At 36.7% G+C, this 63,438-nt stretch overlaps 2 protein-coding genes across 3 annotated transcripts; both read left to right on the forward strand.

Annotated features, from left to right (window-relative positions):
- Window positions 1–816: 816 nt before the first annotated feature.
- Window positions 817–37,707, forward strand: LOC135088583 (lachesin-like). Of its 2 annotated transcripts, none has more exons than XM_063983460.1 (9): window positions 817–980; window positions 17,333–17,455; window positions 17,798–17,904; window positions 17,980–18,165; window positions 20,988–21,180; window positions 22,034–22,162; window positions 23,473–23,592; window positions 32,823–32,993; window positions 36,004–37,707. In XM_063983460.1, the coding sequence occupies exons 2-9, from the start codon at window positions 17,386–17,388 to the stop codon at window positions 36,372–36,374; spliced, it is 1,347 nt and encodes a 448-aa protein (XP_063839530.1). In that variant the 5' UTR covers window positions 817–980; window positions 17,333–17,385; the 3' UTR covers window positions 36,375–37,707. The 2 variants fall into 2 exon arrangements, with proteins under 2 accessions (XP_063839530.1, XP_063839539.1); XM_063983469.1 differs by lacking the exon at window positions 817–980 and adding an exon at window positions 12,828–12,964.
- Window positions 3,480–4,421, forward strand: LOC135075507 (NADH dehydrogenase [ubiquinone] iron-sulfur protein 3, mitochondrial-like). The gene has a single exon (XM_063969943.1). The coding sequence runs from the start codon at window positions 3,552–3,554 to the stop codon at window positions 4,344–4,346; it is 795 nt and encodes a 264-aa protein (XP_063826013.1). The 5' UTR covers window positions 3,480–3,551; the 3' UTR covers window positions 4,347–4,421.
- Window positions 37,708–63,438: the final 25,731 nt, after the last annotated feature.

Raw genomic sequence — 63,438 nt, forward strand, 5'->3', positions numbered from 1 at the left:
GGACTAAAAACTATTGCAAAAAATGCTTTCAGCTGCTGCTAGGGACTTTCTTAATTCAATGTCAAAAATATAATAAAATTGATGTCAGACAATATACGCATTTTGAATTTTTACCATGCATTACTGGCGGCTGAAGAGACAGCAAAGTTCTAAAATGAAGGCCATGTACCGGCGACGATGGATGTCCACTCACAAGGTAGATGGATGACCATTTATACAGGTTGCAGGAAGGTGCTAATAGATACAGACTGCTATCTGGCCAGCCTATCTGGAAATTATTGATGGCCTTTGTTCAGCAGTGGAAGTTCTGTGACTCATAATATTGATGATGATGATGATGTGTCTTGTAGACTCAGAAACGTGACATCCTAATAATGTTGCTATTTGTAAAGGTTCGGCCAAACCAACGCGATCACACGCGATCAGCCGGCGTGCAGGAATGGCGACCAGACTAAAATGCATTGATCGCCATCGCTGCACGCTGGCTGATCGCGTGTGATCGCGTTGGTTTGGCCGAACCTTTATGTGTATTCTCTTACGTTACCCAAAGACAAAAAAGAAAAAAATATATTACTAATGGGATTGTTACTATGTACCTACCTTAATAAAATTTTGAGTTTCCGAGTTTGAAAAAAAAAATAGTTTAGCTTTAAGTATGTTTTTATTCTAAGAGAATATATTTTTAAGGGATAGATTACTTTCGATGTCTTTTCTAGGAATATAGATCTTCGTTTCGTTTGTATGTAGCGCGCCGCGCGAGTCCTGCGGGACATATGTTGGAACTTCCACTAGAAAAGTTTCGAGCGAAGTGTAAAGTCTTGTTCCGTGTGTAAAATGCGCGCCGTCTCGATTATGTGAAAGCATTATTTGATAATTAGGATCCACGGTGTACATGAATTTACCGGTGTAGAAAAAAATTGTGTCAAGCGAAATTACGGTTGCGGAGAACGCTGAGAAGTACCTGAATCAGACTCGACAAGGTAAGTTGTACTGTATTTTACAGTAAAAATATTTTGAACTAAACTTTTTTCACTGCTTTCAAAAGTGACTTGAGTGGGAACTTGGTGGTCTCTTTCGGTAAAGTTGCGTCCAATAACAAAATTGGTAACATGTTTATTAACTTAGCAAATGAATCTTAAGTTCAGGGAAAGATTTTTTTCGACCATATTAACATGACTCTATTACATAATTAAATAAAAGTAGGGTAACCCACTTTCAACTTTGACCAAACATGTTAGTAAATCAAATTAATAAAAAGTTATTACTCCACATTACTTAAAGAATATTTATGTTAGCTACATGTTTGTGTGTTTTTCTTAGGGATTTTCGATGTGAACTTGTAACAGTCTTATAATGTTTATCTTCAAACTTGTGAAGCGAATTGAACGCGCGCCTAATTAATATTTAATTTAAAGTTAACATACTTAAACAGATTAGACACCTACTACTAAGAACATTGTGTAAGTTATTATTAATCATCTTATGTGAAACACAAACCGTTTCAGCTAATTTTGTAAGGAAACTTTATAGATTGAAGTTAAAGTTGAAGTGTTGATTCGGTAGGAAAACATTCAGAGCTAGTTGTTTGATTCGTGGTTAACTGAGCTAATAATATACCTAAGAATTTTATTACTAGTGGCTAAATATAGTCAAAATATAAATTAAAATGCTTAAAAGTTGTGTGTAGTAAAAGTAAAGTTAAGATGTCCCGATAGGTGGCGGTAACATGCTTTTGTTGATTATATTTATAACCACTTGGTAAAGGCAAATTGGTTGAGTTCACTATGGATAAAAAAAACTGGGACATAATTATTTAATAAAAATAGGTATAATAACAATGAGAATGACAAAATGCATGACATCCATGCTTCTTCTAAAACGACGCTGTCAACGACCTGTTTGGGTCCTCGGGTACTCCATACAATGCACAATGCCAGCGTTAAGTTCGCAGGCTACACTCATTTAATTAAAGGAATGACTAGATTAGTTTGTCTGTTTATATGTATCTATGTCTAATAGTATTTACATAAAGTCACCACTCTTTAAAATATACAATATGACTCTACATTTCGAAATCGTTTCGCAACGCTAAAGCGAAGGTTGAACGATTTAATCACAACTGTTTCGATAAATAAGGTTTAAGTCTACAGTGTGCTTACCATGAGTTTACGTTAGGTGTGTGTCGCTAGCGATTGCGTAAAAAAAATTACATTAAAATGTATGACATCTTGTGAAGCGCCCCTAGCGGTTATTTTTAAGAAATGCAATTTTCATAGACTTTTCTGACATACTCGCTAACGACCAAACCTAACGTAAACTCATGGTAAGCACACAGGTTAAACGGTCTCGAATCGAAAATTAATTTGCGTACAACCATTGAGCAAAAGCAGACCTATTAATTATTACCTAGGATTATGTTTAGGCATAAAGGATTAGGAAGGATTAAGTATAGATAGTGTATAGTAGGTACAGCCGCTTAGATATGGCTTACCTACTATGTTTATGTATACGGCTATTGATGGTTACAATTTGAAAAACTTGTTAAAACAACACATATAAAAACTTTAATATCGAAAACTTAAAATTAAAGTGATGCAACCTCGTCAGTAATAATAATTATAAAAACTTATTAATATTATGCAGTTGCAGAAATCTACAAACGAAAGTAGCAGTCAAATACTTGTACTATTATGTGACTTTGCATCTTACAAATTCTGTACAAACATTTTGTACTGCATTTCTATTTATACGCGTACAAACGTATTACTGCGAGCGAAATAAGTAGGAAATGTTAAACACAAGACTCCGACGAGTCGAGCGATTGTAATGTTTTAATTAAGACCAACGTTCACATTTAAATGTTACTTGAACAGTGTGTGCTCCAACCAACATCCTCCCGCCATAAAACGGGTTGTAAAAATTTAATCAAATTTAGGGACTGCTTGTCAGTTCGCTGTGACATGCACAGATTTGATAAAGCTCTCCTGAGTGACATTGTATCTCAATTATTATTTTGAACAGGATTTGGGCTGGTGTGCAGTTAAAGCCGCTTATTTTTACATTTTCTTCGTGGTTAGAAATTTAATGTTTGTCTACAATTGAAGATTATTTTACTTTACAGTACCTCTAGTAGGAAAAACTTTCGAGTTCGTTTCGTTGCGTATTCAAAGTGTCATCGAAAAATTTTGTATGAAAAATTAAACAGCGCCCCCTATATTATAGCCGCCCTAGGGGGCGCTGTTTAATTTTTCATACAAAATTTTTCGATGACACTTTGAATACGCAACGAAACGAACTCGAAAGTTTTTCCTACTAGAGGTACAGATAGTTCTTCTGGTAGAGTAAGTAGAGTCAAAAGGGTTAATATTTTTATACAGAGACAAAGTTTTTTGTATTAAGACCTAAAACCATCTAAATCTATGTCTAAAACTTTTTTATTATTTGACTGATCATAAAGATGTTTGACGCCTTGATTTTGACGCAATATATCATCAACCGCTGCCAAAATATTGATTGTTGTATTCGAATTTTTCTATGAATTAAATAAAATAATGTACAGAATATTGAAATCCACTATCATACAGCACCTTCCAACGATTATCAAGCGTAAATTATACACAAGTTACACGTTATGTAACAAAAAGTGTAACGTGCAGGTAAATGATCCAGTTCGTTTGAAGCCAATAGAGACGAAAGCCTATACTTTGAGGAAGCATAACAATCCAAGACGGCAAAAGCTGTACGAGTTTGGGTTATACGTCGCAGCTTGCATGCCGAAATATGTACAGAAGATCCAGATGCAGCATTGCGATGAGCTTGAAATTTTGGTTGCTCCAGAAGGCTTATTCCCGGTGCTGAGTTTCTTGTGTCATCACCAACACGCTTGCTTCAATGTCTGTTCGGCAGCAACAGCGATAGATGTACCTAGCAGAGAGTATAGATTCGAGGTGGTATACATGTTGCTAAGCATGAGGTTCGGAGAGCGCGCGCGAGTCAAAACTTACACTGACGAGCTCACGCCGCTGCATTCAGCGTACTCCTTGTGGAAAGTTTGCAATATCTGGGAGAGAGAAATATATGATATGTTCGGCGTTATATACACGCACCACCCAGATTTGAGGCGGATTCTGACGGATTATGGGTTCACTGGTCACCCTTTGAGAAAGGACTTTCCCATGGTCGGGTACACAGAACTTCGGTATGATGATGAACTGAAGAAAATCGTGTACGAGCCGGTTGAGTTTGCCCAAGAATATCGACGTTTCCAGTTGGAATCGCCTTGGAATTATTTGAAGAATTTCCATGAAGGATACAACGATCCTCCGCCACCACCAACAAAGAAATAGTCGTCTTTGCTTGCGCTGCAGGTGCTAATGTTTGGAATGTTCCAGATTATTGTATTTTTCTTTTTATAAATACAAAGATTTTGTGCAGCTGCCGACTAATGTTAATGTAGAGTGTGAAAATAATGTTTTTAAGTGCGTGGAAGTGTGGTCTCTTGTAAAGGCACCGGCTAGCTACACATGAACAATTATACTATAGGATAGAACTATGTCCCTAGGTATCCTAATTCCCTAGTTCCCTAACCTACAGCATAAATGTAAGATAAATAAATATATAAATAAGTGAGGGATGTCTGCACCGTGAGACCTAAGGTAACAGACGGAATGTGGTGAGGAATAAGGTGAGGAGTGGGTTTTCTCACTGCCAGTCAAGCAGACTCACAAGACTGATCAGGATCTGATGGCTAAGGGTGTCTTGGCCACAGTGAGAGGAATATAGTTACCAGGTGGAACGATACGTGGTTGAAATGATGTAGTCCAAGTCCAAACAGTCAAAGAGGATTTATTAACAATCTTACAATATTTATACTAACGCTATTTACACACACATACAAGTACATTACTTAAATCTATAATAGTGTACGCCCGTGTAATGTGCAACGATTGCACTATGATGTAGGCCAAATTTGTTGCTGATCAGAGATCAATGTTCGTCTGAACATCCTGGCGCCTCCAAGATGCTGGGGTCCAACTGGTACAGCTCGATCATCTCAGTTGGTGCCGGTGGCAGCTGGGTGTCAGGTGCCTGGCGTCGTAATGGTTTTGGAGGCGGTGTTGTTGCCGTCCTCTCCGTCCGTCCGTGCCTCCTGTGTGGGATGCTGTAGATCAGCTGTTCTGGTTGAACTGCAGACCGTCGATGATGGATCCTGGCTCGTACCCATCTTGTTACCTGTGGACCGTAGCAAAATATTAGTAAAACTATTATTAAAAGAGTAATTGTAGTAATAAAGCTAGCTAAGTACGAATGAGACTCTATTTGTGCCCAAACTGTATTATCTAACTGAGTTTGTAAATTGTGTTCTGAATTTACTATGTGTTGGAAACTGTCCCTGGAGCTATCTATTATCTTTTCTTTAGATACATCTTCTATGACAGTTGACGTTATGTTAGAGAGTACAGAGAAATTTAGACCTTTAGAAAATGATTCTAATACTGTAACTTTTTCAGTTCTTTTTGCAGACAATAAGTTATTGATAGTTTTTATAATACAACTTTCAGAGATACGAAGAACACCGACATCGCGAATGCTTACTTCTACTCTTTGGCCATCACAAATAATAGATGCTGTCACTGGCTGTGTAGTTATAAATAACCATGTATTTGCCATGTACAGCTGTTTCCATATAACATCTGAAGTAATTTTATACTTTTTAAAAATGCAATGAGTATGATTATGACTTTTGGTTTGAAAGAGTTGTTCAACAATGCAATTTTTATTAAATTGCATGTTCTTCACGGCTACAGGACTACAAATAAAATTCATGTCCTTTTGAATACAGTCGTTGAATTCTTCCTGACTAAGTTCAAAGTAGTGTTCGTTGTTGTAGTCAATGCCCAAAAAGGTGTGTTGTAATACTATAGTTTGAAAATAGTTGTCTTTATTTTTTGAAGGTACAGGTGTGACGTGTACTAAAACGTATTTCGTGATGTCATGGATTGGGTAATGTGCGAATACTTTAATGTGTGTACTGTTTTCAGTTATTCTTGTGTTAATAAGTTGATTCTGCATGATTCGTATGTTATGTGGTAATTTTTCATTTGCTGAGTCTATGATTTTCTCAACTTGTTGTGGAGATAAAACGTTGTATATTGATGCATTATCTAACAGGATCTTAAGTAAGTTTTCGTAATGATCTATGATTTCAGATATGTAATTGTTTGCTAGATGATATGTTTGCATCACTTGGATCTTAATTCGATTGGCATCTATTGATTTGTACCAAACGTTGTTGTTGTTCATGAATTGGATGGCTTGATTTAATTTAGTTTGAAACTTTTGTAGTTTCTTTTGTATTCTCTCTTCAGTTTGATTGACCGTGGAGACAGTAGATATCATGAATTTTGTTTGTTGGTTAGCTGCTTGAATCAGTAGACGTTGATTATCTTGAAGAGTGTTTATATCTTTGTAGACCTCGTCATTAACTCCGAAGACGTAAGTTAGGAACTGGCCTAGCAAGCCCCTTTTTCTTCGTGAATGTTCTATGTTTGTCAAAGATTGAATGGTTCTTTCAAATTTAATGCGTTCCTCTTCTAGGTGGTGGTAGAATTCGTTGCAATGTGTTTCATATGTAAGCGTCTGTGAGTTATGACATAGGTTTTTAAATTGAGTTGTGACTGTAGAAACTTTATCGAATTGTTGTTTCATATATGCCCGATCATAATTTGTTTCAATTCTAAATGTTCCGCGATTTATGGTAGCCGTCCCAATCTGTTCTACGTATAAGCCCGGGTCGATATTTTTGATAGTATACGTTAGGTTTGACGTAATATTTTGTGCAGTAGTACTAACTGCTTGTATTATCAGCATTAACATAAACTGCAGTAGTGTGAACGCCTTAGGCCCTTTTGCATATTGTTTCTTTTGTTTGTAAGATATTGCTACATGATTTCGTACAGGCGTTTCATTTGTGACCGTGGTTAGTGACTGTGATTTGACGTCATCATTCTCGTTTACAGGTAGAGGAATGAGCGTGTGGATCGACCTTTTTAACTCAGTACCGGTTGACTTTTGTAGGGTGACCACTCTTGTTGCACCATCTTGTCCAGGGTGAATCTGTTTTACTTTAGCCAATGGCCATTTACTGGGATTGATGTTAGAGTCTTTTATAATGACTGCGGTTCCTATTTTCAAGTTATCGTAGTTTTGTCTCCATTTATATCTTTGTTGAAGCTGATGTAAATAGTCTTTTGTCCAGCTATTCCAAAAGTCTTTTTTCATTTTTTGTGTTAGTTTCCACCTGGATCCTAGATTTGCATTTGTGTATGTAATTGGATCAGGAATTCCAACTGCTTCCCTTCCGATTAAAAAGTGACTTGGCGTTAATATTGTGCTGTCGTTTATGTCTTCGTTTAAAGGACACAATGGTCTTGAATTTAAACATGCTTCAATTTGATGCAATAAAGTTGTCATTTCCTCGTAGGTTAGTGTGGAATCTCCAATTACTCGTTTCAAATGATGTTTCATTGATTTAACCCCGGCTTCAAATATTCCTCCGAAGTGAGGAGATAGTGGTGGATTAAAATGCCAATTTGTACCAATGTTAGTCATTGCATCCAGAAAGTTCGGAGATTGTGTGATTTCAAGGATTTCTTGATATAGTACGTTGGCTGTCCCAACAAAGTTCGTAGCGTTGTCACTATACATATCTGAAACATGACCTCTTCGCGCCATAAATCTGCGTAGTGCAGCGATAAAGGTTTCAGTTGATAAGTCACTGACTAATTCTAGATGTATGGCTTTCGTGGATAAACATACAAATACCGCAATGTATGCTTTATAAGATTTGTGTCCTCTTCCTTTCATGGATCTTATTTGTATTGGGCCTGCAAAGTCGACACCTGAGTGGCTGAAAGGGTGTGACAATGTTACCCGTGGGCTGGGTAATGTACCCATTTTTTGAGATGCTGTGGTGGCCTTGTATCTGATACATTTAATGCATTTATTGATTAGACTTTTTACTTTTCTTTTTCCGCTAATTATCCAGTACTTTTGTCGTAAGTAAGCTAAAGTCAGCTTGTTTCCTCCATGGAGTGTTTTCAAGTGTGCGTCGCGTATTATTAGTGACGTCACATAGTGTTCATATGGTAATAGTATTGGATGTTTTTGATTGTATGGAAGTTGCGAATTGTGAAGTCTCCCTCCAACTCTAATGAGTCCATCGCTGTCTATAAAGGGGTCTAAGGAGTATAGTTTGCTTCCTTTTTTAACTTGTTGATGGTTTTGAAGCATTAATATTTCTTGGTTAAATGCTTCTTTTTGTACTTCTTTTATTACCTTAATTGTGGTTTGATTTATTTCCTCAATGGATAATGTAGTTTGTGGTTTTTGTTTTTGAGTAAATCTGTAGCAGTATGATAAAACCCTGAGCATACGCCCCAGGTCTGAAAATCGTTCCCAGATGTCATTTGTTTCTTTTTGATTAATGGTTGTCGTAAAACTTTGTTTTATTTCTATGCATATTTCGGGTATGGTTTTTGTGATGGGCAGTTTCTCGTCTTTCAGCCAATGAGGACCATTCCACCAGAGTGAGAAGTCCTTAAGTTTTTGAGGTTCGATTCCTCTTGAAATTACGTCGGCGGGATTTTCTGCTGATATTACATGATTCCAGTTTGCATTAGGTAAAATACTTTTTATTTCAGATACCCTGTTTGCTACAAAGGTTCGCCAACGTTGAGCGTCTCCTCTTATCCATCCAAGAGTTATCATTGAGTCTGTCCAGCAGTATATTGTGACATCTGGTATGTTTAATGCATCTCGTACAGTTTTGATTAATTTAGTTAGGAGTAGTGTTGAACAAAGTTCTAAACGTGGTAATGTTGTTTTATTTTTCTTCGGTGCTACTTTCGATTTTGCTTGTAGTAACGTGACATAATATTGGTCATTGCACTTTACTCGGCAGTAGACTACTGCACCGTAAGCTTTTTCCGATGCGTCACTGAACCCGTGTAATTCAATGCTCACGTTTTTTGTTATATGACACCATCTGTTTATTTTTAAAGTTTCAATACACTTTAATTGGTTTTGTATGTCATTCCATTGTTTGTTGTTTTTCTCGTTGATAAGTTGATCCCAATCTGTGCCGTTAGTCCATAGTTCTATCCTATAGTATAATTGTTCATGTGTAGCTAGCCGGTGCCTTTACAAGAGACCACACTTCCACGCACTTAAATACATTATTTTCACACTCTACATTAACATTAGTCGGCAGCTGCACATTATATTCATATAATATAGGTTGGTATAGTTCGTGTACAATTTGCAGTTTGGCTTCAATTTTTTGCAAGTAGTCAATAGTGTCGTCGTATTTTTTCTTGATGTAATTTTCAAAGTAGTTTAATGTAGTGTATTTGTGCGTTGAAAGTATTTCTTGGTCTTGTAGTTTCGTATGGTTCGTCTTTGCTCTTTCGTATAATTTGTTTAATCGACATGTCCTGTCGTCTATGTATTGTCGTGAATGTCGTGAGGCTGAATCCTTTTTCATATTCGCCATAAATCGTAGGATATCATTGTATATGTTTTCTTGCTCTCTGACTAACTCGTTGATGTCTTGTATCTCCATGGTGCTCCTCTTGTCTATTCTGTTCCTTCCTAATACCCTACCCTACGTCTATCAATAAAACTTATGTCAATACTTGATGTACCTGCGCCCTAATTACGGTATTTTGCGACTTCTCAATCAGCCGGTGAGACCCTCTTCCGGGAGGCCAGTGACCGAACCGCTACCGTAATAGAAGCTTTCCAACAGGATACAACAGGTATCTAAGTACTCCAGATTGCTACGAAACTGATGCTTGTTGAGTACACCAGCACATAACTCTCCGAAGTGTCAGTCTGTCCTTGTCATTCCTAAGGGGGTAATAGGACCGCGTAGTAAATTAATTTAGTATTTTAACCTATTTTTGCTCGAAGGACCATAATGTGCAGCTGCCGACTAATGTTAATGTAGAGTGTGAAAATAATGTTTTTAAGTGCGTGGAAGTGTGGTCTCTTGTAAAGGCACCGGCTAGCTACACATGAACAATTATACTATAGGATAGAACTATGTCCCTAGGTATCCTAATTCCCTAGTTCCCTAACCTACAGCATAAATGTAAGATAAATAAATATATAAATAAGTGAGGGATGTCTGCACCGTGAGACCTAAGGTAACAGACGGAATGTGGTGAGGAATAAGGTGAGGAGTGGGTTTTCTCACTGCCAGTCAAGCAGACTCACAAGACTGATCAGGATCTGATGGCTAAGGGTGTCTTGGCCACAGTGAGAGGAATATAGTTACCAGGTGGAACGATACGTGGTTGAAATGATGTAGTCCAAGTCCAAACAGTCAAAGAGGATTTATTAACAATCTTACAATATTTATACTAACGCTATTTACACACACATACAAGTACATTACTTAAATCTATAATAGTGTACGCCCGTGTAATGTGCAACGATTGCACTATGATGTAGGCCAATTTTGTTGCTGATCAGAGATCAATGTTCGTCTGAACAGATTTATTGAATGTATTTCATGTTTGAAACTATTGTCACACAACAGAAAAGATAGACAAAAGTATATTTTTAAAATATCATTGCATTTTTAGAGATATTGTGAGTACATACACATACAAATAAGAAATCTGTTTTGAATACTACCCTCAAAACTTAAGCTACGTTTCCTTGGCTCTTCAAAAAATGTTCTCAATGGCGGCAAGTTGAATACGGCAACAACTATAACTTGAATTAAATCTTGTACGCTAATGAGCTTTTGTGTTGACACAATGGCGCGTCATTTAGTGAGCGCATAAAAGGGTGTGACTACACGGGCGAATGCGCTGCAAATGTAGATTTATGTCCTTAGGACAGTACAGGAACATTGTTTTCTCTTTAAGGATTTTAAGACTAGTGTACATTACGATACTATAGCACTAGCGCTTACAACATAAGAGAATGTTTTTGTGACGTCAAATGTCAGTGTGAATTCTGGTGAGCTTCAGACTTGTTTGCTCTGACACGTAATAATGTTATTATATGTCACCACTCTCGTGCCCCTTCTATAGCTCAAGCTCTGATTTAGATAAGCGATAGCTAGACCTATAAAGCATAATCTGACACCTTGGTTTGTTTTGTAAAATAAAGTATGAATGCTGCATAAGCTGTGCATAAAGTCCGCCAGTAACTTGTAGTTATTGAATCAGATTATAGGATGGAAACTATCAAGACAGTCAGAAAGAGAACTAAAATAACGCATATTTTATCTTACATAGATTCCAAGTCGGGCAACATTGTGAACACGATCATTTACGCACTAGACAATCTTCCCTGGAATACCACAGCAATGTGACCGCAGCTTTACGCATATACATATAAGATGGCCGCCTTCCCCCAGCGAGCAGATGACGGTCCTTTCTAACGCCTCAATTAATAACTTTCGAAATTAGCGCGAGTGGCTAATTATTCTATCTCCATTTCATTAAGTTAGTTGCTTGGCGAGCTTGGGTCAACGGGATTGGGACTCATTATACGAAAGTATCTCGGAGCTTTTTTGATTGACTCGTAACTCTTTTAATAAAAGTTTTTTATCACATTTAAACCTTCGCTACGGAAATAAAAAGAGGTAAGTTAATGATGATTTTATAGACTTTCTGTTCGCGGAATCTCTTCCGGAGTTTTCCTTTATCCGTGTGATCAACAACATGGCCGTAAATAAACTATTCTTTTATTCTTATTTTATGCCTAAATACCTGCAGCTACTCATGTACATTACTAAAAAAAGTAAAGATATCCCTGTATATGTATATAATTTTTTAATTTAATACTTGTACAAAAGTAGATATTATCATTGAATCAACCCAGTGACTCTGGCGCAGCTGCTCGAGTTGTTGTCTAGTCTTGCCTAGTATTAAAATTGAGCTACAAATAATAGAGCTGCAGTTCTATAATACATGTATTACATTTAATTAATAGATTGATTGCATCCTCAATGTAGCAAACTTACACAAATTGTTCTTAAAACGAGAATTCATAAAAAAATGTGGCTTAGGTAACATGTAGGACTGACAGACAGATCGAGTTACTTGCTATCGTACATACTGTATATTATTATTTAAGTTATTATTACCAGTCATTAGCAAAAGGTCGCGGCTTCGTGTGCTACTTAGTTTCTCCAGGAACACCTTTTATGAGATTTCTCAGAAAAGCCATTAGAAAATGTTTTATTAATTATTAAAGGGACTTAAATGGAAATATAGCTTTTATGTACTTTCACATAACCCAAATAATAAAACAAACTCCTACTATTTATCAGTCTCTTTTTACCTTACTTTATTATTAGAATCATCAATTTAGAATGCAGCAAACTTACTTATTAACTATTTATTGAAAAAAGCAAAATAATATTTCTAAAATATTTGTAGTAGGTACCTACTACCACTACTACGTTTAAAAATGTCTATAGGCTTGTTAAATAAAGTTACTGATTAAACAAGGAAACAAAAGAAAATACAAAGCAATAAAATTCTGGTGAATAAATTAAGAAATTATCATTAAATGTCAAAAAACGCACTGGTTTATCTGGCGATTCTTAAAACATTTCGCTTTATTTAACAATACATTTTTGTTTTACATTATAATTCCGTGTCAAGTTGACAACAGAGCCAAGTCGCCACCCCTTTCATACTTCATATCTGCCTCCATCATATGGACATCTGCGTAAGAATAACTGCGGAGCGGAGGTCGGAATGAACAATCGGCTCAGTGTGTGCCTCTCGGTGCCACGATCCGCCCGCCCCAGCGCTCTCCCGCGGGACGCCCGCCCAAACTTCGCTCGCACTTACAAACTCTATACAGGGAAATAATGCCGCGCGAAAAATAACTTTCACCTCCACCAACTTTGATTAACCCTTGATTGACAATAAAGGTAAGCAATTTTCGTTTTTCCTGCCCCTTTTGCGGTACTAAAAATTTCTGAGCGCTTTCACGTGTAAAAAGTAAGCGTGCTCATTTCTTTTTGACGTAAACTTTTCTGGCCGGTTTTGTCGCTTGTTTTTCTTAGTTGTTTCGCTATTTTGTGTCCCTAAATAATTTAGTGATTTCTTAGAATTTATTTCGTTGTTGTAGAAAGGTATACAATTTTCAGTTGACTTTTTTTACATTAAATATTTTCTTCGTAGAAAATGCTGTTTTGTTTGTAATATTAGTTTTACTAAAGTTTGTAGCTGTTTATAACTTAGTACTTTATGAGTTTTATAGCAACAAAAACGAAAACACATTTTGTTTCTTAGAGTAGACAGTTATTTTTAATATGAAGTTAACTAGGTATTTCAAAATATTCCGAACTTTTTATTTTAATGAAAATATTTTTGAATCAAATTTTGTGTCTTGATTATATTTTATTGTATTCCAAATCTAAAAACAATTTAATTTTCATTAAATCGAATCTAAAACAAGCACCAAATCCTTTTCAACATGCCGGCGTATTTATTATTCTCTTAACACCACCATTCGAGGTTCCTCGGCTGAATATTTAACCAAACAGCAAACATTTGCTCCGGTTAAAATTGACCGCCAGTTAACGCGTTAGTAGTCGCTAATTAACGTGCATCCGTTGCACTCGCTTGTTTAAAACGGTGATGGATAATAGATTTTACTGCCTAATTAATAACTGGAGCTTAATTGACTAGACAAACTAAATAATAAATACTTTTAGTTTTAACTTTTGTTTTACACATTAATTACAAAACTATTTGAATGTTTTAAGTTCATTATCTATCTACACAAAATAATATTAAATGCAAAAAATACTTTTAGTAGCAATTTTGACTCCTTAAGCATATTTTTATATTCAAATAAGTATAAATAATTAACTAAAGTCATAACGACTAATCTTTTGATTTGAAAGTTCGGAATTCAAACCCAAAATTTGACTCAATCTAATACTTATTAATGAATTGTAAGTGAGTGCATAATCATTAAATAATGGATTGACCGTACCTTAAAACGGTTAAATAACTACCAAATCTTATCTTTACCAAGTACCAACCTACCAGTTAGTAATCTAATTTGAAAATGTACGTAGGTACACACTTGTAATGAAGCAATGTAGGTATTACTGGTATTACTAAATAATTTAATACACAATCCTCATAATTTCTTCGTTTAAATGTACTACCTAACTAATTTCCCGAAACATCTTGAAATCCAAACATTTAGTTACCATCTCAGACGCAGTCAAATGTCACAACACAATATAGCAATAGTATTAGTAGACTAGACAAGTTTTGTTTAGGTACGAACGAGTTACCGGCCGGTATGAAATTTCCGACAGCGTTTGCAAACTTAGTTCCCTTGGCCAACTTAGAGGATTCGTCTGCTGCAAGCGCCTGGGGTGTGCTTATATTGTTATACATCCGTGTTGTTCGATTGTGTGTAATTCAAAAAATATAGGAAAGAAATACTGCAGATTTTTGTGGTTTTTAGCGTTTGCTTAATGTTGTTTTGATGGCTGGTAGAGTCAAAAAATAAAGAGATGAGGTGCTTTTCAAAAGCAACAATTAAAAGCTGATTCCAAAAGTTGAATTTTAAAAATTATAGTTTTTATTGAACACAATGGCAGTTTTTATAGAACTTTGAACTAATCGCAAGAGATAAAGTATCATGCAATTTAGGTATGTAGAGATTGACTAACGAACCTTTTACATAATTGTCCTCGGAAACTACTCAAATATAGGTACCTAGTATAAAGCAGGAGATTTTCTCGTGTCTAAAAATGGATTTGACAAAAACAAAAGATGTCGTCTCACTACTAAAGCTGAGTTGCACCAACTGCCGGCTGAGGTGACTATAACAACGGCCGGTGTTTTTTGTATGGAGTTTAACAGATTTTTGTCGTTTGTTAAAGTTAAAGTAAGATGGTGCAACTCAACCTAAAAGTTGTATTAAACAAAAGACATTAGCTCATTGCTAATAACAATACCAAGTCTACTTAATGTAACTAGGTAAGTAGGTACTAGGACAAGGTATTCTATGTTTAAACTGTCTATAAATAGGCTCATCTGCTGCGATCGTTATCGTTTAGTAGGCATATGGAACCAGACACTCGCAATCCGAGAACAAGGCTTTGTTAATACGATCAGAGTAGTTCCATATTTAGAGTCAAATTCATCATCTTTATTAGCCATAAGACATCAACAATATACAATCTTCCCTTAGACTTAATGGTTCTTCATAATTATTTTAGCATAATGTGATGAATAATATTATTATGTAGTTCTCTTAGGCTGAGTTGCACTACCTTATTTAAACCGTAAAATTAACAATAACCGGTGCTTTTTGTATGGACTTTGACGGATTTTTGACGTTTGTCAATGTTCAAGTGAGATGGTGCAACTCAGCTAAAGCCACAGTAAAAGTTTGAAGTTATGAATACTTGGATGAGCATGACGATTTATTTGTTACTTGAGTCAAGAGTGTTTTAAGTACGTCCATCCGTTCAAGTCATAGCAGTACAAACTGGCTTAGGTGGTAAGATAGCGCCTTGGTTACTTGTTTGGTAGTAGTTATTGTTAACTTATTCGCTTATTTATATCATTCGTTAACAATCACAAATCTTAATTATTATGCCACCCTCTTAGGCTGAGTTGCACCACCTAACTTTAACGATAACTATGACGATAACCGGTGCTTTTTGTATGGAGTTTGACAGATTTTTGACGTTTGTCAAACTTAAAGTAAGATGGTACAACCCAGTCTTAGAAACCGTCAGTTAGAGTTTGAATCTGTAAGAACAAAAGCCTAATCTAACGTCAGTTTCTGTAGTTCGCACTGTTCAGGATAATTTTACATACATACGAGTACCAGTCTGTAACAAAGTAAATAATATTTATAGACATATTTTTCTACGTAACTGTTTGTGTTCCAAAAATACATATATCCCAACTTTCCAATATCAATGTCGGGCAAAAGATATCTGCGTGGGCAACCGCTAACTCCAATATGTCGGTCGTATCGCAATGGCCGCGGCGATGTGCCTCGAATTTTTCTCAAGCATTATCGCACTTTTACGGAAAAGTAGTTACCGGTGCGCGATCGCATCCTCGCTCGTTTCGCTCGTTCACAAAGCGGCGGCTCCGATTTAGAAGGCCGCGCAGACAACCCAACATCAAATCATTATTGACTGATGAAATCGCAAAAATGATACGGAAGGGATGCGAATGTGCGCCGTTCCCGTATCGCACACGCTCCTGTGCTCCTAATTACAATGAGTGCATGCCGGCACGTTATGTACCTACGCAATACTGTTTTGGATGTCGTTGTTCATAATATTTGACATACTTAGGCTGAGTTGCACCACCTAACTTTGACCGTAACTACTTATAACGATAACCGGTGCTTTTTGTATGGAGTTTGACAGATTTTTGACGTTTGTCAAAGTTAAAGTAAGATGGTGCAACTCAGCCTTAATTAGCTCATTATATAGTTGTTCTTATAATTTTAGTACTAAATTAGGTTTGTGGAAGTGTTACGCACGCTCCTAGTATAGTAATAGATTAATTTTATTGTTCGTAGTTTAGTACTAAGTTACTTAGTTGCGCGTTCACATCCGAGCTCGTTTCGCAAAGGTTTCGATTTAGAAGGCCGCGCAGACAACCCAACATCAAATCATTATTGACTGATGAAATGGCAAAAGTGATGCGAATGTGCGCCGTTCCCGTATCGCACATGCTCCTAATTACGATAAATGCATGTGCCGGTACCTGTACGTAAATGTGCGCAATTTTGTTTTGGTTGTCGAGTTCATATGACATAATTATCTCAGAGTTATTCTTATATTTTGCTACTAAATTAGGTAGCGTTTGTAATAGAAGGAAATGTTACGGATGCTCGTATATTAGATGAATTGTTCGTAGTCTAGTGCTTAGATCCTAGGTAGGTACGTCTCACTAGTATAATTAATGCACCAGACTATACAATTTAGGGGTATGTAGTATATTGTAACCATACCTCGGTTAAGCTTGGTGTGCTGTCGTCTTCTGACAGTCTATCACCAACAGTAAAGACCTATTTTATCACATTTACTACCTTTACGTTTTAATGTTAATTTCAGTATTAATTTTCACCTAATTTGTTCCACGGGGAATACCATCTTACCTCAAGGCAAGTCTAGCAAGCATTCGTGGCGAAGTAATAAAACGTGTAATTTATTACCTACCTAGATCATTTTCATTTTATACGGTCGGAATAAGCAGTGTAAACCGTGAAATATGTTAATAATTTGCCTTTGTTGCAGTCTCATGGAGATCCCAAGCTTCGGGGCGGAGTAGAGGATCAGTTGCTAAAAATATGCAGCAGTCTTGTTGGGCGTTATGTTTACTGGCCGTTTTCATGCTGGGACCCAACTCGAAATTTGTTGGTATGACATTTTTTAACTCTTAAAATGTAGTAAGTGTAGGTATCACTGATGAGCCTATATGTCAGTTTTTTCTACCACTTCTTAGTTTTCATTTTTGTAGCCACCGAAATTACCGAACTTAGTGTCAGATTGTGCAATAGACGGCTGACATGTCTCTATTGTATGTGATCTTTCCTGAAAATCTAATTGATTTAAGATTCATCATTTTAAACATGTTTTACGGATCTGTGTAATAAATAATGTTGATGCTCTCTTGTTACAAACATGTAGCTATAATACCTAAATGTAAGTAAAAGTTGCATACTACCTACTGTTTGATAGATATGATTTTTTCTTATACAGGTGAAGCGTTTCAACCGGAGTTTGCGGAACCAATCACAAACTTAACTGTGCCAGTCGGCCGAGATGCCACTTTTAAATGCCTAGTTCAAAATCTAGGCGGATACAGGGTAATGTATAATAAAATAAAACCAAATATAATATGCATTATATTCTCAGATATTTTATTGTAATATTTTTTACAGGTTGGGTGGGTAAAAGCAGACACCAAAGCAATACAAGCGATACACATTCACGTAATAACAAACAACCACAGAGTGGGTGTGTCACACAACGGACTGACCGTCTGGAACCTTCACATACGAAACGTTCAAGAGGAGGACCGCGGTCAATACATGTGCCAGATAAACACAGACCCCATGAAGAGCCAGGTAACAATCCATTTAATTCGAAGTCATAGCACTCCACTCCGTCCCGTCACTTGACGAATCAGTAACTAGATTCTCTATTTGCTTCTGTCGTACCGCAGCTTTTTGCCTTCTAGTATACCCGTGTATCCGAACCTGTCTGTATAGGAATTCCCTCGTCATTATTTCGGGCACAAACATATTTCTACTTTTAAACAAAATCCTATCACTCGGCCCCCAATCTTCGCTCGGCGTAAAAACTTCCCGGATCATGCCATGGCGATAATAAATTACTAATTCAATTATAACACCAAATAAAATAACGCAGCCATATATCGCCACAAGGACGTAAACTATCAATATATCGTAATACAGTGAAATGGGCTCGTCTAGGTAAATAGAATCTTCATACTCTGCAGCTTCCAAAGTTAAAAACTTAGCGTACAACAAAGAAAAAATCAACACGGGGTTAATTAACCACGTCAATTTCCAAAAGTAGCTGGCCTTTATACCTGTCATGAAAATGATATCAACGTTGTGATTGTGGAGCCCATATATCCAGTATAATGAGATAGATAGGAAAAAGCTGCTTAAGATTTGTATTATCTCTATTGCATCCGTAAAAGCGCCCGTAATATCAGAGCAGAATAGAGGCCAAGACATCACACACATTAATACTGTGATTATAATATTACACAGCCCTGTATGATGCTGTGCGAAACGAATATTTTCTTTGACAAGGTCTCTCAAAAAGAAATTCAGTAACCATGTATTAACAAACAGAGCTAGAAAAACAGATGAAAACCACATAAATCCCCAGAGGGGTGTTTCGTCAAAATAACTCAACACCTCCGAAACCGATGCGAATTGTAAAAAATAGCTGCTAAAACCCATTTCTATCACGTTTTCCTCCTCACCGTGGTAATAAGACATGGTTTTTATGCCGCTAAATAAAATCAGCGCGTACATAATAGTGACGAAAACCGAGAATAAAGGTGCTGTGATGGAGGTCATTGTGGCGGGGCTGCGGAAGGGAGCATCCCGCGATAAGAAGCCAATTATCCCGAAACCAGTTCCCACTGAAAGAAAACCACGGGTAATGGATTTATAGCAGTCGAGGAAGTTGTACTTGTCCCAGTCTATTGTTATTAGCGTCGCGTACCACGCGCCGCTCGTAGACAGTGCTACACACAGCAACAGAAGCATCACAACCGAAACGTATACCGCCAGAAGCTTCACTGTTATTTGAATGAATTTTTCTTTCCGCAGCGATAAAACGAAAATTACAGTACTTATTGAAACACTCGCTATAATTGACTTCCACGCAAGTGCACAGTACCACGAGTTCTTTGTGTTATTGTTCCCGATCTCGCGCTCGAAAAACCAGCTACTTGCAGTTTGCACGCCGCAGTCATCGTCAAACAGTATCTGAGCTTCAAGGCAGTGCTGGAAAATTGACACGTTGACTCTTTTCACCATACATTTTGTGGTATTGAAATCATCGCAGACAAACCAAGGCGGTGGGTCGAGTGCAGCGTAGAATGTATATTGCAGGTACCAAGACGTCACAGCTGTGATGTATACTGATTTCAGTAAAACTAAATAAATAGTCCCATAACCGACAGGTCGGAGAATCGGTAGAAAATTCCATATTGATATGACTCCGTTATTTGTGTATTGAGACAAACAAATTTCGGAATAGATGAGTGGTATTCCTATGAATATAACTGAAAGGATATGTAACATTGCGTATATGTAGAAGCCACTGTGAGATATATCCGTCGCTATTAACATGAGCCCCACTTCGTTTACCATCCAGGCCCATATGATCATTCTGTAGTTGCCGTAAGACTTCCATCTGCAGCTTGTATCTGGGGTATATTTTATGTCCATCACACTCTTTTTTACCTCAAACATTTTTGTAGCACTATAAAATAACTATGAATTTAATGACGTTCCGTGACACAGTATCAAAGCCATCTAGATTATCGTACAATGCGGGAACTTTCTTTAATAAAACTCGGCGGGCGATCAAATTGTGAGTACTCGCTATCAACGAATGCAATTACGTTGAGCGTTTGTGAGATAAAGTGAATTAAAGTGCAGCTGGAAACGCAGCGGGTAATGATTCGTGCGTGGTGCTCCTAAATTATTGCGCTTCTGTGTAATTTATATGCGGGCCTGATAACGGCATAAATCGCGCGGCGACAGCGCAGACAGCGCGGCGTTGACGCAGACGTCGCGTCGACGCGGCATGACGCCCTGCCCTGCTGCATGCACTGTTTCAAAAATTATTTTCGAGATCGGTCTGTTGTCCATAGTTAGTCGGTCAAGTATCAAGATTAGGTAGACGTGATTAAATGGTTACTTGATAGGTAACGTGATTTTTATATCGTACTAGCTTTCCGCCCGCAACTTCGCCCGCTTAAAAAAAGGGCTGTTTTAGGGTTTTTCGACTTGAACGAACATTTAAAATAAAGAATTGATAAGATCGGTCCAGGCGTTGTTGAGTTATGCGCTTACCAACACATTTTGCGATTTATTTTCATATTATAGATTTAATTTTTTTCGAGACCTGCTTCTATTTTATTTTGTCTAGCCTAGCCCGCAACAACTACAACAAAATTCATAAAACATGAAATGAAATTTTTATTATTCCTAAATCTTTTTTCATTATTCCTAAAACCTTCCTTCTACAGAATACTATTTCACTAGTGACAGTTAGTAAGTACGAGTATGTTCTGTATTTATTTTCTATTAAAACAGTAATCCCAGATTTACTTTGACAAACTTTTATAGTCCATTTTCTTGCAAGGTCAACATTAAATGCCTCTTTTTCTTGCTAGATGGGCTTTCTGGATGTGGTGATACCTCCCGACTTCGTTCCTGAAGAAACGTCAGGAGATGTCATGGTTCCTGAAGGTGGAACTGCTAAAGTGGTCTGTCGGGCCCGGGGCATGCCAGAACCCAGGATCATGTGGAGGAGAGAAGATGGAGCGGATATTGTCATTAGGGACCCTCATGGAGGAAAAACAAAAGGTACACAAATATAATTCTTAACTCCGCCAGGAAAAGAATCAAAATATAGCTCGTTTCATCTACGAAGACGCACCCCACCAATTTTTGGTCGAGAGACGCGCGGGGTGCGGGGAGTCTGATGCGAGCAATCCGACCGTCATTATTGTAGTGTCGATAATTAGCGTGTACCGATAACACTTAAACATCAGCGGAAGAATGGTGGGGCGCGTCTTCGTGGATGAAAAGATCCTACTCAACATTTAGATTAGAAATAAAACTTATAAATATTTTAAATACCGCATTTTTGTAATCCACTGATCCAACGGAAGACCTTGTCAAACATGAAGGAAGATCCAGTTTGCACAGAAACGTTATCGCGTCCCTCGAGACAGTGTGTTTTCCGGGATGGTAACATACTTGGACAGAAAAATAAAATATACAGTCTATCCAATACAAGTTTATGTACCTATCTTGTCTCTAAACAAGTGAATTTTGAAATGCCATCAAAATCTAATGTATATTTAAAAGTGCGATTCTCTAAACTGACTATAAAAATATTAAAATTTTCAGAGCTTTACAAAGAACTTAATTTTTACTTCATTTAACTGCCCAAAGAATTAAAATGTCTATTAAGCTCTACATTAAAATATTCTATACCATAGTTACTAAATATAAAGTTGTACTTCTGTAAAGCTGGCCTACTTATGTAAAAGGCATTAATTGTTAACTAAAGTAAAGTAAATACTTATCACCAACAAAAAACTAGTCATTGATGCCTCAATTTTTTACGCAGTTGTTTTTTTTTTTGCTTTTATTCAATAATTCTATAATAAAAACACAGAATCTTTATTAATATAAAATATTTCACTACCAGTCCAGATGTACGAGGAAGAAGTGTTGACTCTGACGAAGATATCGCGCTCCGACATGGGCGCCTACTTGTGCATCGCCAGCAATGGGGTCCCGCCGTCCGTCAGCAAGCGGATCCAGATCAAAGTACACTGTGAGTCTTAGAACATAAGGGCTATGTTTCTACTTCTATTTTCTAAAAAATAAAATTCAGTTAACCTTATGACCGCTTGCCTAAACTGCCACTAAACGCATCCCATCAAGATTTATTTATTTACTTTAAGTTTAAAGCATTCATTGTTGTAACTTTAAAATTGAATATTTTAATAGATCTGGCAAAATCGTATTAAATCAGTTTGATAGACTTAATTAGGTACCTCCTACTATATTATTCGTTTATACGAGAATTAGCTGAGTTATTACTTTTGATGTATTGAACAGAGATTTATTTATACTAATTTCCAATAATAATGTTGTAATTATTTCTAAAATTAATTATACCTATAATACATTTTTGCAAACAAATCTAGCAGACCGACTTCGATTTGCGATGATTGCGTTGCGTTGAACATAGTAAATCAGAATCGCGATGAGTTCCATCAGTCCTAATAAGATGATTTGTTCCATTATTACACATATCTATCAAACACGAAACAACTGTTCTTTATTAATAACTTACCTAAGATTTATCACTTAACCATTGGCGCAAGTAACCTTAAGGAAACATTTTTGGACGAAATCTCCTTTTTTCTTAGCTCATTCAGAGACGAAATAGGTTCTGCGAGAAATTCTTGGTAATTGTTGTTTATCTCGGCAACTTTCGGGGGTGCTTGTTATTAATGGTGTTATTTAATTTCGGCAAGTAGTAGCTTTTAATTATTTTCAGCCTGTTAAGACTGTTTGTGTCTTCACGTCAACTCAAGCGGACATTGTGCTTTCAGGCTAGATTTAACTTTAATATTAGTGTTCTAATTTGTATTTAATGAGTGATGAAGAAGTTGCTTTTGTTTAGGAATGGTATTCACAAGAAATCCCTGTTATAATTTTAGTCGTTAGTTCTTAACTTGGATGTTTCCATCCAAGTTTTTAATCAAATTATTTTGCGTTTTTTATTCTTGAGATTTGATCAAATTCTAAAGTTAGTACTTAGTAAGAAACAACAAAGCCTAATTTGACTTATTTTAGAGACAATATTTTATAATGAATTTTTTGACATCATGTACTTTTCACAGAGTAGAATACGACCATACTCTCACTCTTACAGTTTACAAAAGGTGACTAAAGGACAATCATAGTGCCTCATGATGATTGTCACTTGTCTGGCCATGTCATCCCGTCTGGCCAGGGTGTGGGTGGTTGTGTATAGGCTCAATCCACCATTTGCCTGTGCTAAATTACAGAGATTCATGGTCCTGCAGTGGCTACTAAATGACATGATGATGATGATGACGATATTTGTTTTAGTTCACCCCGTGATACAAGTGCCAAACCAACTGGTGGGTGCTCCTCTCGGGACTGACGTCACCCTGGAGTGCTATGTGGAATCATCACCGAAATCCATCAACTACTGGGTTAGAGACTCAAGTGAGTAATTTTGTAATACAATATTTAAAATCAATTTAGCCTAAAACTATACAACTATTGTAAACAATGAGACTTACATCTAAAGTTTGAGTTGGATTATTAGAAAAGCTAAGAGTATTATTTTAAGTTTTGTTTTAAGATAAAAGATCATTTATTTTATTCACCGATACAAGGTAATACAATAAGGTAGATGTTACAATAGTTACACAGTTCAGCTTATCTCACCAGTAAGCTAGTGTGTGATTGTTTATATCGTCTTCATTGTACCAAGGTTGTGATTTTTTTTTATTTAGCACTTTATGCAGATGACTTCTTAACTGTTGGTAGAAACTAACTATTAACCTAGCAGACTACAGAATTTTAGTCAGCTGATAGTTGGGCCTCTATTCTAATCTGTATGAAGAATCGGCCGATGATATACCGGTGTAATGTGCGTGTGACATACTGATTACTCGCACGACTCAACTATCGGCCGACAAAAAGTCCTTGGCTGCTAGGCTTACTTTGTATCCAAAATTCGTGATACTGGCCACTTTTCAAAATTAAAAATAAGTTTTTCTTAACACAAAGAAGACTTTTTTTAAACTTATGTTAGCAAAAAAAGTACCTATTCAGCCTTTACTTGATATTTTGTCGACTTGCTCCAATGCTCCTATTCACATTACCGCCCCACATCGGCTCCTTAAGAACTTTCCCTGTACATATCTAAACAAGCCACTTCACAGCGCCCCCTTTGGGGAATCGAATGGCAATCTCGCTTTGGTTCTCAAAACGGTGCTAGCCTTGTCTTATTCATGAGACCGCAGAATTGGGGATTGGCTTTAAAGTCAATTTCCACTAGTCTGTTTTTATTTTAGGGAAAAACGTGATGATTCTTTCAACCTAATTTGCTTCTTTTTTGAAGGCCGAATTTATTGTATACCAAACAAAACAAGATCTTGCATGAAAGAGACGGCACGGCAAGCGATCTCTTGTAGACAATCTAGGGAGACAGAAGACAGACGTGAAGGTAGTAGGAATTTAAACATATAAACAAACGTATAATAATGACACAATAAATATACTCCAATGAGCACTGGGCGGAAGCCCAGTCGTCGTTTCAGCCGAAAGACGTCCACTGCTGGACAAAGGCCTCCTCCAAGGATTTCCACGAAGACTGGTCCTGCGCCGCCCGCATCCAGGCACCTCCCGCGACCTTCACCAGATCGTCGGTCCACCTAGTGGGAGGCCTGCCCACGCTACGTCTTCCGGCTCGTCGTGGTCGCCACTCAAGAACTTTCCTGCCCCAGCGGCCATCAGCTCTACGAGCTATGTACCCCGCCCACTGCCACTTGATTTTAGCGATTCTGCGGGCTATGTCCGTCACTCTGGTTCCGCGCAGTATCTAAATACTAATAACTTTTAATAATTGTAGTAATAAAAATATCAGTGTCAGTCAACGGAAGTCCGCTCCTGAACAAAGGCTTTCCCTAAACATTTAAAATAATAAACATTTAAATTAATTTAAAAATATTTTCATTAACATCATGCAAAACTATCTTAACCAGGCCATCACTAGTTTACATGGATCCAGTAACTGGAGTACAGTTATAACAAACATTCCAACAAGTCTAATCAAGCTTTTGATTCGGCAAGTTTCCGCACCGACCGGACTGTACCAACTGGGTAACTGCGATTGCTAACTTGCCTACGTTAAAGGATTATACTAAACTATTTGATAATGCTGTAGTCTACGGTGTTGTTGTATGTTGCCGTCAAATAGTAAATTAATTAATTTATGTCTTTCATAAAACGTCTCGAAGGCTTAAATTTTTTATCACTGCTTTGTATGATGTGTGAAGCCAATTAAAGTCACACTGCATTGATTTTAATCTGTGTCATGGTGTTAAAATATTATTAAAATTAAATGATAAATACGACTCAGGGACAATTTATTATCAACTTAGATGATACTGTCAGCAATATGATGTATCTATCGTATTACCCTAAAAGGGGATGCCTTTATTTTCTGTAATACACTTAAACACAATCTTAAGATATACACGGAAATTTTTTTATTTTTAAAAGAGTAACAAAAGAAACGAATAAAAATATTTTGTATTTGCCAAAAAAAAGTCGAATGATGTGGAAACTTCATGGCAGTAATCTGAGTACATTAATGTTCTTTCCAAAGAGCATACTCGTATTACACTCGTTACTCACAATAACTCGTAATTATTCATTTACGCAGTGATTGAATGACTATTATTGTTTATTGTATTGTGATTATGGAAAATACGTTGGTAATAATAATGCTATTAAGGTCAACAATGTAACGTATTACATATAATTTGACGTACTCATTGTGTTTTTGAAGTTATTAACTCTATTCTAGAATACCACTAGCTACTATAGAAGGTAATTTGAAAAGTATTCCTGCACAGCTTCTCTCTAAGTGCCTAGCCCACTGACACGGAAGTAAACGCCATTGTCTTCCCACAATAGTTCAATCCACAATTTGAATCAGACGCACTCGTAAATTAAAACTTAATATCTCATTACTTTCAAGCGTCACCCGCCCATTCGCATTTCGCCAAAAAAAAAACGCGAACAATTTGCAAAAGAAGGAAAGAGTCGAGGAAAATCCCATAATTATAATATTCACGTCGTTGGCTCCCTTCCCTTTGCTTTTAGCGCCTATTTAAAGCCTCAAACCTATATTATCGTAAAATAAAATTTCTATAATTACACTTTTTAGCCGGGGAAAAAGACTCGCATTTTTCATACAGAAATGTTTTTGCGATAATTAAGTAACACTCCTCCATAGAGACGAATTTGTATTGAGTTTATGTTTCGAGTGAATTAGCAACAAGTATTCAGTGTTGATTTTATAATTCTGCCATTCATTAAATCATTAAATTTTCCCTAAGGACTCTACTAGTTTAATCTTTAATACACAAAAGCAATGTAGCGAAAGATGCGTCAACAGCAAGCATGAAAAATATAACTGACGGACATTCTTCCCCCGGGACTCTAAACCAAACACGGCGCTTGGCGACATAACGACACTCCTTACTCTGCCCGTGACGCGATAAAAAACTTTTATTCCCGTAAACACTCTGAAAATCCCTCCCAGATAATGATTCAGTTCCTTATTTGTTACAACTTTATTACAATAAACAAAAAGCACTAGAATTAGCTTTTAAATCGGAAATAATTCCTACAAAAGATTTTAATGTTTTAATGGCTTCATTGGTTGCCCATTAAGACTCTCCTAAGTTTTCGACTTCGACGGAGTTGTGCTTAAGTGATGGGGGCCCCCGAAAGAGGCATTTTTTCGGTTTTCCGGTTATACCGCGTAAAGGACTTACCCTATCAAAAAGTGGTCTTCATGACGGTTGAAGGGCACTTAATCCTGCATTGAATAAGACCAAATTCATATGTTTTGGACAAACCGTTCTCGCGCTAATGTTCGGCAAAGTAGAAAATATGCGTATAATTAATGACCCTCTCCACGTCCAATGGTTTGTTACCCACAGGCTTCCAAGTCTTGAAAAGGGCCACCTCAACCAGTGTAACCCTATCAAGGCTTACGAGCTTGATGCGCCTATCCTTGTTCGACCCAGCCGTTCCTTAACTGCGGTTGCTGCACCTCTTCCTGGCACACACCTGAACGACTCTGTGTTACCTACTGTGGCTGCCCCTCTTCCTTGTATCCTCCTGCATGACTACGTTGCCTAGCCGTATGCCTGGTCTAAGGTTCGACGCCAAAAATCAACAACAACAAGTTCATATTAAAACGCTGAAGAGTTTTTTGTTTGTTTGTTTGAACGCGCTAATCTTAAGAATTACTAGTTTGATTGAAATCATTATTTTTGTGTTGAATAGCTCATACATTGAGGAAGGCTATAAGATATATACAATCACTCTACGACTAATAGAGGCGAAGCAGTAAAGAAAAATGTTGCAAGCACGGAAAATAGTATTTAAACTACACTCGGCATCAAATAAATCGCACCTCCCGCGACAAGCACTTATCAAACGTATGCATCCCCACTTCCCACCAACATTGGTACCATTTGAAAGCCTAGTTCTAAACTTCATTTTATTAAAGGAATGGTTTTAACCCCAAAAATGTGTCTTTACAAGGATCCAGAGTCACTTCTTCAAAAAATAGGTAGTTACGCTATAGCCATTTTTTATGACTATAAAACTGTTAAGTTGGGATTAATCGCTATCCATCGGTTAATGAAGACACGTGAGATCTTTATTTGGTTTTATAACCATAAAAATTGGTCTAATTGATCCCAGAGGTGAGCCCAAAGTGAGGTCAATTTTCAAGTCACATTTATGGTATATGTTAATCATTTATTTAAAAATGAAATATATTTTTCTTTAAGGATATTTATTGGGCTTTCAAATAACACCAATATTGTTGGGGTACCATGATTGTGTCAGAAGAAAATCTTTAAAGTTCGCGTCGCGGAAGGTGCGGTTTATTTGATGTTGAGTGTATTTTCACGCGTACAAAGTTGATTTTGTGGCGTCGAACCTTGGACCAGGCATATAGCTAAGCAATGCAATTGTACAGGAGGGTACAAGGAAGAGAGGCAGCCACATTAGGTAACACAGAGTCGTTCAGGAGAGTGTCAGGAAGAGGTGCAGCAACCGCAGTTAAGGAACGGCTGGGACGAACAAGGATAAGCGAATCAAACTCGTGAGCCTTGTTAGGGTTACACTGATTAAGGCGACCCTTTACAAGGTTTGGAAGCATGTGGGTAACAAGCCATTGGACGTGGAGAGGGTCATTAATTATACGTATATTTTCTACTTTGCCGAACTTTAGCGCGAGAACGGTTTGTCCAAATAATATGAATTTGGTCTTATTCAATGCAGGATTAAGTGCCCTTCAACCGTCATGAAGACCACTTTTCGATAGGGTAAGTCCTTTACGCGGTATAACCGGAAAACCGAAAAAACGCCGCTTTCGGGGGCCCCCACCACTTAAGCACAACTCCGTCGAAGTCGAAAACTTAGGAGAGTCTTAATGGGCAACCAATGAAGCCATTAAAGCAAAAAAATCTTTTGTATGAATTATTTCCGATTTAATCAATTTTTGTGTTTAATTCTACTGGCCTATATGTGACATTTTGAAAATACGCTACGTAAAAGTACTATTTTAATCAAGTTTTTACTGGTTTTTGCTTTACATTTTAAAATATAGTCCTTCCCGAAGCTCGTGACGTAATTGACAATGTGGTAATTGGGTCTCTCCCACAGGACTACCGCAAATAAATATTAGCTAACGTAGAGTTCGTATACAGAATAATTTCACGAAATTACCCATCTAACATCATCCGATAGATCCTACGTTTTTAATTGTAACTACATAGTTTGGAATTCTGTTAGGATCAGTTTACTTATTAAAATTGATTTTATATTCCGCCTCCGTCATTTTCCAACTTCTATCGAACAAAAAGTTAGTTTATAATTGCTAATGAGGTTTCTGTCAAATGAGTAAAAATTTTGGGTAACTTCTCTGAATTCTAAAAATAAATTGTGCCATGATTGAAAGGAAAACTTAAACGTTAATCGCTTTAATTCCTCAAAACATTCCAACTTGCGTTTTTCATTCATTTCTAACTAGGTCTCACCAACTCAATTTCTCATCTTGCGTTTCGGTTTTGAGAAAACATTCAAATACAAAGCCAGGTGATCATTACACACCTAACGTGAACACAACGTTATTCAAGCACGAAATGTTCGTTTATTCAACTGATGAATCCATATTTTATTCACATTGCCACGTAAGAGATGAGAGCTCCCATCCTACCCGGTTTCATATAAAATTCTTTACAGATACGAGATATTCACATAAATCGTTTCCTAGCAATATGAAAATATGAAGCGCAAACCTAATTTGTGTGATCTTTTTGAATGCATAAATTCAGTTTTAATAAACGAGCGCATCACGAAGACTTGAGCTCGTATCTCTGCCGTATAAAACCGAATGTTCCAATAACATTGAAAAGTAGAAACATTACCGTTCGGGAATCATAATAAAAGTACACGTGTCTCAGTGAAAAATCCATTAGTGACATACGGCTAATATAAAGCTGAAAGTTGCGTAATAAAACATATTTGGTGGTATCTCACCGCGTAACATTGGATGTTATGTGTCAAGGAAATCTGGGTACGGAACGTACCAGCCGAATGTTCTTACGTATTCAGTGAGGACGAGCATTATACATCACAATTCACAAGTCGTTTCGTTTCTGAAATATGGAAAGGAGTCACTACATTTGGGGACTTTTGTAGTATAAAGACATTTGTGATTAGCTTCTAGCAGCAAATTAATATTTGATACATATGAGATTCAACAGACGACAACTAGTGATATGAAATACATTACTGGTTATCATAATAGTGTTTTTGCTAGCCAAATCCTCGAGGTAAAACGTGATAATTTATCAGTACACTGCGCGTTTCATACTAAAAAGTAAGCCGTAATGAGCTGGATACGATACTAGGTGTTACTTCGCCCCGCAGCCGACGGCGGTTTCGCAAAGTTCTCTACTCGGCAGTTGTCGCGTGAAATTTACGGGTTAATTTTCAATGGGACCGAGTTTTGAGCTTCTGGAAAATTTAAGTTCCACATTATGCTTGGCGCTCATCCGAAATGGAGAATACGTGACGTCATAAAACATTGGGAGTAAAATATATACATGTGCGGGTGACGTGGAGTTTTACGCTCGCCAAATTATGTTAGAGTATCAGGGCCTTATTACAAAAAAGTTTAACATACGTTAAACATTGATTTAAAATGTCATTTCCATAATAAATTATAATTTAAACAGGTATTCAGCAGGCGTTTAACTTTTTGTAATAAGCCTTTCAGTGTTTGGTAGTACCTACTAATTGGTCTATGGCTAGAAAAGTCTATATACCTTCACTCATAACAAAATTATAATAAAGTTCCAAATACACATGCTAAGCTAGGTTGAATATTAAATTGTTTACATCATTCCTTGAAACCACGTTATTAGTTACCTTCTCCTTCGTACTTGCTTTTCTACGGAAGTAATATTGAAGTCGCTCAAAAAGTACAGAAGCTTTCCAAATAAAAATTTAAAAATTTTAAAATAATAATCTGTAAGCAGATTAGCAGCAACAAGATTAGCAGCTTAATACTTACTTACCTGTAGGTATTTTAACTTATTTAGATTTCGTATAAAAAAACAACATTAAACAGAAAAAAATCTGAAAAGCGAGATGACTAGGCATTGCTGTTGCCTAAAAATACAAAAAAAATAACCTTAGGTTTTGAATTTAACGCAAGATTTTCTAGGAAATACTTGTAGTGTTATTCTCAACCACAATAAAACTACACGGTCTCAAAAGCTAGTATGGATGCACTAAATTCTCAACACAATATCAATAGTCGATGGCCCCGTTCCTGAAGCTATCAGTGTTTCCTTCACCATTTCACTGGCGACTTTACAGCCGCTGAAAACCTAAGGGAGGGGCCGTAACGGTCATAATAACTTCTACGGAATAGCCGATACTCCAGCCTTAGCTACAGTAACATTATCTCACTGCTTTATTATCTAGTTAGCCAATGAGAATAACCCTGAAAAGTAAAGGTTAAGTGCCCAGTGGAGATTTAGCTTTTTGATGATGAGAATCGGGAAGTTAGGTAAATAAAAAGAGAGTTGAAACGCTGCTGTTTGATTTGTGCTGATCAAATTCGGAAGAATTAAGCTCAATATCACGATTCTTACAGAATTATCTATGATAGTAGATTTTGAAATGATCACAACACACCAATATTTATAATCAAGTTTTTCTTGGAAACAGTCATAAGATTTCAAACACAGATGTAGTCGTAGTAGACTGCTGTTTTAATTTTTTGATGTGAGAGTATTTTTGCCAGTGGAAAATACATAAACATTTAGTGTCTGATGGACTTGGCTGAACGAGGGTTTAATGAACCCCAAAGTTGAAACATTTAATGCTGGCGTATAACATGGATGATCAAACAAGTTGCTTTGCCGGAATGAAGTAAAACTTATACATACAACTAAAATATAGCTATAACAATTATTATTCACAGTTACATACTAATGAAAAATTCTCTCCGTGCGGTGGCACGATAAAAACGTGGGCCCGAGCCATTCTCGCCGAGCTGGCGCTAATTGTTAAAACGCATTAAGGGCCAACTTGCTCCACTCTGTGTTATGATCCGTGGTGCGTTTCCAGGCATTGTTCCCACGAACTTGCCTCCCATGACTGGCATTTTCTCACAAGTACATAACGAAAACCAACCAAAAGGGCACAGCACTGGATCGTCATTTTCGTTTGTCATCAATCTATGTTAGACCCGCTGACATGTAAGTGTTAATTAAGCAGGCCTCACTCGAGCGTAATTAAGAGTGTTACAGTGTTATTTTAGACATTAATTGAGATGAAATTTCTTGTTATAATGAAGCGGCGGGCTCGGGTTGTCGGATAATTTTGTTTGAAGGTCATCTTTGGTGTCGCGAGCGGAGGTACACGGGGTAAACAAAGTTTCGATTGAGATTAAAAAAGCGTTATCGTTGTAACTTCCTTGGGTTAAAATTTAGGGTTTTTGCGATGAAAAATTTAATATCTTGCGGCTTGTTTTATTGCCTCCAATAACTCGGGCGGGCGGAGCTGGGAGACTATTTACACGGCAGTGCGGTGCAACAGTGTTTTCATAAGAAAGCCAGTCGCTTTATCATTTGCGGACAACAGGCGCTGGGGGCTTAGGGGCTCGGAGCGAACGACATACTTATTTACCAATAGAAGGATTGTTTGGGCCCCGCTGAAAAGGTGCAGGAAATGTCAGCGCTCTGAAGCTTCTTGAAAAATATCGTTCATTTTGCAACGCTTGCAAAGGACACGTTGATATTTTTGCAGCAGTTAACATATTACTTACACGTTCAAACCCATAAATCACCGAGGAATAGGTACTAAAAGTATACATGTCTTATTAAATGCAACCCAATTAATTCAGCTACGCTTTCAACGGGTGTAGAGACCTCATTCAAACTTTAATTTGTTAAATTAAAGTAGTTCGAAAGTAGTATGATGAAATGTACGAGTATGTCTCTTGGTAGGCTTTAATTTTACATTTATGGCAATTGGAATCATTTACGTTCTTCACTTGTAACTAACATCAACTTGTAAAATTTATTTATTGCCTTGCTAATAAAATATTTCTTCACCAGATGAAATGGTGATATCGTCAAGCAAGTACGAGGTGGTGAACACAGTGATCAGCTCCTTTGAGAGCAGCATGGCGCTGACCGTCAGGAAGCTGACTGCAGCTGACGTGGGTGGTTACCGCTGCGTTGCGAAGAACTCCCTGGGTGAAGTGGATAGCATAATCAGGCTTTATGGTAAGTTATTGGTAAAAGATGCTTGGCGCTAACCAAAAGAAGGGTGACTGCAGACAAAGTTGGTGAGTACCGCTGCGTTGCCAAGAACTCCCTGGGTAAAGTGGATAGCATCGTCAGCTTTATGGTAAGTTATCGGTAAAAGTAGCTTGGTGTTCGCCATAAGGATGGTGACTGCAGCTGACGTGGGCGGGTACCGCTGCGTTGCGAAGAACTCCCTGGGTGAAGTGGATAGCATCATCAGGCTTTATGGTAAGTAGTTGGTAGAAGTTATTTCGTGTTGGCTATAGAACTTCTTGGTAAGTTCTCGGTGAATATATCATGGTACTGATGGTAAGGAAGCTGACTGCAGCTGACGTGGGTGGTTACCGCTGCGTTGCGAAGAACTCCCTGGGTGAAGTGGATAGCATCATCAGGCTTTAAGAAGTTATTTCGTGTTGGCAATAGGACTTCTTGGTACGTTCTCGGTGAATGAATCATGGTACTGATGACGGTAAGGAAGCTGATTGCAGCTGATGTAGGCGGCTACCGCTGCGTTGCCAAGAACTCCTTGGGTGAAGTGGATAGCATCTTCAGGCTTTATGGTAAGTTGTCAGTAAGCGCTGTAGTTAGTTAGTATAAATATTAAATGATCCTAACCGCAAGGAAGCTGACTGCCGCTATTCTGGGCGGCCACCACTGGTAGCCCAGGACTCCCTTGGTGAACTGGATAACACCAAAACGGCTTTTTGTAAGTTATCAGTGCATGCATGATTTTTTTAACAACTCATGTTTTGGAATCATTTCATAATTGGTACGTTACTGCTAACTATTATTTCCTCAGTATACGGAAATCCACACACCAAAACTAACTTTTAGTTATTTTATTTTTATTTTATTCAGAATAATAAACAATTACATAATATGGCTGATACTAGTAGATAGTACCTATAACCTTGACAAAAAGTGCTAAAGCAAAAATTTGTCATGTTCTATTAAAAGATAAAAATCAGCCACTTAACACTTCAAAAGTCAAGGCTTCAAAGTAAAGGCTACCTACCTACATCCCTGTATTACCGAGCATCAGACAAAGGACTGGTGGAAGTCTTTCTTGAATCTTATCGGAGAAATAAAATTACAAGATTGCTTTAATATTATTAAATACCTACAAACACTTTCCCGGAACGATAACGTTGCCATGTCACCTAATTCTGTTAAGTTACAATAGACCTCTATTTTATTTCATATGAAGTGACAAACTACACAGCACCTATTGAGATAGATAAATTATTCAAGATAAGTGGTTCCTTTGATAGAACTCATCTAATTCCTGTATAGGAAAATAAAGGAATGCGAAAAGTGGTGATGCGAGATGTATTTTTTAAAGAATATTTAGGTACTAACTAGCGCCCGCCCGCGACTTCGTACGCGTGGATACCGTTTTACCCCCTTAGGGATGGAGTTTCGTAAAATCCTTTCTTAGCGGATGCCTACATCATAACATCTACCTGCACTGCATGCCAAATTTCAGCCCTATCCTTCCAGTGGTTTGGGCTGTGCGTTGATAGATCACTATGTCAATCAGTCAGTCAGTCACCTTTGACTTATTTAAATGTATTTAGATTTGCAAATACAAATTACTAGTTTATGAATTTATAGTCCCGTTAACCCCTCGAGGTAAGTTAAGCTTACAGAACATAGAAAGAGGTTTCTATGTTCTATGGTTAAGCTTGTTTTACTAGTGGGTTCACCACCACAATTATAATAGTCAAGCGGCTAAAAAAACTATAAAATTTTAATGATCATAACAGAATGGAGCCTCAAACCTATAAAAATGTTCAATTTGTTATTATACTGAGATAGTATTTGTCTAAACTCTAGCTTGTTTAATCGCTGATAGTAATGAAAGTCCTTTGTAACTTTTGATAGGATTACACCCAGCACATTAATTACCACCTTGCAATGATGCTATCTGATAGTTATTGTTCATTGTCGGTTCAGTAAGCCCAATGCTAATCTGCCAGTGTAAATTAATGGAGAGATTACGTTAAGGCTGGAGCCGATTCCAGGAGAATCGAATAGGTCTATTAATGCCCTAATGGCTTCGATAAGATTGGTGCTAATTGAAACTGTGGCGTTACAGTACTCTTACACGTTTTGAAGATGTATTTACCTTAAATAATAAACATTTAAGGAACGCATTATTATATTTTGATAAGATGCACCTAGCAAAATCAACATAACCCACTAAGAAATTGCTATTTTCAAGCCGTTTGCTGTCAAAACTGTCATTCATTTTAGACTTGTGATACGTAAAATAAGAGACATTCGAAAATACACAGTTATTATACTATAAGAAACATAACGAAAAATACGTACAATTGAATCAAGGCAATAATATCTGTGCTAATAGAAACTGGCAATGTTTTCAATTAATAAAGTCGAATCATGAAATGTAATACATACCTAGATATTCGAATAAACCTATCTTTGATTTCAAAATGAAGAAATGTTATGAATTCTGAGGCAGTTCAATCTCTGTTTGAGTTGATTTTAACAGCTGTAGGCTACAATAAATTACAAAATAGCCAGTTTAAACTGGCACGGACTATAAATGCATACGAATCTTGGTTCCAGCTTTACTTAGGGCATTGGTATATTGAGATAGCCAACAGCAATCTACCTAGCTTGACCATTCGTTTGTGTGCTAGAAAGACAAACACAAGCCTGTGGTTTGATTTTGCACTCGCGTTGATGAGGTCTAGGTTTTGTAGGCGAGTTTTTTGAGGTAGGATACAAGGCATACAAAAAATAGCAACCCTTTAAGCAATTGAGTTATAACACGTTTAGACTTAATATCTCATTGTTTCTTACTTTATTACTTTAACTTTCATCAAAAATTAGGTAGTTCTTTGCTAGCCTGGGGAACAATACCTAACGTAGGTAATATTAGTAATAACTACTGAAAAGAGAACTATTAATACTACGCCACGAGTCTATACTATCAGTTCTTTAATGTTAAAATGTTTTACAGAAATTCCTGGCCCGACCGTAAGGAATACAAGCCCTGCAAGCAAGAAGGAAGATTACAAATACTCCACACCCATCGAGGGTCCTGACAACCAGTTTGGATCTGCCGACAGGTCTGATGATGAAGACGAACTAGTTGTAGACGACGTGTCATCAAAAACCCCGCACCTATCGAATGAATATATTACAAAAAACAAAACACACAATTATCTGGCTACGAATATGGTCAAGGAACAGAAACTTAGCAATAAGATACGAAAAATATTCGACATAAACGAATTCGAAGGGGTTAACTCTTGTACAACATTTTCTTCTTCACTGTCCTTCAACAGTTTATTGGTAGCATTCACAATTTTACGTGCAGGTTTAACGTAGATTATACTATTTAATGTACAAAATCGATTCAACCCATATCGAAATCTTTGACGTAAGTCCCACCGATTGCAGAAACCACGGAGGGAACAATCTATGGTATTGCTATTAAAATAAAGGATAACTTTATAACCATGACTGTAGATAGGTAAATACACAATTTGGCTTACACTAAACGCGTAATAACTGAATATTTTCAAGGACCTAACCTGAAAATTGATATTGATGAAAGAGTTCCGACACGGCTCTTCGCAAATTAATACCAAAATAGATTGCTATCGTAGCCATTAAGTATATTATTTCCAATATTAGATCACAATTTAAAAGGTAGCTGCTGTTAAATTTTAGATAAACTGTACATTATTATTGTTAACCCAAATAAATATTAAATATTTTTTCATTATAAATAACTAGGAGTAAAATAAAATCATAAAGGCATGTGTAATAGTTGTAAATTATTGTTGAATGCTATAATGTATGCTATATGAAATATAATTATAAATTATAATATAAATTGTGATATTGATAGTATAAAACTTATTGATTGACTGAAATATGGCAATAATAATCTGGTCGCATTTCACACCATAAGTACATAATGGTTTTGATAATTTTTTAACCATACTTTTTATCACTGATTAAACAATTTTCTAGAAAAATGTGTTTTCTACCGATACTTTTTCACTGATATTATGACAAGCTGTTGTTATAGGTACTTGCTACCGATTTTTTGTGAAGTAGAAAGTAATTTAGTACAACATAAAACGTTATGCTTTATTAATTTAAATTAAAATGAAGGAGGAAAATGTACAGAACAAATAAAGTGTAATAAAAATATTGGATAAATCAAGTACTTCTTCTTTGTTTTAAAAATTCATTAACGCAACTTAATTAATTTGAAGTAGGCAACCGTATTAAAGCCGTAAATTGCTTATATTTTATGTTTTAATTGTTATAATTTAACTGAGTAAGTTAACAATGTATGTAAAGATGTTTTTAAATTGGATTTATTTGACGAAACTATGAAATGAAACTAAAGTTGATTGACTAATTTGGTTGATAATATTATTTTTAATTTCATTTCAAATTGTTTTATGTCAACTTAACTTAAATTAAATCAGCTATCGAATTTTCATCTTATTGGTTCCAATAAGTTCATAGTTACCTTAAGCATTTTTAGTTTAAGTAACGTTAGAAAAAGAATATTTCCATTAATAGCTCTAAAATCAACGTATGGATGACAAAAAGATAAAATATAATGTAAATAATGTATTTGATATTCATGATTTACTGAGAGACATTCCCTTTTCTGTATTATGTATAATATCTCCTGATAAAATATCCTGAATATAAAATTATAATAAATACTTTCAACAGTTTTATTTCTTTAATTTCCTTTATTTAGAACTGTGTAAATAGGGTTCGTTAATTAATTAATAAAATAATATACAATTAGATCTACAAGTAGATATTAACAATTTCAAATGCAATACATTTCCAGTCAATCCAGTTAAAGTACCTTGGTAAATTCTTAAATAAATGTTTTTCTTTTTACAAATGAATAAAGAAATCTCAGGATAAGGGGGCGTCCATAAATTACGTGAGACTTTTAGGGGGGGGGGGGGGGAGGGGGTCAACGAAAACCTCACTAAATCTCACGTGGGGGAGAGGGGGGGTCTCGGAAAATATCACGTAATTTTTCCCGCAAGAAATAGAATAAAATTGCCAGAAAACTGGGTAATTGAAGTAAAAAAAATGTTTTTTTTTATGATGATAATGACAATTTATTCTAAACCGTCTAATCAAATTAAACTAAAAATGCCTCCATCTGCATTTGTGAATACTAAAGATGCAGAATAAATGTCGAAATTAAGAAAATCCGAAATTTAAAAAAAACGTCATCGGCATCGCTATTGCGTAAAAAATTGGTCAAGTGCGTGTCGTGCCACGCGCAGTGTAGGGTTCCGTACTTGTCTGTCGTTACCAGAATATATTTCAGAAGCAAGCAATTACTTCGTCTAAAGTCATTTTTCATATTTTCTTCTAAGGTATTTTTACTGGTTAAGAAATTTTATAATACATGAGTCAAATGACTATTACTTTTAAACTAAGTAATGTATCTTAACCGTTATAGTTTTCCATGAAAAAATTCATCCCCACTTTACATGCAGGGGAGCTACCCTAGAAAAAATGTTGTCGGCGTGATTAATATACATACCTTCACAAAATTACAGCTCCCCAGTGCCAATAGTTTCGAAGCGAAACCTCGGAAAGACAGACAGACATATATTATATCCTATAAGGATTCCTTGTCAGGACTACGGAACCCTAAAAAATGACATTACATACGTATGAAAATATTAAGTATTCGTATTTAAAGTAACCAATAGTCAAATTTGACAGATGTTAAATGACAAGTGGTTAAATAACAGAAAAAAATGTTTTTATAACAATGTTCAACTTGACTTTTAGTACATTTTTTAACTGTTAGTTTACATTTTATTAATATTTAACCATTAGTAGCCAAATTTAACAATTAGTTATTTTAACTATGAATAAAAAAACTGGTCCTAGGTTGAAGCAATTGCTTGTCTTACTAAACGACGGGAAGCTACGGAACCCTGCACTGCGCGTGGCACGACGACACTGGGTTACTGATTTTTTCATATAAATCTAATAGAATCGAAGCATAGACATTGCAAAATAGGCATTTTATTAAATATCACGTGAGATTGGGGGGGTGGAGGAGGGGGTCAGGCAAAATCTCACCAAATCTCACCAAGGGGGGCGGGGGGGTTGAAAAATGGCCAAAATTGTCTCACGTAATTTATGGACGCCCCCTAAGTCCAATCTATGTTATTGTCTATCACATTTTTTTCAGGAACGCAGGAGCTGTAAAAATTTTACGTGATTGAAAATGATATTTTATTTATACTTACGTTATAATTAAACATTCGCCAGTTAATGAAATCCTACAAAGTTCATGTTTCTCTTATAAGATTTGACAAGAAACAAGGTTGCTCAGCGCAAGAGAAAAAAAGCGAAAATCGATAAAAAGTTAAGTACCTATTTCGTATGTTTTCAGTACAGTAACTTTGTTTGGCATACAGATTAAAACGGCGTAGGTTGAGAAGGCAGCCAATGAAGTTGGCGGCTGTTGCGGTTTCTTCTAAGTCACAAGTTCTCATCTAGTTAGTGTCTTATCCCACTTTTAAGTACCAACGAACAGTAAAGGACAACTAGAGTTTCCTGAGACCATAATATGAAAAGTATTTAAGTATAACTGCTCGATTTTTTGCCCGTTGATTGGCACATTGGCAAGTGATCAATAACGTTGTAAATAATTTATTTAATCAGAATTTTACAAAATGTACAATAATGTACATTGTTCTTGCTGATACGAAAGATACCAATTATTATTTTTCTGCTAAGTCAGTCGCAAGTATTTAAATTCTAGCTTCGTTATAATTTAAATTGCATTTTTTTAATAATAGCTTGTAAACCATACCCATGAGTGATGATGATGCATAGTTGTGGCTTTGGACAAAGGACATTGTCAGAAACCGCCTAAAAAACCGCCCAAAAACATTAACCCATCATAATTATTTTCTATTTTTTTTAATACATTAAGCACCCTTTCATTCTAATGGACACTTAAGCATTGAAAAATTAAATAAATAAGTCTTTTAACGTTTATTCTATAATACTATTACAACTTCCGGACGTTTTGGTGCGTGGCATGGTCTAAAACCTATCAAGTTCCATTATTTTTGCCCATAAAATCTGTACGAGGCATTACCGTACTTTATTGCTGGGAGTCCATGTATAGTGATGTTCCTGCGGCCATCATAGACAATAAAATATCGATTTTGAAAATAAAATAAATCGATTAGAAGACTAGATTTGCGTTAAAAGCTAAAAAGATATTGACACTATTACAAGAAGCTATCTAAAGTGTCCAACTGGTCGAAGGTCGTAAATAAAATGAAAATAATTAGGACCATAAACTGATATTCATGGTATCATAACTGTAAAAGTGTCAGAATCCGATGTTGAATCCAATGCCAGTTGAAGTGAGAGAAACATATATCAACCTAGTATAGTTGCCAGTCTCTTATAATCTATGCCAATGAGGGTTTTCGCGATTGAAAAATCCGCGAGATGGCAATACGTATACGCGAGGTCCAAATGCTGCATGATTGGTGGATTTTGACATATCTGTCAATGTCATGTCAAAAATAACCAATCATGCAGCATTTGGACCTCACGTCTACGTATTGCCATCTCGCGGATTTTTCAATCGCGAAAACCCTCATTCATAGCGCATGTATAATAATAGACCAAATGAACTTTTATAGATTGTGAAAGAGAAGATAAAGATTTTATTATTTTATTAAAATTGCCACGAGGTAGTTTTTCAGTAGAAACCAGGATTGGATAATCGCTACAGGCAAGTATCAGAACATTTTATAAATATTTTTAATCGATTATATCCTTGTGAATCGTTTTAATAAATTGTCATTTTACTTTTTCAATTAAAACTTTTTCAATCCCTAGTCTTGTCAAACTGTCATAATGTCAACAAATTATAAATGTCACGTCAGTTGACTCAATTTCAGTCTTCTGTGCGTTTATTGTATTTTTATTTCAATGAAATAGTGCTAAAGGGTTAGTACTAAAAGTGAAAGCCTTTTTTCAGATAGAAAACCAATGTGGTGCCCTTATTATTCATACTGTTTGAAAGTTACAAGTCAGTGATACAGAGTTGCCGCCATTATAACTCCGTGGTGATACCATACCAAAGAAGAAGTTTTCCTAAAAACTTGTGTTATTTTTATATGTGATCAAATAAAAAGGATTAATTCTACTGCTCAAATGGAATAACTTATCCCAAGAGACCGAATATAAAAAAAAAACCCTCCATAGAAATTATCACCATCACGAGAATGTGAATTTTTTTGAGAATTTGATATTGGTCCTGTAAGAAAAGTAGTTGTATTTCAGTAGTAGAATCAACCCTTCTTGTTTCATCAGCAAGAGTAACTATAAAAACGCCCTGTAGGTAGGTATTATTAAGCTGAAGAGTTTGTTTAGTGTCAAAGACTGTCACACAGTGTAACTTAAATTGGCATATTATGATAATGAACATAAAAACTTAAATAAATATTTATGTTAATATTTTTTCTATTTATTTATTATCCCAAAGCTTCACAGTGACAGCTGAAACAGCAATACTGTTGTAAAACTAAACTTAGAACAAACTGTTACAAATATTTTACAAATTAAAATAAAACCGCATGTTGCTTTACTTTCTCGTATAGGTAATAAATGTAATTAATGGCTAGATTATTAATGTTACTTTGTTACCCTCAATAGTGAGGAGATCTTATAAAATGGTAACCCTGATTTTCATTGTCATTCAAGTGCTCTTTCTTCGCATAGGCTTCTGTGATTTGGCCAAGGGCCACACACATTGCGATAACATTATGCGACATTGATTTGACAGCAGCGGAGTGAAGTCTTGCGACTATGCAAAATGATACCCTGTAATCGTAGCGCATATAGACATAGACGGGGCGGGGCACATAGCTCGTAGAGCTGATGGCCGCTGGGGCAGGAAAGTTCTTGAGTGGCGACCACGAGCCGAAAGACGTAGCGTGGGCAGGCCTCCTACTAGGTGGACCGACGATCTGGTCAAGGTCGCGGGAGGTGCCTGTATGCGAGCGGTGCAGGATGGGTCTTCGTGGAAATCCTTGGGGGAGGCCTTTGTCCAGCAGTGGACGTCTTTTCGGCTGAAACGAACGAACGAACGATACGTATTACCACTATTTACCAGACATTACTATTTATTGCATACTCGCCGGATTACACGTAGGAGCACGCCCGTTACAGCTTCGGCCTTGCATTATTATAAGATCTTGTTCCGCCCTTTTTCGAACTTCCTCCGTGAGGATATCCCCGCCGAATTCTATGATGAACCTATCAAAAGTCATATTCTGCAATGTCAACCCACCACAAGGTGGACCGACGACCTGATAAAGGTAGCGGGAAGGCGCTGGATGCAGGCCGCTACCAACCGTGCGATGTGGAAGTCATTGGAGAAGGCCTATGTTTAGTAGTGGACGTCCTGTGGCTGAAATGATGATGATGATGATGAAATGAATGAAAATGACAAATCTTCGAACGTGTATAATACCGTGCCAAAGTAATCATATAATTTTGGCACCTTAATAACCATTGCCGTTTTTGTTGTAAAGATCATGCAGCGCTACTTGCGGATATTATTGGAAAGAAAACTGTGTGGGCTCTAGATCTGAAGCCGCTTTAACGAACACGAAGTGCTCATACAATGCGGCGTATTTTCTTCCAGTCTTTAGTCAGGAATTTAGTCGAATTAAAACCCCGGTTGAACGTGATATAGCCGCACTAGAATACGATGCTTTTTTGCATAATCGCAAGACTTCGTTCCGGTGTCGACCGAATGTTATCATGATGTATGTGGCCCAGGGGTTACTGTAGCCGCTAAGGTTTGAAACTTCTTGCTTAAAATATTGTAGTCTTTGGCATAGACTACGACGGTAGTCATGGAGATAGGAGTTTGTTATCTCGTGTCAGATGTAAATGGTGAAAAGAAAACTCATGATTCGTGTTATTTTTATGCAATATATAGGTTTTTTATAAAAGTGGAACCCCGAGTGATCTCCAAAACCCATTCTATTATTATATACGATTCGGCTTCGAGATCTATAATACAATAGGAGTTTATTTCATGTGTCAGATGACAAGGGTGGAAACAACCTACGATTCATGTTGTTTATTTACGTGCAATATGTGGGCATATTATAAAAGTGGAATGCCGAGTTGTATTTCTAAAACTTGTTCTATTATTTTATACTATTTGGCTGCGACTCGGCGTGACGACAATATAAAACATTTTTCGCGAATCGGCGTTCATACATTCACACAATACATTAGACGCCATGTTGTCATAAACGACATATTATAAAATCGCTGTGATTTAGTATTCTTAATCATTAATTTTATGGCAAGTGTCCATCAGGAATCATTGTTCTTACACACAGAATCGTATTATTTCGCTTTCGGGTAGTAATATGTCAAAATTGTTGGTTCTTAGGCGAACAATGTATGGAGAACGAACATTGTCCTTTGATATCTATCTGTAACATTTTTACTTATTTTGCGTGCTAATTCAAATTCAAATATTAATAGTTTATTCAGTACATAGGCCCTTCCAGGACACTTATACACATCCCAAATATGGGCTGGTGCTGAGAAGAAGTTAAACTAGACTAGTTAACTTAAACTAGCGCTTTATTTCAACTTTATTTCACCATATTACCAGCCCAACAAAAGTCTTACTTTACTTATTACAGCAATCAATAAGGGGATAGTAACTCCTAAAGTTTGGGAACCGCTACCCAAGTTTCTCAGATCACCGACCGTCTTCATTATACCAACAAGCGCGATGTTCACACCCCGGCCTACGTTCGCGGCTTGTTTCGTTCTATGTATGTAAATGAGCCGCCTCGAGTTGCTAACAAATACACGACTTTCGGGCCACATTGGATTGGGAGCGAGTTTTGCTTTACTTTCGAGTCTTAAGAGTTTAATATTAAGTCGTTTTAAATACATAGCCGAAAAATTAAAGGTTATTTATATGCATGATAGGACAAACTGGGGTGGAATTGTGTAAAGCAATCGTTATCATTTGACAGTTCATAACGTACGATAAAGTCAGTTAAACAAAGCGTTTGACAGAATAATCGTACCTACGATATGAACTGTCAAATGATAACGATTGCTTTACACAATTCCACCTCTGAAATATTATTAGTACCTAGTTACCAATTTTTTATTAGAAAAAAGACCGTGGATTTTAAAAGCGTTTAAAAACGCGTATTGGAAGAAAAGACGTGTTTAAGATTTTAGAGTGTTAGTAGTGTGGTAAACGCCTATGACTAAGTTTTCTGAGCATGGGAGGCAAGTGTTATGAGAAGTTTGCATAGTGTACCTACTGTTGCAGAACTTTGAAAATCGCTTAGGTACCTACCTAGATAATTATAGCTCTATTACGGTCGGGAAGTAGCGCAAACAAAAAGGTAATTTGTAATTATTTATTATTCATCAGACTAGGTTGGATGGACAGTTCCAAGAAATAATTACGAACCAAAAATGTATTTTCACATTTCGTACAAATCGATTTCAGAAGAACTAGCTTTTACCTGTGGCTTCGAGAATTGACTTGAAACTGTATATTTTCCATTAAAAGATTCAATTTTCTGAAGCAAATAATTAATTCCAAGAATGAACTCTTTAAACAGAAATTTTCATAAATTCTGGCATCAAACTGGCTAAAATTGTCATGATGATATCACATTTTTTTTTAGTGTTTTGAAGTGAGAAAGAAAACCAAGATGGTTAGGGAAATCAATCAGTATTTTCATTTTCAGTTCAAACAAGTAACTGTTGTTAAAAAAATAAGGGTTGATATTACACTTTTACTATAATAGTTAACTGAAGAACAGTCCTTCAAGAACCTTTTAAAAATGAACCACGACCTACGCAAGTAAGTAACGCTGTAGATCATTGTTAATTAAAATAATTACATAAGTATATGTAATATCATGGCGTCATCATTATTAACTTTGATAACAACAATAATATGATTACGATCAACGCAACGTTCCAAGCAGGTTTCAGTACGGTTAATTGAAACTCATCTGAATTCCCGGCTGTAAATTTTTCGTTCGCCGGTTTTTTACAGAACTTTTCGACAGAGCCAGTTTTCTGTTTATTTATGAGCTTTTGGTACGGCCAACGGACGGCTTGACCAACAATATTTTCACATTAAAGGCTCTTTTTACGCAATGCCGATTTAGACACATAAATACACAGTGGGTAACCATTGTTTTGGAAACCTTTTTGGGGCTGTAACGCCTGATATTACTCGTAAAGCAATGACGTTTATAATAATAGAGATATCTGAAATTAGGCCTCATAAAAATATTTTACAAAAGGCATTAAAAAACCCAACCCAATCAACAATTTGACGGCGATCTTCTAACGTTTATTCGTACACATAATTACGTGCGTTATAAAAGACAAAACACTAAAGAAATACGCAGAGCCAATAGGCGACAGCGTATTAAAGGAAACAATACACGACACGGGGGCGGGTAACGAGAAAATAATCAATCTCCCGAGTCCATATGGAAGCAATCAGCGGTCGGTTATTGCGTCCGTCCGATCCGATAGAAGAGTCGATATATCAAAGACGGCTCAATTACTAGCTATCTCTAAGACGCAGTTGAAATTAAAACTGTCGGTGCAGCCTGCGACTTGTAGGCATACGTCGGAGTCTTATCAAATGATAGTGACATAAGGCAGCTTTCCAGCAAAGATGTGCGAGATGTGGTGTGGAATGGAGCGCTGCGATGTTTTGGAACGATATGACATTTTACGCCTAAACTAATAGAGGTTTCTAAATGATGAGTGGAACCAGGGAGTAATTTACAGCTTCAGTTTGTCACACTCGTATCTAAACTCCTCACTTGGTTCACTGGTAATTTTCCATTTGCTAGGTTTGGAAAATAGATGGTAGACTTTTTCAGCGAAGCTTTTGGTGGAAAATCTTTCTTACCTTATAATATCTTATTTCAAAATCAATTATTTTTCACACAGCATATTTTTTTCTTGTTATTTACATTTTTTGATAATATTGAATTTTTAATAGTATGTAATTTTCCCCAAGAATTTTCCTCGCAAGGCTTCACAACCTCAAAGCCTAAATTCAACTTTGGTGCAGTTACCTATTTATTGCCGCCACCAAGATGCAGTTGGGAATGATTCTGTTCCACAGCGTCACGGCCAGGGCTGTGTCGCAGACAGTTGGCAAGCCATGCGGACGGGGCACCCGATTTCACAATAACAGATCGGATCTGAGTTCTATGATTTTTTCTGTGACTGGCAAAGATTGAGCTGAAACAGAATGACGTGAAAAAAATAATGTGGAAATCGAGTGAAAATGAAGATTTGGTAAGACTCACTCAATTCATTAAAAACAATAAAACGCTCTACGTACATAGCTCGTACATAGCTATAAGCACCGAGATATGGCCCTGTGTTGGACATCCAAAAAGCTGGACACAGTACGTACCTAGATTAAACTCTACCTTGATCGTTTTTTATTTCATTTGAAACAAGTTCAAGGAGAATCGTAAAATCATATCTGCCTAGTTCACTAAAAAGATCGTTTAATTTTTTGTTTTCGTCGCACGGACGAGAAAATAAACTCCATTAAATTTCATACGTGTTAAGTGTCATGCGATGGTACCTTTGGTAGGTACATATTAATGCAATTACGTTTAAAAGCCCGCCTAAGGCCCTGTGTTCACATTGCATCATAATATATTATAGTCGTATCGTAGCTATAGCTAAAGAATACCCAATACCCATGCCCATGGTTAAGTAGCGTAGCTAAATCATGTTAAGATTATACACATTAAACAATAAATTGAAAAATTCTTCTAAGTATAATACGAGTATTTAAAAGGTATATTTTTTTGGAAAGTTATAAGATACTGATAGTTAATCGAAACGAGAACAACGACATGTTAAGCTAATATTTGTTGCTGCTACTACAACGTTGCTGTTATGAAAGAAAAATAATAATTGGTAAGTTATTTTATTTTATCAAAAAAAAAAGACAATTTGCATATCTGTAATATCAGATGCAACTTTAAAGTACCTATTTGATATATTTTAGAAATACTTAGATGCTCTCGGCATCTGTAAATCAGTTAAACTTCAAGTAAAAACCCATAATAAGTCCCTTTCCAAAGCAAATTGTTTTAGTGTGTTTAACAGCCAATTTGAGCAAGTTCATTCGGTATACATAAAGAGAAATTAGGTAATTTGTTTCCCGCCCCTTTTTATGAGTCTCTGTGTGGGTAATAATACAACAAAAGGTACACACAGTAACGCCAGTATCTACAGTACATGCATTAACTTTAGTTTCAACAAGTTGTAAGGATGTAACTCAGACAAATGTGTTAATTAGTAATGTGTTTATTATTCGATATTATTTATTTGTTCTTTTTTTTTTCATTGTACATTAAACAAGGTACTTATTGTAATTTTTTGCCAGTCAGTGACTAATAGTAACAGTTCTGGCAATAACTAATAATAGGTAGTTATTTAATTTTTAGCGTTATGTTAAGTCAGTGTCTAAGTAGCTCAGTTGGAAGAGCAGTCGCCCGGCAAGCGGAAGGTCGTGGGTTCAATTCCCGCCTTAGGCAGTTCGATTTTTTCAAGTTATTTATAATTTTCAAAATAACTAATAAGTACTTTATCCCTTATAAATAATTGAGGTCCATACAAGTAGGTTAATTTGCATGAGTTTTCCGCTAAGATTTCCACTAGGTAGTTAAATTAAAAAAAAAACAATGTGTAAAGACTGTACAAACCTGATCAATACAGGTTGCATTTCTGACCTAGGAAAGAAAGATAGAGTCTATAGCGAAACCTCTTATGCCCGTTTTCACATTCAATCCCTAATTTTTAAGTGACCTGAGTGTGAGTGAATTTTTATGATTGCACATAATAGCAATTTTGTTTTCAAAATTACTTAAAAATTAGGGATTGATGGTGAAAACGTGCATTACTCTTTCTAGTCCAGTAGAATTAGCTTTTAAATCGGAAATAATTCCTACAAAAGATTTTATTGTTTTAATGGCTTCATTGGTTGCCCATTAAGACTCTCCTAAGTTTTCGACTTCGACGGAGTTGTGCTTAAGTGGTGGGGGCCCCCGAAAGAGGCATTTTTTCGGTTTTCCGGTTATACCGCATAAAGGACTTACCCTATCAAAAAGTGGTCTTCATGACGGTTGAAGGGCACTTAATCCTGCATTGAATAAGACCAAATTCATATGTTTTGGACAAACCGTTCTCGCGCTAAAGTTCGGCAAAGTAGAAAATATACGTATAATTAATGATCCTCTCCACGTCCAATGGTTTATTACCCACAGGCTTCCAAGTCTTGAAAAGGGCCACCTCAACCAGTGTAACCCTATCAAGGCTTACGAGCTTGATGCGCCTATCCTTGTTCGTCCCAGCCGTTCCTTAACTGCGGTTGCTGCACCTCTTCCTGGCACTCACCTGAACGACTCTGTGTTACCTACTGTGGCTGCCCCTCTTACTTGTATCCTCCTGCATGACTACGTTGCCTAGCCGTATGCCTGGTCTAAGGTTCGACGCCAAAAATCAACAACAACAAGTTCATATTAAAACGCTGAAGAGTTTTTTGTTTGTTTGTTTGAACGCGCTAATATTAAGAATTACTAGTTTGATTGAAATCATTATTTTTGTGTTGAATAGCTCATACATTGAGGAAGGCTATAGGATATATACAATCACTCTACGACTAATAGAGGCGAAGCAGTAAAGAAAAATGTTGCAAGCACGGAAAATAGTATTTAAACTATTTTCACGCGTACATAGTTGATTTTGTGGCGTCGAACCTTGGACCAGGCATATAGTTAAGCAATGCAATCGTACAGGAGGGTACAAGGAAGAGAGGCAGCCACATTAGGTAACACAGAGTCGTTCAGGAGAGTGTCAGGAAGAGGTGCAGCAACCGCAGTTAAGGAACGGCTGGGACGAACAAGGATAAGCGAATCAAACTCGTGAGCCTTGTTAGGGTTACACTGGTTAAGGCGACCCTTTACAAGGCTTGGAAGCATGTGGGTAACAAGCCATTGGACGTGGAGAGGGTCATTAATTATACGTATATTTTCTACTTTGCCGAACTTTAGCGCGAGAACGGTTTGTCCAAAACATATGAATTTGGTCATATTCAATGCAGGATTAAGTGCCCTTTAACCGTCATGAAGACCACTTTTCGATAGGGTAAGTCCTTTACGCGGTATAACCGGAAAACCGAAAAAACGCCGCTTTCGGGGGCCCCCACCACTTAAGCACAACTCCGTCGAAGTCGAAAACTTAGGAGAGTCTTAATGGGCAACCAATGAAGCCATTAAAGCAAAAAAATCTTTTGTAGGAATTATTTCCGATTTAATCAATTTTTGTGTTTAATTCTACTGGCCTATTCGTCAAGGTTTAATGATAAATAACTAATGCTGTGCCAATAAATAAATAAATTATTGGCCGTTTTGAAAATATTATCTCTTTCCTTATTACTTTTCGCACGGCATTCTAAACAAGAGGAAACCACTAAATATAGTACAAATAAATTGAATAAGCGACAACTGCATCGACCGTGCAACGCGCAAGTGATTCATGTCTGCACAGAATAGGAATAGTTGGGCTGAAACACCGCACCTCTTTTCATGTTATATCGCCAGATTTTTTACCCGATTTCAACTCTTATTGTGGGGAGATAAAGGCTATGTGGATACCAGCCAGTTTGTGTACATACACATATCATACGTGGAACTGTTTCGTGTATGGCTCAAGCTCTCAAACTTTTAGTTTTTTTTTGTTGCGAACTAGTTTTTTTGTGTTTCAAACAATATTCCCTAAAAAGTTTTTACACTACATGTTTTGCCAGTTATGCGTAGAAATTGGAAATTAAATATTTTACCTAAAATATGTTTTAGCATTTCGCTTTTCATCGGCTACAGTAACCTCCGCGCTGGATTTTTGCGGTGAGTATCATGTTTTATTGGGAAATTGCTAGAATACATTCACATTACAGGCATTATATTATACTAGGTAGTCATATCTAATCAGAAGACATAGAACAAGTATGTTATGGCCTAATTTATATTCTGTTAATAGGATATGAATGTATGATTTTTAGGGTTCCGTAGCCAAATGGCAAAAAACGGAACCCTTATAGATTCGTCATGTCTGTCTGTCTGTCCGTCCGTCCGTCCGTCTGTCCGTCCGTATGTCACAGCCATTTTTTTCCGAAACTATAAGAGCTGCGTCTTTCCGTTCTATACATAGCCAGAACGCAAGGGTGTGAAACTAATCGAGTATAGTTTGGAGATGACTTTTTTTACTAAGCTCCTCCAAACTATACACGACCAGTACGCATATGCTGCGTACTGCTCGCGTATACTTTGTAGTGACTTAGGGCAAATATCTTACTCCAAAATATACATCGCCAGTACGCATACGGACTAATCACGTATGTATTGTAATAAGTGCGTGATTACAATTTATACGCGAGTAGTTGCATGCTAGTCATTTTGTCTTATTGACCTCTCTTTCTATTACATATTAATTAATATCTGCGTGTCTACTTTAAACATTGAATCATCTTTCGACACGTATTCTGCCATAGAAAAGATATTTGTTTTGGGGCTGATATTTAATTTTCACCAATTCTCGAATAACTCTTAAATTAAGAATTATGTAGGTATGGAAATATGTCAAAATGATTTTGTTCTTGAGATAAAAGTTAATAAATAAAATAAATAATAAATAAATATCCTTAGACATTTTACACTGCGCTTCTAGTCCCAAACTAAGCAAAGCTTGTACATAATACTAAGTATTAAACATACATACTTAAATACTTTTTTTTTGTAAATACATACTATACATAGAAAACACCCAGTCCAATACAAACAAATATGTTCATGCACACAAATGTTTGTACTGTGCGGGAATCGAACCCGCTACCTCCGGAATAGTAGTCCGTTTCGAACCACTACACCAAACGGCCGATAATACAAACCTAGCATTTAAAGTCTCGCATAATGTATTAATAATGCACGTTGAACTTTCTTCTCTCACTCTCGCTCTCATTTTAAATGAATTTATGATTACACTAATAATTGTTATTTAATTTGAAATCTACCTAATCAATTTAATTTCAAAAACCACTTACAATAGTGTTAAAAATCTAGATTTATTATAGATTCAGTAAAATAATAATATTTTATGTAATAATATCGAATAAATGCAATTTTAAATATAATTCCATATTTTACTAAATCAATATCAACTAAACACACTCTAGTCAAGTCTAAGTGGTGTAGTAGAAACTAATCGAGTATAGATTGGATATGACTTTTTTTAGTAAGCTCTTCCAAACTATACACGATCAGTACGCAAAATTCGTGTATAGTTTGGAGTCACAGATTTACAAACGGGCACTACAAAATATACACGAGCAGTTTCCTATGGGTGCGTTCTGGCCATGTATAGAACGGAAAGACGCATAAGAGCTATACTGTTGAAACTTGGTAAGTAGATGTATTCTGTGAACCGCATTAAGTAGTAATATGATAGGGATATTATGTCTATCGAAATCCAAGCTTACACAACAAACATAAAATTTTATGATATCAAAGACGTAGAAAAGGGTTCAAACGTTAACTCTTTGGGAGCCACTGGTCAATGTATACGTGACGAGCCCGGAAACTTCCCGCGTCTTGTTACCGCTGCCGTGTTTGGCAGATTGGATTTGTTTTCCCGCATGCTAATATGGTACGTGCGACTGTGACGCCTTGGATTAGTCCCGATGAAAAAAGGCATTCAGTCGGTGGAAACAATACTAATCATCCGGATTTTTCGGCGGGCTGATCGGGTTATGATGGTTTTAGAACGGAGTGTTCCACAAAGCAAGTGATTCAGTTTTCGGCGACTGAATTCAGCTTTGATTGCTTGGTAATTTTGTGAGTTTTGAAGAGACTGAAAACTAGTGATGCTTACCTACTTACTTGTGATAGATATTAATTTATCAAAACACTTGTCAATCAGTTATAGGTGATTTGGGATTAGTGCTTATTTACTAAATATAGACACATTAAGCCTAGCTCTCTCTGCATTCTTTCCATGTTCTCTCAGTTCTGAGGATCACAAGCTTTCTCCCATCAGTTTTATGTCATACCACACATCTATCACGATTTTGAGAAATTAATAGAGTTATGTTAGAATTTGCAATCATGAACTAAGTAGAGAGTTTATAAAATTAAAAATATCTTAATTGCAGACGTCTTGCCAGGAAAACCATGTCCACTAAGTACTTAGTATCGATTCTATTTATCAATGCGCTACGCAATTGTTAATGCCTACCAGCTATTTGTAAATATTTTGAAATGCTGAGTGAGAGGCCTATGTTTGCAGTAATTGCACGCGAAAAATCTCGGTCCTTATTCCAATGGAATAAAGTCTAAAAGTAATAAAGTAGCTTGGTTGAGGAGCAATATGCATGCGACGCCGTCGCGGGCGTGTAAATTGTTAAAGTTGAGAGCGGTTGCAATTTTCGCAGCTGTATAAAATATTGTCAGGAACAATATCAGATGGTCGCCGATGGATGTTCTCTTCGGCTTTTCGGCACGTTTCAGTGCAACGTCACAGATTGAGTTACTGCGTAGGCGAAAATGTTTGGCGCAAATTGTTTTCTGTGCTTGACGCGTCCACGCTGCCCGTTAAATGACCGCGTGGCTGCGGCTCTGTGTGCAACGCACAGTGGTTTATTGCGTTAAAACAAAAACGGACGCCTTTTTCCCGAAAAAAGTATTTGCTTTTTATTTAGTTTACTCACGGTTGGCGTTTGGTTTGCTTTGTATTGATAAACTGTCAAAAATATTTTGAAATACGTTTTTGTAATCGTATTTTAAGCTTATTTATTTTGTGTATTTACTAATTGCTGATGTATTAAATTGTGGCGTAGATGTTGTTGAGGTTTTCTAAAAACAACACCCACTTATTATTCGTTTAACTCCGTTTATTGCGGAAGAACAAACATACAATATCTTCCTCACTAGTTCCTCACAAATGTTCAAACTTGACACTTTACACTAATTAGCCATTTCAATAATATTTCGAGACAGAGAACAAATTAACAGTGACTGTACGTGCTTCCTTATCGTCATTCATTACACTTCGAGCGTTACCCTAAGTTCTGCAACTAGAAACTATTTAGAGCTCGGTTCGGAATTAGGTGCAGCTGTCAGATGTAGGCAAACAGTCGTACCGCTCGTTCGGGGCGGAACTCGCACGCTCCGCTACTCGCATTAGTGCGATCCGATGAACTAGGCCTCTTGCTTCTGGGACTGGTGAATTTAGATCGTTACTAATTTCGCTCTATTGCTAAACATTTCAGTTCTAGATACTATTTTACGTTTGCATAATGTTTTTTTAGGAAAAAAACGTAACATCAGTAGCTATTTAAATCTAAAGTTCTAAACTATGAATTTCTATAAGCGTCTACACTAAATACTTTTTATTCGAAAGATATGTGCGCAACACACTTAGGTTATGCCACTTAGTTTAGTGTTTGCCTACAAAAGTTACTAAGCTAACTGCTGTAGCCAGTTCAAATCCTGCCGGGAGCAGTATCATGAGCCAGCACATTTTTAGCCGCAGTTATGGAAGTTTAGCTATACTAGATCATTGGTGTAGTAAGCAGTGTATTTATTCATCTATACCTTGAGGCAGCTACATCCTTAATGGTTTCTGACACGAAGCACCTAGTTCTGCGACTAGAAACTATTTAGAACTCGGTTCGGAATTAGGTGCAGCTGTCAGATGTAGGCAAACAGTCGTGCCGCTCGTTCGGGGCGGAACTCGCACGCTCCGCTACTCGCATTAGTGCGATCCGATGAACTGGGCCTCTTGCTTCTGGGACTGGTGAATTTTGATCGTTACCAATTTCACTCATGCCAAATGTCATGATTAATTTAGAAAATAAAGAAGGAAGAAAGAAAAGGAAATTCAGGAACTGTTACTTTTATACAATAAATCAATAAAAATAAATTTATACTTACATACATAACGATACTTAAAAGGTTTCACTCAGCATGGTTTCCTTCAGTGCTAGAAAATATTTATTACGGGTATTTAATGTTTAAGGCCTCAGCCTCGAACTTAGCGGGCAGCGGGGCGGCGGCGGCGCGGGAGCGGCAGGATCTTATGCGTAAAATCAAATAGACCGGTTCTCGAAAACAGCGGCGCGGCAGCGGGGCGGCAGCGGGCAACGAGCGGGCAGCGGCGAGGGAGCGGGCACCGAGCGCACTCCTTCTTTTGCCCACAATAAATCGAGCGTTAGGAATAAATTTGAATCGAAATAAAATTGTCGCCGTTGTTCAGACATTTCGTTTGCGAATAAAAACAAATATCTCGACAACACAACCCCGAACACAACACTTCGCCGCTAAAGCGCCGCGCGAGCTGCCCGCTTGTTTCGAGAACGGGTCTGCGTTGCCCGCCCCGCTCCAGCGCCGCCGCCGCTCCCGCCCCGCTGCCCGCTAAGTTCGAGGCTGAGGCCTTAGAGGGGAGTAAAACAAAACATCAGTCGCTAATAAAAAATAAAATTTTAGGCGATTATCACACTGCACCGCGCTCCGCCGCGGTACGCGGGACGACAGATTTAATCATTATATGCAAGTACCTCAGTTTGTACAGAAAACACGCGCGGCACAACACACTGACAACGCGTTTGCGCGCGGGATTCGTTAAGTATATGTCGCCACGTGAACCGCGGCGGAGCGCGATGCAGTGTGATAATCGCCTTAAGGTGATAAAAACTTTAACATTAATTTTCACTTAAGAAAATGTTTGCAAATTGATCAATCACTGTTCAATGCAATGCACCAAAATGATTAATTAAAATTTAGCAATTTTAGGTTAACTAAACGGAAAACGCAGCGTGGGACGTCCACCCACAAGGTGGACCGACGACATCATAAAGGTAGCAGGGAAGCGCTGGACGCAGGCCGCTACCAATCGATCAACATGGAATGCATTGGGGGGAGGCTTATGTTCAGCAGTGGACGTCCTATGGCTGAAATGATAATGATGATGATGAAAGGTTAACTAATACTACGTTGTTGATAAGAAATCAAATATTCACAAATCATTTCCTAAACAACCAAAATAATTGTTGTTACAAACAAAAATAAAAATGTTGCTCCTTACCTTTTTTTTATTTTTAAAATCCAAAGTCACCTTTAACGACATCTAGTTCAATATAACTAAACTAAAACAAGGGCGTATGAAGCGTAGCGCCATCTCACTGCTATACCTAAAACTTTCTGAAACCGACTTTCCCGGCTGAAGGCTTTTCTCACAGCGCAGCGCCATCTGTATTTCCCGGCTAAAACTAGAGGCAAAGTTTTCCTCGCGCTGAAAATTCATCCACCAACTGTGTTTTGTTTTCTGAATACGTTATTTCATCTTTGTCTTAGTAGATAGCAGCACTAAAATGTTTTGAATTTTTCGTACCGTCTCGTAGTGGTGTCGTAGCAACTTGAAGAAAATTGTTATTTTGTCGTATTATCCATACACAACCATTGTCTGATTTGTCTGCTTGTCAGTATTTATAACAATACTACAAAAATACATTTTGTACCTACCTATGTATTTTTTCGAACGGGAACAAGCAGCTTAACCAAGCTGAACTAAAAACAGCAATTCGTTTGCCTCGCACGTTCGGTTTTACGCTTATTTTCTCAAATAGATTAAGAAACATTGATCTTGAGGAAAACATTTTTTAAAAATCTACAAAATCTCTAGCAACATAATATTATACTTACTAATCTTCACACACAGGAACGTGCTTGCAACCCTAGACAAACAATAGAATAATAACATGAGCAGAGTTATCTATAATTATTAGGGAAAATTAAATTGATAAGTACTAAAATAAGTCACATTTTTTATGAATCCAGAATCTTTTAAAATTACTCATAATTATACGCATCCTGCAACATTCCTTACTTCATAAATATTTTTCGTAACGAGCCCTCTTCAAAAGCGCGTCTCGAATATACAAAAACAACCCCAAGAGCCCGTGTAATGCAATAAAATGCTTGTAAATTTAATATTGCAATGACGAGCGGATTTGTTCCAAAGCAGTACATACTCGAACCGAGGTTTGTTTGTAGATTACTATTATAAAACAACATGAAAGCGGAAAAATTTCATTTTCAATTTTATTACAGAATAATATTTGACTTAACTTTTGCGGGCAAAGTCAATAACCGTGGGCAGGTAAATGCGGGCATTTTATAAGCACCTGTAACGCGGTAAATGTATTACTTACTTAGTTACTTTGTTTTTGGTGTGCATGGGTTAAACAATGTACCTATTTGCTGTTATTTGATTGCATTGTTTGAATTATACTTAGTAGGTAGCTACATTGTGAATTTCGAATTACTTATAATAATAGTTTCAGAATATTCAAAACATTTTATTTTTTTTACTTAGAGCTAAGGGTACCTATACATTATACATTTCTCATACCTGTTAAATGTAAAAAGTGTATTCATAACGAAAATAATTAAGCTAACAGATCTTTTAACAGATACTAACATCGACGTTTTAATTCGTTAACTCATTTAACCAATTTAATTCTATAATCTTCAGAATCAACTTTCCCCTATTACTTAGTCGGACAGCGCAAAAATGATAATAACATAAGGAAACTTGTGGTCTGTCAATGAACTAGGAAGATAAGACGGTAACAAGTAAAGTTCAAGATAAAGAAAAGTATTAAAATTCTCGATGCATTCGACCAAATGAACCAAGTTTTTACAGGTCTACGAATTGGGGTGGCGTGGAGTCGATACTTAACTTGCATATTGTTAGTAAATAAAGATATTATCGATATTTTTCATAACACAATATGTGAGTTTAACCCACTTCCAAAAAGTAGGAGGTTCTATGTTCGATTGTATGTATTTTTTTTATATCACTAATCGTAGTTCTGGGTTTAACTTAACCTGATGGTGACTGATGATGTGATGAAGTCTTAGATAAAACCTGCTTAAGAACGTTTATCATCATTAACAGACATCATTTTCATATATTAATTAATGCTCTTAATTTTTACACAGTAATGAACAAATCCTTAAATCATCACTTTTTTTTCAAATACCACAAGTTCTTTCTCACAGTCACAGATGTTACAATTAAATATTAAGATATCGTTATCAAACTCTTCAACAACTTAAAATAATTACTAAATTCCATTCCATTCATTTAAAAATAATACTCCGGTGTAATAATTAAAAATATGATATTTTAAATTTTAAAATCGACTCTATGCCCCCTTTGTTATCGGGTGAAAGAACCGCGCCGGGAATAAGACCACCTACTGAACTTACTTCTGATTAGGTTTATTTTTTTCACTTTGTTTCTCTTATATTATTCTCTTCCCCGTAAATAAGGCATAATATTACCTGTTTTAGAAGCTTAGATTTTAGCAAAGCGGAAAATTTGTGAGGATGAAAATGGAAAATGGCGGCAAAGGCGGGTTTTATTTTCATAAAATTCCATTTCGTCACAATAAGATACTTTCGGAATTCCTTGGAGCAGTAGAGTTTTCCGGGCACCGCAGTACTGCATAGCGACGATAATTGCCCGAATACTGCAAATAGCGGAAGATGTAGCGTGCGGCTTCCAAAATAATTGTGTTTAGTAATAAACTTAACCATTGATTTTTTCCATAACTTAGCTAGGTACTGAGTAATTATCATAGCTATCGTTTTTCATTTTCCTTTTAATTTTTATAATTCTTTGTAAATATATAGGCTTTTTTCTAGGCATTGATACACGTCTCAAAGAAAGCTTGCCCTACAATAAAAAAGAATTGCTTATTATCCCGGGCGATAGATACTTACTATTCAACAGGAATTATCTACTTAATTATCTACTACATCAAAGCAAATCAAACTGCTGCTGTATTTCCTGAACACTATAATCCGGGCGTTTTCAAGGCGAGAGTGAATAGGCACTTACAAGGCAGATATTATGTGCCATCCTAGACTGCATCTCACTTAACACCAGGTGCGATTGCGGTCAAATACCTAGCTGTCTTGTCTAGCATAAAAAATATCCCACCGTAACCTAGCTTGAATGCTGCAAGTGAATGCCCACCAGTAGATAAGCCAAATCGCCTGAACCTTAAAGAGAGAAGACCTTTAACCCGCTCCAGGGTCCTCCCCCGCTACCGCCTGTGTTCGCAGCCCCATTCGGGTTAATAACATCGTCGCACTGAGCTGGATGTAACTGCAATTATTGTTACATCCTATAAACGGGTTTAGTGCCGCGCTAAATGTGCGTTACATTTAATTGCACGGCTGTTATAGTTGCTACTTACTTTTCTTTTTGGTATCTGAACGGCGAAAATTCCAGTATCATCTTACGGTTATTTGCTTTTCACTACCTACGACTATTAACTGAGTACTACATATTTATCCAAATAAACTATACCAATTTGTTATACTAATTTTAATTACACTAATTTAACCGCAATTATGACAAACCGCAAAATAATTTCCTTTTCAAATTTAAATATTTTGTTCAGTTTCCACCTGAATTATTAGGAACGTTTTATTAATTTGCAGATAACGTTTCCAAAAGGCGTGACTGCTGTAGCTCATAAGTGCCTTTCAAATTCTTACTTTAAGGTTAGATGTGACAAAAAGAAGTCATTTATGTTACAAAAACAACTAATAAAATCAGACGTTAACCTATCGCTGCCATCCAATCGATAAAAATCCCTAGCAAAACATCGATATCACCGTGGGCGTAACTGCAGTCCGTGACTTATGTCCGTAGTGTTAATTTCGCGACTTGCCTGACAAATTCGCCGGAGGGGTCCGCTTACACGTTTTTAATGGCATAGAAGGCGCCGAGACTCTCACAGTCTCATAATCGCTGTAGCAACGCCCACAGCCGTATTGTGATCTGTGTAGATTATGTATAGGAAAAGTTACAATATCCCTACCCTATGCCAGGTTTTTGGGAAACTATGGGTTAACATGAACACTAAAATGTAAGTAATTTTCACTTTAAAAAAATTAAGAAAGGCCATAACTGTCGCAGATCTGATGATTTCAAATGATCTCATTAAAGGAGTTATGATGCCAAGTATTATAGTTCTGAATTGCGATCCTGCGAAAGACGAATGATAGTTTAATAAACGCGAAGAACAAGCAGTTGAAATTAATACTTTTACTTCTATTCATGTACTTAATAAGAATATCGTAGAAATGTCAGAATCTCTACAATATCTCACCCAAGAAGTAAAATTATTATTAACGACGTTAGTTAAAGTATCAAACTGCTTAATATACCTACCGTATCAGATCAACTGCATTAACATAATAATATTCATGTGCCCATAATATCCAGTTCGACTATAAATCAGTAAAGCCTTTGTTCTAAAATAAAATATTAAGAGCGGTCGCATGTTTAAAGATGCTCCATACACTATCCATCGAGATACGAGTAGTTCACATGACTGCTGCTTTCATGGCTTTAGTTTTAAAAAGGTTTTATAAATGGCCTTAAGGCTTTATAATAAGGTTTTAGTTCGTCTGCTGGGTGCTGTTATAAGGAACTGGTATTTTAGGGCTAAGCGCGTGTTCTTAAATACGCGGAGCTTAGAACGGAGCGTTGAACTGAGCGTAAGTGGAAACTGGAAACATGAAACGTACGTTTCATGGCAATGTTCAATGGCGTTCATACTTATATGCTTTTCCCACATGATATGTGTTATTTTATTCTCAAAGGAATCCTCACCTTCAAATTCGCACTGGTTTCCATTATATTTCAGACGCACAGAGTATCTGTGCTTGAAGATAGTATCATTCTTACATCATAATAAAATTAATATCTGGTATCTTATAGCTGATTCTGAAGATGCTGTAAATAGGTTCCTGATTTTTGTGACTTTTCATTTCATATGCCTACATAAAGTTCAACCGCTGAAATTCAAAATAACATATTTTACTCATAATTAATATTTACAGCATAATTACAGGCTTCGTGAGTAAGCAATAGCACATAATGTCGCGTTTACATACATATAAGACATTAAACGGATTTTGCTCTCAGAAAAACTCCGCTCCCTCTATACCCATGGCCGTGGCCTTAGAATGATTGCGTGCCCGCGTGGCGTAGTAACCGTAGCACTGAATAAGTAAACGCCGAGTATAAATCAAGTTAATTGCGCCGGAGCACCTCCTCGTATGAGCCAGCAGCCCTGCAGTTCGATGGAAGAGTTGTATTGCCCGCTTCCGGAAGTCCTCTGTCTTAGCCATTGAAGTAATATTACTACGTATAGAACAGACATCGCGAACAAAATATGTACAGTGCGGGGTGCGGGGCGGAAATTTGACGGACAGCTGTCAGTCAAATCCATGACTATCAAGTTTCATAATTTATGGCGATAAAATCTGCACCAGAAAATGTCGTACATCATTGATAGGATTGCACGAATAGTGACGTTCCTGCGGTCGCCTCATCATAGACATTGTGAAACGATTGTGAAAATAAACAAATCGGCTAAATTGTGTTAAATTTTCATGGTGCTCAATAGCAAAAAGGTTCAGCTACTTACATTATTTTCTTTTATTATATTGTGCGTTTCCTGTAATGTAATCTAAGCTCCCCTCCCTTAGACTAAAATTAGCCCTCCTAGACAAGTGACAAAACGTAGCAGTTGAAACATTCGAAATCACATCGCTCTGCCGTTTTTTGGTGTTAGTTACTTCACTCTGTGATGCGATTTTAAAATTACAACTGGCGATTCCGAATTCACAACTGAGGGGACTGAGGCTAATCGTGTTACTTGTGCTACAAGTGCGTATGGGCTTCATACTGATGCTTAAGCCATTAATTATTTTTCTTCCCGATTAAAATCTAATGTAATCGATAATCGCCTTGAGAATCGTTAACTGGTATTTTCTAATTCGATAAAAAAATTACCCATCTCTAGTTTAAAACTGTCATCCAACAGCGCACGAAATATTATGAGTTATAGATAATGATACCATTACAGAGGCGACACTTCGTTTACGTTTAGTTTCTGCCTATGGAATTGGATACTGTAAGGAAACATCGTCATCATCATTTTAGCTACTGGACGTCCACTGCTGAACAAAGGCCTCCTCTAATGATTTCCACATCGCCCAGTTGATAGTGGCCTGCACCCAGCGTCTTCCTGCTATCTTCAGTCAGTCCATCTTGAGATTTTAGAAAAATTCCCACTCGTCACGGTAGGAACAAAGCTAGGGATGACCCACGCCTTCATTCCAGAACCAATAAAATAACTGAAAGTCAGAAACTTTCAGTTATTTTATTGTCTCTATTGTTAACTATCTCAGTGGTTGAGTACACGTATAATAGCTGTGAGGTAGAAGTTACGGGACTATTCCCACCTCTCCTTTTCACCGCTGCATCTCCTGTGTAGCTAGCACCTAGACTAGTTGATTTAAAGCCAAGTTATATCAGTTTTTAGGTAATGACTTAGTGCATCTAAAAATGTAAAACTTTCTAGTTTTTTGTAACATTGAAAAATCTAAAAAGAAGCATCATTTTTTTACGTTCAAGTGTTTCTAAGAAATTTAAATGGAAGCTTTTGATGACAACGTATTGCTTACTTTTTCAGCTGTCGAACGAATCACTTTTATACTCATAGGTCCTGTAAATCGGTAGATTTGGTAAATAAATGAATCCATCCGGACTCAGAAACTAAAAAAATTAAAATAGCTGTAATTTTTTAATACTGGATTTGTCGATTAAATTGATCATTTATTGCGCCCTAACGGGTCGGACACTGGTGACCAGACACACTGTACAATTATTATAATTTTAGCCTATCTCGTGAGCTAGGTGTCAATAATTAGGGTGATTTACTAACTAACCAGTCGCATACGAACAACAGCAGTGAGATTCAAACAAGTTTGATCCATGATGCCGCACGACTATTGTGTGAGCCCACCCGTAACCCAAGCTTATTTAGCTTAACACAAGGGGCTGGACGGGACTATTAGTAATTTGTACAATACAAAGTGCTTATAATCTTTAAAAAAATCTTTTTATTGCTGTATTTAACCTTCCTTTCGTATACTAATTTATGCGTCAGTGTCAAGTCTGCGATTTTTATTCTTTGAAATTTTCGTAAAATGGCTGCCGCCGCGGTGACGCCTTGTAATTAACAAATTAAAATTAAATTAGTGTTTTAAAGTGCATAAATGTACAACTTAATGGTAAAAAGTCATTCCTTGATTTTTACTTAATATGTATCTGGAGTTATTTGAACAGTATTTTCGTCTATAGGATGGCATATTTCAAAAAACAAAACTGCACTCAAGCGTGTTGTCACAGCAACCGCTGAGCACATACTAATTGAATTTCGGTCCATGGACCTGTTTGCGTGCCAGAAACAGTCTAGTTGACATGTCTTCTCTAGTACGTAGTACATTATAACTCAATGGTCTTAGCCCCTTTGGTTCTTGCCTGAAAGAGCTTTCTATAAGGAAGCCATGAGGTTTAACCTCCTGGGGCCCAGGAATTATTTTTATCGTGAATTCATATGAAAACTATCCAAATAGTATTAATAATTGATATAATTATCTTAAAAAATAAAATAAAAATTTTTATCTGGAAAACGGCAATTTTCTCAATGTCATATATTTACGACATCGGTTCCCAATGTCAACGACTTTTTTATTTCATGTACAGGATGTCCCGTAATAAATTGCACAAAAGTAATTCCTAGTTAAGTTTCTTGACTATCTACAACGAATTTGAATCTATTTTTGAAATATATTGAGATGCCAAAAATTTTTTTTACATATTTTTAATTCTTTTTCTGCCTGTACTTACTTTTTTCTATGCAGTGGATGCAAATATTGATATTTTTAAAGTACCTTTTCGTTAAAATGTAGCTTGTTACACCCTGCCACTCTAAGGGAAACGCCTACGAAGTACCAACCTAGATTTTGGCTAAACAAGTAATTGCGTCAATCGGCGACACGAGGAGCTGCGTCGGCAGAACGTGATGCACCGAGCCGCCGCGTCCCATCGCGCCACCGCCACATCGATCACTTTGGTTCCAACATCGAACTTGGTCAATCGCTCTAGTAATAATTAATTTGTAATTGTAATTTCTATATCTTTAATTAAATTAGTTTAAAGTAAATTGGTTTTTTTTGAGACTATCGCTGCCGCCGTACGTATTTGGCGCAGTCGGTAGGATACTCACGGTCGGGCTCGCGCTTCATCGAGAAGACTCTAGAAGAAGACGACCGCGTGGCTATCAAGTCGCATCCTGAGT

Source organism: Ostrinia nubilalis, chromosome 1 (assembly GCF_963855985.1).
Source record: "Ostrinia nubilalis chromosome 1, ilOstNubi1.1, whole genome shotgun sequence".
Lineage (NCBI taxonomy): Eukaryota > Metazoa > Arthropoda > Insecta > Lepidoptera > Crambidae > Ostrinia > Ostrinia nubilalis.

Excerpts from the sequence above, each read along its gene's own strand:
- LOC135075507 (XM_063969943.1), top strand. The coding sequence starts at position 3,552 with ATGTACAGAATATTGAAATCCACTATCATACAGCACCTTCCAACGATT.
- LOC135088583 (XM_063983460.1), top strand. The coding sequence starts at position 17,386 with ATGCAGCAGTCTTGTTGGGCGTTATGTTTACTGGCCGTTTTCATGCTG. Across the intron at positions 21,181-22,033 it reads TCATGGAGGAAAAACAAAAG|TCCAGATGTACGAGGAAGAA; the intron begins GTACACAAATAT and ends TTTCACTACCAG. Across the intron at positions 32,994-36,003 it reads TAGCATAATCAGGCTTTATG|AAATTCCTGGCCCGACCGTA; the intron begins GTAAGTTATTGG and ends AATGTTTTACAG.